This window comes from Cnephaeus nilssonii (genome assembly GCF_951640355.1).
Source record: "Cnephaeus nilssonii genome assembly, chromosome: 21".
Taxonomy (NCBI): Eukaryota; Metazoa; Chordata; class Mammalia; order Chiroptera; family Vespertilionidae; genus Cnephaeus; species Cnephaeus nilssonii.
In genome coordinates, this window is record NC_137092.1 from 35432729 (window position 1) to 35504297 (window position 71569).

The window sequence follows — 71569 nt, forward strand, 5'->3', positions numbered from 1 at the left end:
GCAGAAACATCAGTGGTCTTTATTTTTCCCCTTGTGCTTTCTTGAATATTCAAAAATGCTACAGTGAACATTCACTCATTCAACAAATATCTAATGAGCACCCACTAAGGGACAGGCGTTGTTCAGGTGCTGGAGACACAGCAGTGAACAAGCCAGACAAACACCTCTTGTTCTGCTGTCAAGATCTTTGGGCTTTTCCTCTTGGGCTGGCCAGATACCTTGAAGAAGACACTTCAGGCTTCCTCTCTGAAGGGGAAACATCTGGTAGCCACAGACCTAGGAACTCAGTGGAGGAAGAGGGCTGAGAATTTTAGCATCTAATATCCATAAATTCAACTTAATCTCCCTGTTTATAAAGAAACCTCCTGTTTAACCATCTCTGGAGAATAAAGAAAACAGTCTTCTTTGGGGAGGAGTAGGACAGTTAAAGAAGGGAGAGGTGACCTGGAGACCTAACTGATCTTAAACAGCTTGTAAAATCCTCAGACCTCCTGCAACTAATTACTGAGACTTGCGGGATTCTGCAGTATTAACCAGGTTGGGCCTCAGCCTTTTTTATATTTAATATATATATATATATATATATATATATATATATATATATATATATATATATTTTTTTTTTTTTTTAATTTTCACAAGCAGAAGGAAGACACATGGACTCCCAGGTTTTTCCCACTTTGGGTTTGGAATTCAGGTTTCTCCAGATTGGTTACCTTAGTAATAGTTAATACTTGTCCACTTGCTTTTCAGCTTCTATTTCTTTGTTATTTTTGTTTTAGTACTGGTTCTTCTCGTTGTTGTGGGTTTATGCTTTTAAAAATCCAGTTACTGGGGATAAGGGAGAAAGATCAACCAAAGGACTTGTGTGCTTGCATATGAGCCTAACCAGTGATCACGGACAACAGGGGGGTGAGGGGTTTGGGATGGGAATGGGGGGGCGGGGTTTGAGGACAAATATATGATACCTTAATCAATAAAGTAATTAAAAAAACATTCAGTTACTGGCCCTAGCCAGTTTGCTCAGTGGTTAGCATGTCAGCCTGAGACGGAAGTGTGAAGGGTTGTGGGTTCTATTCCGATTCTGGTCACGGGTACGTACCTCGGTTGCAGGCTCCATCCCCTACCCTGGTCAGGGTGGGTGTAGGAGGCAACCAATCTATGTCTCTCTCTCTCTCTCTCTCTCTCTCTCTCTCTCTCTCTCTCTCTCTCCCCCTGTCCCTCCCCCTCCCTTCCACCCTCTCTAAAAGTCAATGGAAAAAAATATTCTCAGGTGAGGATTAACAAAATAAAAATCCAGTTACTGTCATTTCAGTGGTCTAGAAGGGAAAAAAGGAGACATTCTTCATTAACTGCTGAACTCTCATCACTTTCTGGAAACACTTTCCTATACTAACGTAAATCCTCTCATTATCATTCAAACCCTTCTGCTCATCTATTTGTCCTTAGAATTGGATATCTGAATAAAATATGTATTTTCACTTTAGGTGATTGTGAGTTAGAAAGCGTTCATTGTCTTTCAAGAGCATTAAGATTTTAAACAAAACAAGTGATCACTTTCCTCAGCAGATCAAAAATGGGGATGAGCCCTGGCCAGTGTGGCTCAGTTGGTTGGAGCGTCATCCTGTACACCAAAAGGTGGTGGGCTCAATTGCCTGTGAGGGCGCATACCCAGGTTTCAGGTTTGATCCCCAGTTGGGGCGTGTGCAGGAGGACCAATTGATGTTTCTCTCTCACATCGATGTTTTTTTCTCTTTCTTCCTTCCTCTCTTTAAAATAAATGTTAAAAATGGGATGAGACATACTCATACGTATTAAACGTTATGTATGTAGGTTAGTTATTGCAGCATTGTTTGTTAACACTAAAAGGCTGCAAAATATCTAATGATCCGTCGATAGGGGATTTGTTAAATAAACATTCCAATCCATATGGTAGTATATTATACAGTGAAAAATAATAAGGCAGATCTTTATGTCCTGGTGTGGAAAAGTCTAGAAGGGCAGTATAGAGTTAGTATCGTAAGCTATCATTTGGGTTTAAAAATACATATTTATATAGTATCTATATCTGTAACAGTGGTTATCTCCTGGGAGGGAACTAGGTGACTGGAAGACAGCAAGTAAAAGGAAATTTTGCTTTTTCCTTGTGTACTATTTGAATTTCATACCACAGCCTTATTCATTTAAAAAATAAATATAAAGTACTAATGAATAGTTTTTAAAAGAATGAGCTCCATGACCTTTACCTGACACAATGCCCTCCCTGACTAACCCTTTGTATGCCGTGTCTATAGATGCTTGAAGAAATCCTTTTTCGTGAAAATTTTCAACTGAAAATATTTAAGAACACCCGAATAGTGAGTAATATAATTTATTTTTAAATATATATTTTATTGATTTTTTTACAGAGAGGAAGGGAGAGGGATAGAGTTAGAAACATCGAGAGAGAAACATCAATCAGCTGCCTCCTGCACACCCCATACTGGGGATGTGCCCGCAACCAAGGTACACGCCCTTAACCAGAATTGAACCTGGGACCCTTAAGTCTGCAGGCCGACGCTCTATCCACTGAGCCAAACCGGTTAGGGCTAATATATTTATTTTTATAATATTCATTGCAAATTTGATTTTTTAAAAATTAAATTCAAAATATCGTGGCGTGTAGGGATGGTTTCCGTTTTGGACACATGGCAGTTAACTGGTTAATTCTGCCTATCCAAATTTTCCTCCATCTTCAGTAGATATTAATTTCCTATTCCTTTTCTGGACAATTTCAGCCCAAGTATGCCTCATCTGATCTTCTGGACTAGAAATTATTTTGTGTCGCAAGTCATCATACATTGCTTTGTTACAGTGCTTCGTCTTCATTTTTAAGAATATCAACCCTCTTGTATTAAACTTTCCATTTTGTATTTTCCTTTTGGTTTCACTGAGCCTTTTTATGGGTTGTCTGTGGGGTCTTGCAAAGATGAGGAGTGGCCAGTGAAGAATATGTGAGCAAATAGAAGGGAGTACATGAGAAGGAGCTTGAGGCTCCCTCTTTGCCAGGACCCTTCAAAGGCATTTACCAAATAGAGATTATGTGAACCAGAGACCCCTTTTTATAACATGCTAAAAAGATAAATAAAGCCTTCACATTTTACATGGAACTAATCCAATGATCATGACAGGACTTAGCTAGGAGTACCTGCACCCAAGGGATGAGATGTTGGGAGACAGAAGCAAAGATTTTAAAGCAAGAGTTAAAATTTTAGAGCCCAAAGGGCTTGAAGATCAACTAGTCAAAACCCTTACTTCATAGGTCCCTAGGCAAGGCATTGGGGGAATTCAGACTCAAACAACAGTCACTTTTAAGTTCAGTTGAGGAACTACATTATTCAGGCTGTCAGAGAAGTCTGGCTTGGGTGAAATATGGGGTCTTTTCACATCAAGAAAGACAGGAGGGTTCTGTGCTTAGAGAAGAGGGGAGAGAAAGCAGGAGGCGAAAAAGAGGTGGTTGTCAAGTTTTGTCTCCTCTGTATTTGTGTTCTGGGCTCCTGGACAGTCCGTGTGAATAAAAGTGTTCTATATTAGCAGAAGCCAAATTAAGATAATTAGAACCTGTTTGGAAGGCTACAAACCTCAACTTCCCTTTAACCAGCTCTCTACTTCAAGAAACCAAATGAGCTCCAGTTTAAAGCTCTTTAATGAGCCTTTCACACACCCCTTACTCACACTTGGAGAGGAAAGTCAGAAAAAGAGCAGGAGCCCTAGCCGATTTGCTCAGTGGATAGAGCGTAGGCCTGCGGACTGAAGGATCTGGGTTAGATTTGGGGAGCACATGCCTGGGTTGCGGGCTTGATCCCCAGTGGAAGGCATGCAGGAGGCAGCTGATTAGTGCTTCTCTCTCATAATTGTTTCTCTCTTTCTCCCTCTCCCTTCTTCTCTGAAATAAATAAAAATATATTTAAAAAAAGAAAAAGAAAAGAAAAGGAGGAAACACAAACATGAGGGATTTCCCTACTTCCAGGGTATTTTTACCTAGTTCCCCAGTATCTACTGTATTCGGAAATTCAGAGCCATTAGGGTAACCATGGAGATATTACTGGCTTCCGTCCTGTTTCCTTCCTTTTCTTTGCTGTTAGAATCTTTCTGTAAGGCACCCCACTTCTGCCGGCGTCCGGGTCCTGCAGCTCCTCTCTCTGCTCAGGGACACATATGCAGGGAGCAGGAACACGTTTTTAAGCGAGGAGAGCGTGTAAGCAGGAGAACGAGTGAGGTCCAGACCAAAAGGGGATGAATACCATTCACCATCAGCGGGTTTGGACTACAAGTCCCAGGAGACACCGCAGCCCACGGCGCGTTCCAACGATCCTTCCCTCGCTCTTCTGGATCGTGGAGATAAAGGTTCCGTCCGCGGCGCACTGCAGTATGGTCTGTTTCTAACCGCGTTGACGGAGTGCGGAGCCCGGCCGATTGCAGGCGGGGGCGTTAGGAGGCGGATTCCTCCTCCCTCCAGCGCTGGGGGGCGGGGAGGAGGGAAGCCGGGCCAGCGGGCTGGGGACGGAGCCCCGAAGACAGCGGGCCGAGGAGATGGAGGGCGACGGGGTGCGGTGGGGGAGCGAGCCGCTGTCGGGTCCTGGCCCGGGCGGCGGCGGCGGCGGCGGCATGATCCGGGACCTGTGCCGCAGCTTCGGCCGCTACCGCCGCTACCTGGGACGGCTGCGGCAGAACCTGCGAGAAACCCAGAAGTTCTTCCGCGACCTCCAGGGCTCCCACAGTCACAGTTGCCCCTCCTCCCCCACCGAGACCGGGTTGCAGGCCGGTAAGGAGGGCAGCCGCTAGCAGAGAGGGCCGAGAGGCCAGTGGGACGTGGACCGCACCCCTGCCTGCCCTGCAAAACAACTCCGGGGAGAGGTGGAAGGGGAGAAGGGCCGTGCGGCCGGGCCCGCGTGCCTGCACCGGCCGAACCCCAGATGCCCTGGGAGGGCATCCCTCCGCGGGGTGGGGAGAAGCGAAGGGGCGGCGTGGGCTCGGCCTGGGGTCCCGGGGGGCCGGAGACGCACGAAGGCTGGAGTCCCCGGAGCTGGATCCCGGGGACCGGGCTGTGCGCGGGCGGGCGCGGAGGCCGGGTGTCGGGGAGGGCGGGGGTGAACCCCAGGAGTGCGGAAAGTTGCTCTGTGTTGGCGGCTGAGCCCCTGTGGCTCCGAGTCCCTGCTTAGGGATGGAGGGATGGAGGAGGGGCTGGAGGCTGGGTGCCCCGGGAGGCTGAGGAGGCCGGGGAACTCTAGTGGATTGAGCGTGTGTTAGGCGTGCTTGATTGTGTGTGTGATAGGCGTGCTTGATTATGTATGTGATAGGCGTGTTGATTATGTATGTGATAGACGTGTTTGATTATGCATGTGATAGGCGTGTTTGATTATGCATGTGAAATGCTTTTGCACCCAGTCGGGAGGCAACTCTGAAGTAAGGAATGGACTCACAATGGCCCTGGGGTCGCTAAAGGAGATGATAGTTGATGGGTGGCGACGACTTGTCAGAGATGTTGCTTGTGCTTATGGTGAAGTTAGGGAAGGGATGGTTTTTAGCCCTGAGACTTCTTTTTTTTTTTTTTTTTTTTTAAATATATTTTATTGATTTTTTACAGAGAGGAAGGGAGAGAGATAGAGAGTTAGAAACATCGATGAGAGAGAAACATCGACCAGCTGCCTCCTGCACACTCCCTACTGGGGATGTGCCCACAACCAAGGTACATGCCCTTGACCGGACTCGAACCTGGGACCTTTCAGTCTGCAGGCTGACGCTCTATCCACTGAGCCAAACCGGTTTCGGCTAGCCCTGAGACTTCTTGACACGGATTCTCTCTGGGATGCGTTAGAGGCCCTAATAGCACTTAAGATTGTGCAGGGTCTTCCATCTTTCTTAGGTTCTTGTTTCCTCTTCAGCGGCTTGTTATTGGCGGGGAACTGGAGGGTTTGGTTTGTTAATGACTGTATCTAACTAGGAAATAACCTAGGTTGGAAGGGATCCCATACAGGCGGATACCTTGGGGACCACATAGCAAAGAAGTCAGTGGGGTTAATTTAGTGATTCAAACTTAAGTATGTATTAACATCACATTAAAATACAATATGTCTCCGGCTCTATTCCACAGATTGAATGAGTAGGTCTAGTGGGTGGGTCCTAAGAATCTAAAAATAAAAACATCTCTGGGGATCTGATACAAGTGGTCTGCAAATACACTTTAAGAAACACAAACTAGAGGCTGATAGCGATTTGAACATGAGGCTCAGAATGGAATGACTTGTTAAACTCATCAGGGTTTGTGTATTGGGCCCTCTATTTCCGAAGTTGCATGTGTAGTATCCTGAATTTGTCGGAGACTCCAGAAATGGTGATAAAAATAAGACAGTAAGATTCTGATAAGGTCCTTAGTGATACTATACTATTACATTTAATTAGCCTAGATGTAAATAAAAAGACCATTTTACTTCATGGGATAAATGGGAGGAGGAGGATGACTTGTGTCAGGGAGGGGGAGATTCCCCCCCCTCCCCTTCTTTAGTTCCAGGGCTGGACTCATAATAAAATAATAAAATTGACACAAGAATAAATTAACAGGAGAAAAAAACAATTTAATAGGTACACATAGGAGAATGATAATATGATCAGATCATAAAATGAGGCTCGAAATTATCCAGTTGGGCACCTTAAAAAAAAAAATTCTCACCAGACAATGTGTTTTATTGATTTTTAGACAGCAAAACATCCATCGGTTGCTTCCCATACGCTCTTGATTGGGGACTGAACCCGAAACCTAGGTATGTGCCCTGACCAGGAATCTAACCCGAAACCTTTTCCAACTGAGCCACCCAGCCAGGACCAACCAGGCACCTTTTATACCGTGTAGCCAAAGAAACAAATGTGACAAATTGACAGAACAAAGCAAGTTAGTGCTTATTAGAAAGGAATCTAAGCAAAGTTTGGAACTGAGTAGTAAGTTAGTGAAGGCATTACAGGGCTTGTTAATACAAGCTTTTGATTGGATTTTTTAAACCCTTGTGATAAAATTGTCTCAGGCCTGTGGAGCTAGGAGGGTGCCTAGCACGTGGGGGCAGAGGTTAGGGTTTTCTTCTTATACAGGCTGTTCCTTAAGGAACTTGAATTCAAAATACTTAATCTGCCGTCGTGGGCTCTCTGGGATTGGCCTGCCCAGGGCCCCGACACTAGCTATGCTGAAATTGTGGTATTGACATCCTATGCCCAGAGATGTTCTGAAAATGGAGCGATAGAAGGGGCTGATTTCTGTGAGGCCTTCAGAAAACAGCTGGTGGGAAGGGCTCCGGATTTTAGCGATGATCCCCAGGGTGTGTACTTTGACCCTCTCCCTTAGCAGTGCTTTCCCTGCTCACAGGGTTTTCTTGGAGCTTATCTAATAAAACAGCACAAAACAAAAGACCCTCTATTGCTGTCGTTTTATAACAACTCTTTATTCTTGAATTACTACTGAAAAGAAACCGAGAGAGTAGATACACCTGGGAGGGATGGAGGTTTTCAAGGTATCTGGGTTGGCTCTTGTTTTTATCCTTTAAAAGTCAACTTATGAATACTAAGGCACCTTTTGCATGTTGCCTCATTGGCTTTTCTAGTTGACTGCATGGTGAACCAGTCCGAGCGTTTTTAACTCTCTTCACCCTCTGTCCACCCGAAAGAAAAGCAAAGAGAGGCTACCGATGACGGCACTGGGAGCAATTTGATTCAGTTCCTGTCAGTGTGAGGAGTTTTATCTTTGGAGGGGAGATTAGTGAGGTAGCACTAATACTCGTATGTATGTTTTGGGGTGCCGTTTCCCCAGCTGTGTAGGTAATTGTGAAAGGAGGGACCACTCCTTAAGAGACAAGTAGCTCTTGTCCTCTCCTTTTTATAGGCTGTCTTTGCAGGGTCATGTTCATTCAGAGACCGTCTCGACTTTCTTTTGTGAATGTTGGTTTCTAATTAGAAGGAACTTGAAATGTTAAGAGAAGGGGACACTCGATTTTAAAAAAAAGTTTTTATAGAAAAAGAGAAGGGGGGGGGGGGCGAGGAGAGAAACATCGATAAGAAAGAGAAACATTGATTGGCTGCCTCCAGCACTCACCCTGACCAGGATTGAGCCCGCAACTTGGACACGTGCCCTGACCAGGAATCCAACCAGCGACTTTTCAGTGCACGGATGACGCTCAACCACCTGAGCCACACTGGTCTCGGTGGGACACTCAGTTTTTCACCCAACGAACCTCTAGAAGGTTTTAAGATAATATCAGGATGGGGTGTGCTTCTGGGTTGGATGTATGTGGTATTTGAGCAATTGAAGATCATGGATTTACTCTGTTTCTGTTATATCACTTTTAACCACAAATTAGATGGGAAGGACCCCAAAATTATGCTTCCTTCTTACTTTTGACAGCTTTGCATTCACTGGAGGCAGTATACATAAGGGTGTTGCAAACATAGGTTTACAGTTGCTCATATGGAAAATAATACAATAATTAATAAATAACAATACAAGGATAAACTGTTTCACGGACTCACAACTGTAAGCTTACTTTTGCTCCACCCTGTATATAATGCACATGATGTTTTAGAAGTTAAATAAAATAGATGACATAGAACTCTAAAATGAGAGTAGCTTGGACTGTAACAAAGAAAACTGAATTATAAGTGAAATTTCCTTAATTGAGTTTCTCTGTGGCCTTCTTTTTACCTAACTATGGGGTTGGAGAGCTCCTCTCTCCGTCAATTTTCCGCTGTCAGAGGTTGAGAAGTAATGAGAGAAAGGCTTTGAGCACTTCTGAAAAAGGCAGATGGACTGTTACAAGTAGCAAAGGGAAAACTGCTTTTCTTTTTAGATCCTCTGGAGTGCCTAGCTATTGCAATGGATCACAAATCTCTCAATTTTAAGAAACCAGAATGACTCAAATGTGTCTAATTGGAATGTTCTAGTATCCTGCATTCCCTCAATCCTGACTCCCACTCCTATTGACTGAATGACCTTGGGCAAATCACAGCTATGCTGGGCCAGTTTCCTCATCAGGAAATGGGGATTATGGTAATAGCACTTCAGGGTTGTGGGGAGTTATATGTGTTTAGAGCAGTGTCTGGTACTGCTGTCTAACTATTTGCTATTATTCAATAAACTTTTGAGTGCCTGGTTTAGAGGATAAACAGTCAAAGACATTGGCCTTGGCCTTGGATTAGTGGAAGTCAGTCTTTCCCTTTTATACTTTTCTCCTAAGAAAGAAAAAAAAAAATATATAATAGTCAACATTATCATGTACCTATTTGTTTATGTTGGATGAGAGATGAAAAGGAAGACCTGAACTTGGTCCTCTAGAAAAGTATAATCTGATCTCAACCAATGCACACTTAATGCGTAAAGCAGAAAAATGGCAGAAAGCTGAGGTATTGTAGGCGTTTTATGTGAGTTATGATTCTTTTTAGAGCTCTTTGCCTTTGGTTAGCCAACAGCTTGGCTTCTCCCACATTCTTCACTCAAACTAGTATAAACTGGTTGCCAGAATTAAAAAGAAGAGGAAAAACACTAGTGCACTTATTTAAGTAGACATTTTTCTTGAACTCCTTAGATAGAAATTGGTATGGATAATAAAGTTTAAGTGGCAGAGTGACATCTAGGCAAGGGACAGAAAGTTGGGAGAGAGGAGATTCTTTCCAGCCTGGATTTATAGAACTGCCATCTGCATGGGGTTGGGGGTGGGGAGAAGTTGGGGTTTGGGGATGGAACAGAAAGAGATGGGTTGGTGTGCTTTCTAGTAGTTTGCCACGGTCTTTGTAGAGGAGCTGCATCAGCATCCTATATAATAAAAGGCTAATATGCAAATCGACGGAATGGCCAAAAGACTGGTCGCTATGATGCACACTGACCACCAGGGGCAGACACTCAATGCAGGAGCTGCCCCCTGGTGGTCAGTGCACTCCCCCTGTGGCCAGGCTTACATACAGGCTGGCAAGTGCAGCAGTGGTTGCGGGGAGCCTCTCCCATCTCTGCGGCAGTGCTAACGATGTCCAACTGATGACTTACGGGCCTAAGCTGTCAGTTAGACATCCCCTGAGGGCTCCCGGACTGTGAGAGGGCACAGGCCGGGCTGAGGGACCCCTCCAAGTGCACGAGTTTTGTGCATCGGGTCTCTAGTTTCAATATAAGCTCAGCAGAGATGGTGTAATTGTGGTTCTCGCTACTTATATTATCTTAGATGAATAAAACCCTCTTTCTCCAAGTACATCTAAAACGTTCATTTTCTCTCTCAGTTTTCTTCCTGGATGGAAGCAGCATGTAGTGGTCAGAAGCAGGCCCAAGCATTTGCATCAGACTTGGGTTCCTGTTCCAGTTCAGCCTCTTATTAATGGTGTGGCCTGGGGCAAGTTACTTAAACCTATTTGAGTCTTGGTTTCTTCATATGTAAAATGGGAGTGGTACAGAATGCCACTTATTTTATGGTTCCATCTATATGAAATGCCCAGAACAGGCCAATGCATAAAAGAGAGAAAGTAGATCAGTGATTGCCAGGGGATGGGGAGAGAAAAGTGAGAAGAGTCTGCTAATGAGTATAGATTTCTTTGGGGGGAATGAAAGTGTTGTGGAATTAGATAGTAGTGTTGGTTGCACAATTCAGTGATATGTGAATTATCTAAATAAATAAGTGGGAGTGATAATGTCTGCCTCACAAAGTCACTATGACCTTTAAAGACACTATACATCAAAGCACTCAGTGCAGGCAAATAGTTAGTGCTAAGTATATTTGTGTGTGTGTGTGTGTGTGTGTGTGTGTGTGTGTGTGTGTAGTTGGTGAACAGTAGCTTAGGAAGTTGGAATATGATGGGTTAGGGGGAAGAATAAGAGAAGCAGAAAGATAGAATGTGGGACAGAGCAGTTTTGAACAGGAACCAGACTTAGGTGCGGGTCTCTAAGCTCCAGTTCTGTTTCTGTGACTCCTCCCCTGTTCTTTCTGACCTGGCCACGGGAATATAAAAAGCACCCTGGCAGGGGAGAGATCTTACTGCAAATGAGTCATAACCCAGGCTCCATAGCTTGTCATGGAACCATAATTTACTTCAGTGGAGACGTTATCTGATTGAGTGAGTATAATGTGACACTACCTATATCCAAGCCTCTTAGTCCCATGTCCATTCCCTAACATTTAGGGTGCCAGACTCCTCTTTGCTGATCTTGCTACCTCCTTGTCTCTGGGAGGATATGGCCTCCTCAAACACAATGGCTGTTTGCACCCTTTGCCTTTACCACCTTTCCCCTTTCTAATCTGCCTTTCCTAGGATTATCTGTTTCCCATGGCACAGGGAAGCCCACAATTAAAAAGGCTGGGATAATTCTGCCTGCTCCTAAAAGATATTATTACCTTAAGTTATTATTATTTTCAGTGTTTATTGATTTCAATATGATTAATTCTTCAGCCTTGCAAGTAGTTTTAAAGAAAGCATAGATTTAAATAAAAATTCGTTCTGGCCTTTACATTTTGTTTTGCTCTGTCCACGTTGCCAGCATGCTCTTTATTTCTTCATACTTCTGTTATCTGACTCACTAGGTTAAGGGAAAAAACGATCTTCCTGCAGTAAATGTACTTCTCAAAAACAACCTTTTTAAAATAAAACCTTAAAAACATGTTATTGAAGTAAAGGGAAATATGAATTTCCCCTTATATCTGCTGCTCAATTCCTATAGGCTCAGCACATACTGATTATGCTTTTAATTATTTACTTCTTTGCATGATAGCTGTGGATGTATTTGTCTTATCCTTCTGACTAGATCGTGAACCCCTCAGGGTAAAGACTGTTTTTACTCATCTTTGTACCCTACAATTTCCACCATAGCGCTTTGTGCATAACAGACAAATACCTTTTCAATTATTTCCATGGCTACTAGACTTTGGAATGATGTTGTTTCTACTGCAGAAGGCTTTTTCCCCCTAAAAGAAAATGCTTTTTGTAGATTTGCCCTATTTTGCTCTCTGGGCCCCTAAAAAAATAATGATGCGCATTTGATAGATGATTGACTAAGCTGGAGTTGCGTTTTTTGCTAGTATCCCAGAGAACAATTTTCACGTCCCACAGAATGAGTTGCATGCAGATATCCGGTATCAGAGCTTCCCCATGATATAGGAAGTAAATTCCTAATACTCATTCACTCAACAAACCTTTATTAATGCCTGATTGTATTGGATGCAGGACACATAATGAATGGTGAACCACTGTCCAAATAATTATATTACTCATTCCAAGTTGATGTTATGAAAGAAGGATTAGTGTTTCATCATGCTTCTTCTACTGGGTTTTCTACACATTGGTTACCTACTTAATTAACCATTAGCTGCCTTGGAGGGTGTAGGGACAAGGCATAGGGGAAGTTGTAAGATTGAATGGCATTGATAAAACAGGAGTTGACATGCTTTATTAACTTTCAGAAAGAATACAGGAAAATTAGCTCCAAACTGTCTTTTTTTGTTGTTTTTAATCCTTACCCGAGGATATTTTTCTATTGATTTTTAGAGAGAGTGGGAGGGGGAGAGACAGAGAGAGAAACATCGATGTGAGAGAGACACATTGGTTGCCTCCTGCACATGCCCTGACCAGCGCCTGGGCTGGGGAATAGCCTGCAACCGAGGAACATGCCCTTGACTGGAATTGAACCCGGGACCCTTCAGTCCGCAGGCCAACGCTCCATCCACTGAGCCAAATCGGCCAGGACCCAAACTCTTTTATGGAGTAATTATAATTATCTTGTTTGTATGATTCAAAAGCAGTCTCACCCCGGGGACTGCACCTGCAACCCAGGCATGTTGACCAGGAATCAAACCCATGAACTTTCAGTATACGGGACCTGCTTCAACCAGCTGAGCCACACTGGCCAGGGCTTGTGATTATTGTTAGAGTGTTTGTCATCTTCATATCTTTCTCAGAGGTTACTCACAAGGAAGCCAGTATGAAGAGTATGAGGTGTGTGGGTGCGTGTTTTTTTTCTTAACAGTTTGTTTATTTTTTATTAAAATTTAAAAATTGATTTGAGAGAGAGAGAGGAGAGAGAGAGAGAAACATCGATTTGTTGTTCCACTTGTTTATGCATTCATTGGTTGATTCTTGTATGTGCCATGACTAGGATTGAACCCACATATGTAGTTTTATTTTTTTAAAAAATATATATTTTATTGATTTTTTACAGAGAGGAAGGGAGAGGGATAGAGAGTTAGAAACATCGATGAGAGAGAAACATCGATCAGCTGCCTCCTGCACACCCCCCACTGGGGATGTGCCCGCAACCAAAGTACATACCCTTGACCGGAATCAAACCTGGGACCTTTCAGTCTGCAGGCTGACGCTCTATCCACAGAGCCAAACCAGTTTCGGCAAATGTAGTTTTAAAGAAAGCATGGATTTGGCATATTGGGATGACACTCTAACCAACTGAGCTACCCAGCCAGGACTTCCCTAACAGTTTTAAGACCTAAGGTAAAATTTGTTCCTTACTTCTTGTAGGAAAATAGTTCACCTCTAGGAATGATACGTTTTGCTTCCTATATGGGAATCTGAATGCTGTCATTCATAACAAGAGCACAGAGGGTGAATCCTTGTGGAAGATGCAGTTTTTCGTTATTTCTTTAAAATACTTTTAAAAATTGATTTCAGAGAGGGAGAGAGAGATAGAAACACCACTGATGAGAAAGAATCATCGATTGGCTGCCTCCTGCATGCCCAACACTGGGGATCGAGCCCACAACCTGGACATATGGCCTGACCGAGAATTGAACCCTTGACCCCCTGGTTCAAAGGTCAATGGTCTACCACTGAGCCACTCTGGTTGGGCCAGTTTTTCGTTTTTGACCTTCCAAGGTCTGACTGGAGTCCCTGTGGGATTTCCAGTCTAAGTTTAGTCCACCTCATGCTTGAAAATTTATTCTTTGCCAAATGGGGAGTCTGGTAATCTTGGGTATCCTGGAACTTGCCACCTTCACAGAGAGAACCAGATGTAGCAGTGGCTGAGATATGTGCCCTCTTGCTTAGAGCTGTAAACCAGCCATATATAATATTCCTCCAAAGTCCAAACCAAAACTGAAGAAAAGTTGGCCAGTGCATGGGGGGTGGGGGGACCCATTAGTGTCCCCGATGGCCCACAGCTATAGGGCCTGCCGTGGGGTGTAGTAGTGCCTGTTTCTGTCTCTTTAGCAGGCAGTGTGAGTGGTTTGGACGCATGCCCCAGCCTTGTGCCCTGTGGCTGTGGGAACCTTTGACTACAATTCTCTTTGGAGTTGGGCCTCTATAATGTGTTTCCGTTCCTTGGGGTGGTGGTTTCTGGGCAGGAACATGGGAAGTAGGACTTGAAGGTTGTTTTTCTTTTCACTTGTTTAATAATGCATCACAAACTATCCCAAAGAATTAAGATAAGCCATGTAGTCATAAAAGCCTTTTATTTTGAAACGAAAACCTCACATTTCTTTTAAAAAATACTTTTATTCCTTTTCTTTAACTCAGATGTAAAGTAGGTCTAACTGTAGCTTCATCAGATTAAGAGTTTTAATGCCTTATTTATGCTGGACAAAATTTTATCTTAGCGTATTTAACCTTTTCAGTCTATATTATGTGGAGAGGATTCTTTTAAATTTATTTATTTTTTTTATAAAGAGAGAGAGGAAGGGGGGAGGGAAGAGGTGGAGAAGGAGGAGGAGAGGAAGAGAGAGAAACATCGATCGGCTGCCTTCTGTGTGTGTGCCCAGACTGAGGATCGAACCCACAACCTAGGTATGTGCTCTGACGAATTAGAACCTGCCACCTTTTGGTGTAGAGGACAACACTCCAATTAACTGAGCCACACAAGCCAGGGCTCCCAGGATTTTTTTTTAATTTTATTTATTTTTATCAAGACAAACTTTTCAGAGCAAAGACCAAGGCCCTGTCATAAATATAGCTAGATGATAAGATTTATTTGAATAAAAACTTTATTTAAATTAGAGAGACAGTGACTGAACCAAAATGGAGTTTACTTTTTAGTAATATGCTGCACCACATACTCTAGCCTTAACTTTTAACATTATGGAGATATCTAGGTACAAGGAAAGAATGTAGGGGAAACAGTATTCTTCCGGCATACAAGAGCCCCACTGTCGAAACCCATTTCAGTTTCTCCGGATTGAACCATTTCCTGTTCTGTTGGCTCTCATTCCATGTGGTAAATGGAGGCGTTCCATTGCTCCACCTTGGGAAAGTGGTTTGTTGGTATAGAAATGATTTGCTAGTATCTGGTAAGAAGGAGGGCCGAGTCCAGAAGAAGTGGAGGTGTATTCCCCACCCTGAGTAATCAGAGGCACCACTGTAGGCAGTCCAAGGTCAAGTTCTTCTGGTGGGTTCTTGTTCTGTGAACTGGATAGTTATAGGAACTTTTATCAAAGTGTCCTGACCTGGAGCATGATGTTTCTCTCTACTGCTTAGCCTTGAGGATTTGGATTCTAAATCTGATCCTGAACTACTAAGATTAGTGCCTTGAACTCCCCTGACTCTGATCTGGCCGCAGTAAACCTTCACAGGAGGATTGAGGAGGCAGAAAGTAACGTGCAGGGCCAAAGTGCAGACAGCGAAGAAACTTATTTAAATTCTGTTATTACCGTACTTAATGCATTTTTTAACCTGCTGGGTTTGGTTTGTTTTGTCAAGTAAAATTCTATCTCTTGATGTCTTTCTCCTCTGAGATCCAGAACTGCGTCACTTTGCTAGGCATCCTTTTGGCTCATTTTAAAATAATTATTTTGAAACAATTTCAAACAAACATAAATCTTGCCAGATCAGTACAAAGAGCTCTCATACTACTTCATGCAGATTCCCCAGTTGTTAACATTTTATTGCATTGGCTCCATCACCCAATATCTATCTCTCCATGATGTCTACTCATTTTCTGGAAGGTTTGAAAGCAAGCTCTAAGTAGGTTGTCTTATCTCTTGTAAACACTCCAGTGTACATACCAGCATACAACCCCCCAAATCAGGATGTTAACATTGACTCACTGCTACGATCCAGTCCAGAGATCCCATTCAGATGTTGCCAACTGTCCCAGTAACGTCTGTTTTTCTTTTTGATCCAGGGTCCTGTTCAGGAGGACATGTTGCATTTAGTTGTCATGTCTCTTCTCCTCCTTCCCCTGGCCTTTATTACATCTTTGACAGGTATAAAGAGTTGGTTTTACTTTGTGTAGGATGACCTTCCGCACGGATCTATCTGTTGTTTCCTCATGACCAGACTTGGGTCATGAGCTCTTAGCAGGATTAGGCACAGAAATGATGTGGTGTGCATGGTGTCAGCCCACCCCACTCCTGGAGACATTAAGCTTGGTCATTGGTCATGTTACTGTCCTCTAGGTTTTCACCTTAAAGTCACCATTTTCCTCTTTGCAGTCAATTTTTTGTGGGGAGGTGTTCTAAGATTTCACTGATAATCCTGTTCCTGATACACCACCAGATGTAGCATCTACTTGGTCTACTTGACAACTGCCATCAGCCTCAGTGGCGGTTTTTATAGGTATCACGTATCTCTTAGTTGGTATTCAGTGTCAAGGAAGAGCTCTCCTTTTCCTTTGTTATCTGTTTATATCAGTCTGCACTTGAGAGTTTTTTCAATGGATTTTAATCTGTTATCATTAAAATTTTTTTTCAAGCTTATATTGTTCTTGATTTGGTCTGTGAGCCCCCGTTTGAGCTGGCTCCTGCGATCCTGCTTACTGGTTACTAGTTATAAGATGCTGCCTTCCAAATGACAGAAACTAAGCCCTTGGTGAAGCCTGGGGTCCTTCTTCAAGGAGCCGCTTCCCTCTCTGCATCTTGTAAATCCCAGCCTCAGCTGCCCGCGGCCTTTGTGCTCCCTCCCTCTGCAGCATGCCCAGCCTCGGGAGCAGCTTCACCCAGAAAGGAGCTTGTCAGCAGGCTGCCGAGTGCGTCTCCTCTTTGCTCATGGCCTCCAGAGGCTATAACGCTGGGGGCAGAGGCGCTCTCTTCCCTGGTGCCGGGACAGCATATTTCTTTAAAACTATCAGAGATGCCCATCAGGTAGGAGAACTTCAGTGACATTTCTGCCAGCTTGACTTTTCAGCTTTCAATACAAGCTTGGCTTCTTGAGTACATTTCAATCTCTAATCTCTAAAAACCATCCCTTTCAACCAAAATATCTTGTACTGCTTGGTCCTGAAGTTTCTGAAACCCAGACTACCTACGCATATGTTTTCCTTAAAGGGGTGCTTACTCCAACTCAGAATCCTTTAAATTTAGCTCAAGGTCAGAGAGCTTGTTGAGGAATGATAAATGTTTCTTAGCAGAATTATTTCTCTCTCAGCTCCTGGGATTTTTGTAGCTCAATACTTTGAAGCGTGTAGGAGAATTGATTGTAGTAGAAAGACTATAAGCTTCATTTCTCAATTTAGGATTTATCCTTTACTCTTGGCACAGGTAATTAATAAGAAATAAAACATCACTATTTGTGGAAATGTATATTTGTGTTACTGATTACTTCAGTGAATTATAAAATCCTTTGTATTTTCATTCACTTTCAGAGAGGACTGCATGTTTAATGTTAAAAGTGAGGTAAAAAACTTGACTGAAGGAGGAAATCCTTGCGTACCAGGAACAGAGATCGCAGTAGGAACTGTTGAGATCTGAATAGTTCAATAGTATGAGGCAAAGGCAGAGTCCCATTTCATTCGCTCCGTTAAATGCCTTCCTAGCTTGGCCATAGCCTGCACCTTACCCTGGCCTTCACTCACCTCTTGAATGTAATACTGTTTAGGATGGAAAACTGGCAAGGAGGAGAGTGTGGTAAACTCCATTGCCCTTACTCCAAAACAGTTTAAAGTACCTATTCTAATGGGCAGTAGAGACATAAAAAGGCCATTAATATTCCTTCTCTCCAGTTCTTCCTTTTGAGAATAGTCTTAACCTCAAACCCAAAGGATAATACACACTGACTGGTAAGAGGAGCATTAAATTTTTTCTGAAAAGCACCTACAGACTCTTATAGGAAAAAGACTCTAGAGACCGTAGAATAACAATAATTTTAAAAAATGTTCACCAGCTAGTAGTAATACTGTGTTTTCCCCCCAAGCTTTATTTCTGGTTTTGGGCAATTTTCTTAGTGACTGTCAGTCTGCTTTAAATTGGGTTCGGCGCAGTTTTCACAGTGGCTCTGTCAGTCTGCTTTACATTGGGGTTCTACCATTACTAAGTTGTATTTCGTGCAGATTGGGAAAACGTGGTAGAGGGTGTAGGGGAGGAAAAATATCTCTATTCAGTTAGGGTCTCGAAGCTGGGCCTAAGACCTAAATTGATGTAGGTCAGATTAACAGGAGAAAAGCACATGCATCTTATTAAATTTTCCTCGTATTTGGGAGTCCTCATAGGAGAATGAAGACCCAAAGAAGCGGAGTTGAACATTTACTGAATTGGGTAAAGAGAAGTAAATTTGAAAACATGACAAGACACAGGGGCTTGGGCTAGGGCAGTTAATGGTGGAAAAGTAGGAAGACAAAGGGTGGTTTAACAAGGCTTATTTGTACAGATTTTTCATGGCCTTGACTCCTGGTCTCTGGTGATAAGGATGTTGCTTTCCTTCTGGTCTAAGGAGGACATTTGCCAGATGGGGGTTTTATCTCCTGCTTTCAGGAAGAAAAAGGGGAGGTCAGAGCGCTCTTCTTAAACCTGCTGTGTGCCAAGTACCTTTAGTTCAAAATAATCCTTATGCCAAAGTGGCGTATTTTGGGATGGCATATTCTGCCACCCTTCAGGGGTATGGTCTACGACTAAGTAATAACCTGGTGAAGTGGTTCAGAACCAGTCTCCCAGAATGTGGCACTTTGGCATGTGAATTATTTTGAGCTGAAGACCATGAAGGTCCAATGACATAGAGCTTTTTTTAACCTACCCCTTCACTGTCCAAAAGAATTTAAATAGAGGGCCTGGTCTAGGAAGAGAACTATCACACTGTTAGCCACAACGAGTATGGGTAGGTGTAGTGGTCTGGGGAAGCTTGGCAAGGCCTGGAGATTGAAGTCCTCTCTGAGTTCCATTGTCTCTCAATGGCCTGGCAAACATTTGTTTACCAAACTTTTGCTCTTCCCATCCTCCTAAAAATTGTCTTCCTGACCTTTGAAGTCCCAGACCTTATCTCAGTAAGGCAAATAAATCTCAATTGCTGACTGCCTGTGAGTCTCATATTCTTCTGGGGGTCCTGTACTCATAGGCAATTACTCCTGTTAATGTGTCTTACACTAATTTGATTGTTAGACCAGCCAAAGAATCTCGAAGGGTAGAAGGAAACGTTTTCCTCCCCTCCACTGGTCCCCTGAGACCTAGGTATAACTCCTGCACTGCCCTGTGTTCCACCTTTTATTTGCCTAGATACATGGAGAAACATCGGCTCTTTTTTTAAAAAGCTGTTTCCTATAAATTTTGACTTATCTATAAATAGGGATAATAATATTCATTCTCTGGTAGAATCAGGAACATTAAATGACATGAGGCAATTCAAGTTATGTACTTAGAAAGGGTAGAGTTAAATGTTACTGTGGGAGGAAAAATAATTCCTCTACCCTTCTAGGTTCTTGGTGGAGACTCTCCCCTTCCCCCCATAATAAAGAGACATTAACAGGAGAAAAACAAACAGAAATTTGATAATATGCGTACCTCCTGTATACGTGGGAGAAACTCAGGAAAACTGAGTAATTCTGAAATGGTCTAAGTTACCACTTTAAATATCATCTTCAGCTAAAGACAGATGTTGTTGGGGGGGGGGGAGGGTAGTTATGGGAGGTTACCAGGAAAAGCATAGTACACAGGGTAAGGTTGTTAATGCAGATCTAAGCTTTCCCTTCTTCATTGATAAGAGTGTCTAGAGATTTAGAGTCATCTTTTCCTGCTACCAAGAGGAAGATATCCTTACAAATGGAGATTCCCCTTATAAATGTTTCTTACAAAAGGGTAACTTCTGCTCAGTTTTCAGAGCTTCACCCGAGTCTGCTGTTTCTTAAAAATAACCAGTTTAAAATCAATCAACATGCCAGAGGCATTATGGGGTGGTATATTTTGCTCCCCTTCATTATCTAAAACAAATGAACAAAATAGGTTGCTACTTTAGTTGCTCTTCTCCTTCGAGTTTGAAAGCTTTGTTCAGAAGTACAGGTGACCCTTGAACAACATCTGTTTGACCTGCTTGGGTCCACTTATACGTGCCTTTTTTCAATTGAACTGAGTGGGTCAGTTCAAACCCACTTTCAAGGGTCAACTAGCAGGTTGTCGGAGCCCCTAATCCTGACATTGTTCAAGGGCCAGCTCTAATGGCAATCAAGAAAATCTGTATTTAGGAACTACTGAGAGAAAAATAAGCCTTAGCTTGCACTTGAATTTGAATAGACTTTTCCTGTAGCCAGAGTTGGCAGGGTTAATGTGCTCCAGCAGAGAAGCCCTACCGGTACCTTCTGGCAGCCCATATGCAGATGCTGTTATATTAATTACAAAGAAAACCCGATTAACTCCGAAGTCCTTTAACTGTCAGTGGGGCAGCTGCTCCACCTCTGAAGCAGGTTTTCTTCCTTCCTCCTCCTGTCAGTCTGCAGTTTCTCATCTGCTGTAGCGAACTGCTAACACTGCACTGTAGGTCCTCAGGGCCCCTGGCTAGTTCAGTCGAGCTTTTGATCTGCAGTTCCAGTAGTAGCCCAGGGAGAGCGTGCATAATTAAATTCACAGATAACTTAAGGTAAAAACAACCAGACCAACCACCCATCCCCTCAATTATTTTTCCTTCAACAGTTAAAGCCTGATGGAATCCTGGAATTATAGAACTGGAAAGGATGTTAACGATGATCTAATCGCTTAGTTCAGAGATGAGAAATCCAAGGCTGAGAAAAATCAAGTGAGTTGCCAAGGTCACAGAGCTAATCAGCAGTGAAGCGGGCACCAGGATCTCTCCCTTCTCTACTGCTGTTTCCAATTCGATGCTGCACTCCTCCTCACTGAACCATGAACCCTTTGCTGAGAGAATCAAGGAGTGAAAGTCTAGTTTCACCTTCATTTCTCTCCACAACCTTGTTCAAATCTTGTAGACACATTGGAGATCAATAAAAAAGTTAAAGATTGCCCTAGCTCAGTGGATAGAGCATCAGCCTGTGGACTGAAGGGTCTCGGGTTCAGTTCTGGTCAAAGGCACATGTCCAGGTTGTGGTTTTGATCCCCGGTGGGTGCGTGCAGGAGGCAGCCTATCAATGATTCATCATTGATGTTTCTCTCTCTCCTCCCTTCCTCTCTGAAAGCAATAAAAAAACATTTTAAAGAAAGGTAAAGGTTTGTAGGAGAAGCAAAGGGCTTAGATAATGAGGTATTGAAAAACCAGTGGTGATATCCATATAAGAGCTTTCTTCAGTGTCCATGGAAACAAAAATTAAAACTGGTTTCGGTGTCGGCCCCTGGCCCATTGCACTGGTCTATGGCTGTTTGACACTAGTGGGTCTATTTGTAGTGACCGTTTTTGTCACTACAGAGGTGTGTGTGTGTGTGTGTATGTGTGTGTGTGTTGATTTGGGTCAGATGAACAATGGAGTGTGTCTGCTGTGGTTTTGGCTCATGCAGAGCATGTTTTACTGGCTTTCCTATAGTTGACAGTGTCTCAGAGATGTTGAGATCACTCCCTCTGGTGCTGAAAATGCTTGGTTGATTTTCATTATCTACTAGAGGTCCAGTGCACGACATTTGTGCACTTGGGCTGGGGGCTGGGGGAAGTCCCTCAGCCCAGCCTGTGCCCTCTCACAGTCCGGGACCCCTCAGGGGATGTCTGACTGCTGGCTTAGGCCCGCTCCCCCAGGGGTCCTTAGCACTGCCAGAGGCAGGAGAGGCTCCCTCCCGCCACCACCGCTGTGCTCGCCAGCCGAGAGCCCCCCTTCTGGCTGAGCTGTGCTCCCCCTGTGGGAGTGCACTGACCACTAGGGGGCAGCTCCTGCATTGAGTACCTGCCCCCTGGTGGTCAGTGTGTGTCATAGCGACCGGTCATTCCGCCGTTTGGTCAATTTGCATATTATCCTTTTATTATACAGCATTACCTGCTCTCCTAGCTGCAGCAATAATAAATCTCATTCAGATTGTTTTTATTATGTACCAGCTTTTGTTTTAGGAGTTATGAAGTTTGTCAGAATGAATTTATACCTATCTGAGGATATGAGGAGGACTGAGAAGAGAGGAGAGGTAGGAAGCATAGATGAGAGTGAATCTAGTTGGACTTTTCACTGCTCAGGTGGAGAGTTCGGTAGTTAAATGAATTCTGCAAGGTGATTGGGGAGATCCTGTTCTGTTGCCCATGTTGAGATGAAGGAGGTTTTTAGTAATGTTAGTCGCTCCTAAGTGGTTCATCATGGTACTGGACTTTCCTGAGTCTTTAGCAGAATACTTACAGCTTTCTATAAACCATTCTGCACAATAAATGGGTTCTTGCACAGAGTGAACAAAGGTGTAACATAAAGTACTTACTATGTTTTCATTGTCGTGTTGGGTGTTTCGCTAATTATAAACAAGATAACTAGAGTAGACTGTGACAAGTGTTTAGCTGTGAACAAGATATGCAGGCACTCAGGACAAGGCCATTGCTGTGTGCTAAGTGGTCATACAAGAAATTGGCTGTGTCCCATTGCTTTTGATGGTAGGTCAAAGTTAGACCAGTGGTCTGGTGTTTTACTCTTGCGCTTAGTAAGCACCTTACACAGAATTAGGCACTCATTTACGCTCTTTGCTTTTTCAAAGGACCCGTCTCTTCCCTAGGAGCATAGACTTCCTTGCTTCAGTGTCTGGCGTTGCTGACGTGCATGTGCAGGCCAGGTGGTGTGCTTGCAGATACCCTGAAAGGAAGGGCTCCCTGAAATGCACACGGGGGTCTGGGTGGAAGTGGACCCCTGTAAACCTTTTGGTGGTGCCATTTGTAGAAGAGAAGGAGGTTTAAGGATTTGAAATGGTAAGTTTGTAGGTACAGTCTAAAGTAGACCAACCTCTTCAGTGAGTCTGGGCTCTCTTGCTTCATGTATAGGAACAAAATAAACAGCGTATGGAAGGTTTGCAGCTCGTGGTTCAGTGACTGAAGGGAATACTGTTTGTTGGTGCCACCCCAAATTTCAGTTAAGATGTTTGTAAGATCAGCCTTCTTACAGCCTAAGAGCCATGTGTCTGTGCCCTTCCGAACGAACTCAAGGGTTGCCTGAATCATAGAGATAGGCAGGCACTGGCACTGGACAAGTGGGGGGACGAAGGAGTTCAGAATCTGAGCTTCAGTCAGCTGAAGACCAGAAATCAGGGGTCTTCATGCTTTAGGAAGTCTCTTGTTCTGCTTGATACTATTGGACTTGTTTGTGAGCGTGGTTGTCTTGAAAGAACGGTTTTGACATAAATCACATCTTCTAGATTTGCCTGGATCCTAACAGGCAGTTCTTTCCTTTTCCATAAACGGGAATGTGATTTGATTAGGAAATATTGATCTTAATTGAGTACCTGATGCTTTAAGAAAACAGATGACTTGGCAACTGGGGTGGTATCTCCAGCTCTTGGAGAGATGAGCCAGAAAAGATCCTAGAGCTTATGTAAGCTTGAGTAACTTTTTATTTCAATATGTGTGTATTTATAGTCTATGCTCCTAGGGAAGAGACGGGTCCTTTGATGAAAAAGCAAAGAGCGTAAATGAGTGCCTAATTCCCATACATTTAGTTATAAAATATGTCATCAAAGAGGAAAATAACAAGCTAAAATTTCACATGGTAGCAACACTGAACAAGGTTGAATATGTTCAAGTATTAGATCTTCTATCCTAAGGAAGGTTTCATTTTAACATTCAGGTGTGGTTTCTCCTTGGACTCACATCCCAGTTAGTGGCTTTGTCAACGTAATGATCTTGTGATTGTGACTGAGTCCTTGTAAACTCCTTAGGCAGTCCCTCCCCTGGATGGAAAAGGAGGGGGAGGGTAGATCAGGTCACTGCTACCTTTCTGGACAGAAACAGCTGCTTTGGGGATGAGCCAGGGAGGGGAATTCTGTTTGATATTTGAGGAGCCTTTTCTGACTGGGATGTTTTCCTGGTATCTCCTTCAACCAAGAGCTTCCTAGAAATTTTTTCTCTAGGACCCTGGCATCCTCATGGGGTCTCTGTATGAATCTCTCTCTACCCCTCCTCACTCTTCTCTCTGTCCTCCTTTCTCCTTCTCACCCTCCCCTTCCCCAACCAGGCCAGCTGAGCTGCATTTCCTTCCCACCTAAGGAAGAGAAGTACCTCCAGCAGATTGTGGACTGCCTCCCCTGCATCTTGATCCTCGGCCAGGATTGTACTGTCAAGTGCCAGCTATTGAATCTGCTATTGGGAGTGCAGGTGCTTCCTACCACCAAGCTGGGCGGTGAGGAGAGCTGTAAGCTTCGGCGCCTCCGCTTCACCTATGGGACTCAGACTCGGGTCAGCCACACTCCCGTTGCTCACCAGGGCGCCTGGGAGACCATCCCTGAGGAGGACCTGGAGGTCCAAGAGGACAGTGAGGATGCTGCCCATGTGTTAGCCGAACTGGAGGTGACGATGCAACATGCTCTCTTACAGGTACCAATCTCATACTTATACAATTGTATACACATATACCAGCTTTCCTTGTATTTGAACTTTCTCAAAGGCAGTATATCCTCTCGGCTCTGAGCATCACATCAGCTGATGGAGTTAAAGGAACATAGTCTAGGAAGTTGAAAACAGACAAGGTTGTAGCAGTGCCCATCCCTGCCTCTGCTGCCGTGCTGCAAGGCCCTGAGCAATTGACTTGTCTCCTTGCCTCCTCTTTCCCTTTTTAAAATAGAAGGAATGTGCCCTAGCTGGTTTGGCTCAGTGGATAGAGCGTCGGCCTGCAGACTGGAGGGTCGAGGTTTGATTCTCGTCAAGGGCACATGCTTGGGTTGTGGGCTCAATCCCCAGTGTGGGGTGTGCAGAAGGCAGCCCATCAGTGATTCTCTCTCATTATTGATGTTTCCATCGCTCTCTCCCTCTTCTTTCCTCTCTGAACTCAATAAAAATATATTTAAATAAAATAAAATAGAAGGAATGTGATACTTGCAGCTCGCTACGCTTTTACAGAATGATTATGTCCAAGGGCAGAAATCCTTTTTTTCTTTCTTAGCAGGAAGGTGTTCTAGGATTATCTCTAGCCATCCCTTTCTAAAAGGAACAATAAGATGATGGATAATTAGTGTTATTTTTAAAAATACATGTATCTTTTAATTGATTTTTTTTTTTTTTTTTAGAGAGCGAGAGAGCGGGAGAAAGGGAGGAGAGAGAAACATTGATATGAGAGCAAACCATTGATTGGCTGTCTCCTGCATACCCTCCACCAGGGAATGAGCCAGCAACCCGAGCATGTGCCCTGATTGGCAACCTTTTGGTGCCTGGGACGACGTCCATCCATCTGAGCCACACTGGCTAGGGCATGCGCTTATTAGAGTTGAGACAGGTGAAGAATTTTGTATTTCCTTAGGCTTAGCCATTACTTGCTAAGTGGGACAGATCATATTTCCTACTTTTTAAAAAAGTATGTTTTTATTGATTTTTAGAGAGACAGGAAGGGAGAGGGGGAGAGAGATAGAAACATCAGTGATGAGAGAAAAACATCATCGATCAGCTGCTTCCTGCACACTCCCCACTGGGGATCGAGCCCGAAACCCACGTTTGTCCCTGACTGGGAATCAAACCAGTGACTTCTTGGTTCATGGGTAGATGCTCAACCACTGAGGAACACTGTCCAGGCATGTTTCCTACTTTCTAAGGAATTTTGGGAATGTGAAGACAGATCTGGCTCAATGTTATGAGATCTGGAGAATGTCATTGGCATATCCTAGGAGATCATATTGCTTGTCTGGTGTTGCTGTGTTCACTTAGGGAGGACTTGTCTCTTGTGCTAGGCTTCCTTTCCTGCTGTATAGCTGGCATTGGGCTATTGGAGTAGAATGAATGGGGATTGGCAACGCATGTGACTATGCCAGGGGTCAGGAGTGGGTAGGAATACAAGAATGCAGACACTCTCAGCATAGAGAGTCCATCACTTTGGTTAGTTGTGCTAGGAAGGACGGGCTAGTTTGGCAGGACTAGGGGAGTGGTTTCTTTTTTCTAATATATTTTTATTTATTTCAGAGATGAAGGGAGAGAGCGATAGAAACATCAATGATGAGAATCATTGATTGGCTGCCTCCTGCACACCCAACACAGGGGGTGGAGCCTGCAACCTGGGCATATGCCCTTGACTGGAATCGAACCTGGGACCCTTCAGTCTGTAGGCCAAAGCTCTAAACACTGAGCCAAACCAGCTAGGGCGGTTTCTTTTTTCTTATAACCTCTTCACCTACTCTTGTTCTAAAAGGCTTGATCTCCCAGTCAATGAATGAGTCCTTTGGTTGTAGCCATGGTCTGTGACATTCTAGAAATAGAAACTCATTTCCTTCCAGAGTCCAGATTTATTTTATCTTGATAAAAGCTAGAGGGGACTACGTATATAGGGCAGCATTTTCTCTCAGGTCAGTTTCAGTGTGACTTTCCTGTTTCATACCTTGAGCTTGCATTTCTCAGCTCAGGGACGCTGTGAGAGTTCTTAGATAACTCTGAGAGTAATTTTTGTGTATTGACTGAGGCTCCTCAGTTGACCCATGAGCTTCTTCACAGGCATAAATATTTGATCCATACACAGTCTGTCTATAGTATACTGCCCTGGTCTGGTTCCTTCCAGTTTTCAGCAGCTCAGTGGTTTTTATACTTTTTTAGATTTTAATTCACTGTAAGAAATAACATTTTATAATAGGACCCAGTACATACATACACATATACTTTGAAATAAAGTTTCAGGAACCAAAACTTACTTCCTGCAAAGCACACTGATATTTTTCTTTCTATTCTATTTGACTTCATTTTGAAAAATGATGGTAGCAACCACTAAATTGATGCGATGACCACATACTTTGTGACCTGCAGCTTAAAAAACACCGGTAAATGGGTGAAATGACTGACTGCTGTAGATTGGGTAGTGATTTTTCCTGTTATTGCCTTTTAAAAACAGTCTTGGAATGTGTGCAAAGCCATAGCAGGAGAGGCAAATTGTTTTGTTTCTTTGTACCCCCATCATTTTATTGGTTTCAATTGTTAAATATTTATTCCTTTCATTGGTTTTCATTTTTAACGCTCATTTACTTTTGTTCCATGAATTGAGGTGATGCAAGGAGGGAAAGTGAGAGCCTTCCCCCAGGAGCCTGTCTGAGCGCATCGCTCACTGGTGGGAGTGGTGCTTGCTAAGCACTCAGACTGAGGTGGCAACTGGGGAGGCTACCTGGTTGGGGAGTTGAGATACCAAACTAGCTTTCTCTCCACCCAGTTGAAATATATATTCTTTCTTGAGGAATATTCTTTTTGAGGAATTCACAAGCCTGTGTTTCTGTTTCATGTGGTTTCTGAGGCTTCCTTAGCCAATGTTTCTCCGGATCTGCTTTATTCACTAATGGTTTTGATGTAGAAATAGCAACGGACCCCAACGGTTCCAAGTTTGAACCCTTTGATGCTGAGCCTCACAGGGGCAGCCTTTGTGGAGCACAGGCCCTGCCCTGTCTCTACAGTCAGGCTCCGGTCCCCATGAAGCACATCAGCCATGCTCAGCTCACTGCTGGGAGCATTTCACAGCCACCTTGAAGATTTTTCATGCCAGTGAGAAAGATCTTTTTGTTCAGCTCCCTTTATATTTAGGACCAGTGAGTTAGCTCTAAACAGCCCTTCCATTTGGTGTGTAAAAGGGGTGGCGAAGAAAGGAAACATTTAGCTAAAGGAAACCAAGATTGAATTAGGGGAAATGGATGTTCATTTGCAACTGTCAGATTGTCAAAGCAGAATTTTCCCCTGCCCTCTTATACAATGGTCATTCTTCTAATCTGTTACTTTAAAGTCTTCATAAATTAGGCATTTTCAGTTTTTCTAGAAATAGGCCAACTCACATGAACCCGTAGTTCTGTGTGTTCCCAGCTTTTTAGTTCTGGTCCCCGGAGATTCTTGGTTCATAATTCAGTAGGAGAGGCACTGTCAAGCCATTAGTTTCCAAAAACCGTGTTTAGTGTTAAATTTAAAGCAGTCACATTCCAATTGGCAACCCATTTCACCATTCACCATAGAGTTCTGTCTTTGTGGACACACTTCCCCTTCTGCACCCTCACCCCTTTCTTTGCATGCATCCACCTACCCACCTCCTTTTCTCCTCTCTTCCTCTTTAAGTCCAGTGGAGCAGTGTCTGCCTCAGAGTGTCTCAGTCTGATGTGGGGGTGTCTGTGTATTTCTTTCCTATGAACAACTGTAAGAAAGGAATGAAAAGAAGCAGAGAAGATAAATTTACTGAGCTTAAACAGATCCTGCGTTCCAGCAGCAGTGTTTCCTTTACCGTGGCAGGTCCGGAGCTCTCAGTTGTTCTGTGCTTATCAGTAGCCTGTTTGTCCCCACCAGGTGTTTTCTGGCCTTTTGGACAAATGTATGTGTCACCTGGCAGCCAGGCTGCCACACACTGCCATGGTTTTTGGCTCATCGTGATGTCTGATAGGATATATTTCAGGGAACTGAAGTAGGTTGATGTTTCCACAAAAGGTATAATAACTTGCAAATAAACTTATTTTTTTTTATTATTTTTAACTCGAACCAGTTGGCATAGTAAAGTTTTCTATAACCCTCAATCAATAGATTTCAATGGAAATGCTCTTTTCAAAATTTTATACAGACATTGGTATTTTTAATTTCTCAGCAGTTACCACTTTCACAAACAAAATTCATTATAAAGGATCTTACTTAAAATAATAAACGTTGATGCACAATTTTAATTCCAAAATTTACAGAAAATTATTTGTTGCTAGAAAGTTAGCTTCTCTCAATTTTTTGTCTAGTTATTGCATTTGATATGGCACCTTATAGAACTTAATTTGTTGTGTGTTGCTTACTTTTAGTTAGATAATGAAGTTGGGATAACAGCTATAAGAGAGAAATCATGATATTCAAGAGATATTAAAATAAAGAAACCATGATTTTTGTGGGGCAATAAGAAAGGGGAACTGAAGTATATGTTAATAAAGGATATGGGAGGTTCCGGCAAATCATTAATTATAAATTCCTTCTGACAATAATCCTGTATTCTTTGAATTTAACATCTCTCTTGCCTTTCCCCTAACACACACTAATATACATGTTTTTTTTTGCCAAGAAACCTGGGAATACTTACAGGTTAACTTACCTATTAACGGTATATGTGGTTTAAAGGCAAGTTTTTTTAAAAATCCCTATGCTCACGAGAGAAGCCTTGATACCTCTTAGGAACAGCCTGAAGTTGAGGATGTATATTCTCAAATCACCACCAGTGATTAATTTTTAGCCTTCCAAGATTAGCTCTTGGGGTAAAAATCTGGCTGAGATCATAGTCGTAACCTTCCTCTTTTGTCTTCTCCCTTTTCTAGGATCCTGCCTCTTTCCTGCATCAAATGACTTCCCTCTCTGTTTTCACTGTCTCAGATCTGCTGCTGTTTCCCTTTGAGTAGAGGATGATGGGGTAGGGGGTCTTCCCCAATTCAGAGACTCAGAGGTTGAAAGTACTGTCAACATGCAAAACTGTTGTTGGGACTATGAAACTTACTTTCTTTGGTGATTTCTCACCCAATCCTTGCAGGATTGTTTCATAGCTGGGCCTGTATTTGCAGCAAACATATACTTCTTAACATAGACACAAGGGTTGTTAGGAACCCTGAAATCATCTTGTCCAATCTTTGTTCTTTCAGAACTTCCCTGGCAGATAGTTCCTGACATACAGTGGACCTTCAGTTACTGTTTAACCTTGGTCTTTATAGTTGAATGGACCTGGGTTTACATCCTGGCTTCGTTACTTAACTGACTGTCCCCTCATTTGTAAGATGGAGTAGTTATCCATATTCTTTAGGACTAGTGTGAGGCTTAAATGAGAGAGTGTTTGTAAAGCACCCAGCACAGGGTCTGGCACATAGTAAGCCAGTTCCCTCCTCCCTTTGTATGAATGAATATGTGTCCTTGAGAAGATTCCTGCCTCTCTGTCACCCATCCCTTCCCTGAGAGCCATCCACAGTGGAACTCCTTCCTTTTGTCAAACCTAAGTCCTCCTGGTCCCATGTACTTACAGTTATTATCCTGCTCTAATTAGAGACAAAGTTCTTCATAATTCACTATGAAGTTCTTTTGTAATAAAATAAGAGAAATGTTATAAAAAGGTAAATAATACAACAGTTAAAGTCATAAAGTTAAAAGGTAAAGTCTTCCTTTCTTCTCCATGGTACTGTTTACTCCCCCCTCCTCTGTCTTTCTCCCTCCCCCCCCCCCCCCCCCCGAGTCTAGTAAGTGGTAAGATAGTAAAGCTTCAGATTCCTGCTTTCTATGTATCTGTGGTAGAATGCATAGTGTCTGTTCAGCACATTCTTGTCAACTTGTCTGTTTACCTGATTCATACAAGTATGCAATACAGAGAAGTTCCGATCCTTAGGGCTTCGTGCTTATCAGTTGAGATGAAGAGCCCCTGTTTTGGGGTGTTTGGGATTGTAAATATATTTCCACTGTTAGCATGATGCTTTCTGTGGCTAGTTTAGGGCTTTGGTTGGGATTGTGTTTTTGGCATCTGAGTTAACCACACTGATACTTTTCCTAGGTAGGAGATGAACTGGTATCCATTCCATGCTGCCTGCTGGATAAGGCTCTGGGTTGGCTTCAGACTAGTCCCAGTTGCTTACTGGGCAGGCATGTTACAGCCCAGAAACTGCAGTTGCAGCTCCCTTGTACCAATAAGAGTCAAGGTATTTTCTACAATGTAACAAGAATAGGTATTTTCCTTAATATATAAATGACATTTAAGAGTGATAGTGAGTTCAGGGAGCTATATGAAAATGAAGAATCAACCCTGTGTAAAAACAAACAGGAAAAACCTTTCAACCGCCCTGTGAGACTGGCATGGGAGAAGAATTGACAGTAAAAATAGGGAGAATATGGAGGCAGGGAGGAGGTCGAGGCTGTGTCCATTGTTGAGCGAGGGCAGGACAGTTATATCTTTGTGTACTTCTCTTCTGTGTGATGTAAACCTGAGCCTTCAGGACTGTAGAAAAAGCAAAGACAGCTTTAACCTGCCTGTCTTCTGTCTGAACCACCAGTTAGCATAGTCCTCCTTAGCTGTAACTGAGTGCGGGTATGTGCCCTGAACAGATAAGGAGCTCTCATCGGTGAGAGCCAGCATTCTCAGGAAGCGGCCAGGCTTCTTTGGTGGCTGATTTCTTCTTGGCATTTAAGATTGTGTCATTTATGTCAAAAACAGAACTCAGGAGGTGAATTCTGGTGTCTGCAGGGTAGCAGTCTCCTCTCTATTACAGTCTCTTAACCTTGCCAAGAAAATTGATGGTAACATCTACTTCTGTAGATTCCATAGATTTGTATCAAATGCATTCCACAAAAGAAACTTCTTTAGGAATTTACTGTGACTTAAAATGGAATTACGGGATATTCTCATGCTTCCCTGAGATTCTTATTCTTGATTGAGTTAGGAGCAAAATGCTTACTGCTTCATCCTTGGAGGAGAGGCAAACAGCAATTGCAGATAAAGCTATAGGATGTGGATTGAAAGATAGAAAATTTTACTCCTGGTTATTGAAAGTGATTTTGAACAAGTAGGAAAGGCATCATTTATTTATCCATCCATTTCACATTTATTTATTGGATACTTATGAAGGCCAGGCACTGTTCTAGATGCTGGGAAGGAGAAGATAGTCGGAGGTCAGGTGGTCATGACAGGGCCCAGAACCGTTCTGGTTCATCCTTTTTTTTTTTTTTTTAACTCCCTGTCTCCAGGAGACAGTGCTAGCTTCCTTTTTGTTTATAACTGTCAGGCATGAGTCATTCCTTCACCGGCAGTATTGCAGAATCACGCCGCATTCCAGTCTAGTTTGTACTGCTGGCAGGAGCTCAGCCAGCAGCTCTCGCCCGTCCTCTGGAAGTTAGGATAGTCAGAGCAGTGAGATCGCCGCAGGAGTTTATTAACTGAGGGATGGGGAAGAGGGAGCATGGTACTTGTTTTCTATCCATTTTTCTTTAGTACAAGAAATATTTAGGAGTGGAAAATTTCTTTCTAGGTGCCATTGTATCAGGGAGTACCTACCATTAGAAAAACTTGAGTCCATTTTAAAAAATGAATTTGCACCTCTGAGCAAATAAAGTCAGCTGTCTTAGAAAGGGTATTGTTTCTACAAATGGACTTGAGCTTTGGCCAATGGTTCTGTTGCACACGAAGTGGCCCTAGGAGGAAAACCTAGAAATTTATTTTAGAGTTTTAAGAAAATCCGTCAAATAAACAAGCAAACAAAAATCTTCCTGAAATTTTTCTAAAGAACACTTATTTTGGTTTTGACTATTTAGGCTTTCTTCAGTAATACTCCTATAATAAGTTTGATTGACTTATATCTTTAAAATATGTATATTTAAGACAGCTTTGGAATTTGAAAATAAACATTTTTAGAGCATTTTCACTTATAATTCTCTATCATATTATAACTTTTCATTTCTTGGGATTTTCCTCTAGTCTTTGTCTAATTATTATATGCAATTATAATGTTGGCATTTAGGTAGCTGTATGTTCAACTCTAAACCTTAGAAGCTCTTACTCTCCTTTTGAATATGCCTTATGAAGTGAGGCAGTGACTCAGGGAACTGAAGGAGGGTTTGATTGTTTTTGTTTGTTTGTTTTAATATATTTTTATTGATTTCAGAGGGGAAGGGAGAGGGAGAGAGAGATAGAAACATCAATGATGAATCATTGATTGTCTGTTTCATGCACACCCCATACTGGGGATCGAGCCCAAAACCTAGGCATGTGCCCTTGACCGGTATTGAACCTGGGACCCTTCAGTCCGCAGGCTGATGCTCTATTCACTGAGCCCAACCGGCTAGGGCAAGGAGGGTTTGTTTTGAACCTGAGTGTGAGTGTCAGACTAACCTTCTAATCAGAAAACATTCCGTGCAATTCGAGGCACAGATGAATCAGCAGATTTTTTTCTTGGCCTAGGCTTGGGTGGCAAACAGATGGATTTATGATGTGTTTGCTCAAATACAAATGGTGAGATGCTAAAAGCACTTTTCACTTTAGGGGGCTCAAAGTGGCCAGCCAGATGACACTTATGTGACCCACCTTAGAGTAAAACTTACTAGCACTTTGTTGGGGAAGGTGAGATCTTTGTGCTTTGCTGGGAATGGGACACCTCTCTGTCTCTCTGTCTCTCTCTCTGACACACACACACACACACACACACACACACACACACACACACACAGCATGAGAAACAATAAGCTGGCATTTCTTAGTCCTTTCTTACTTATCTAGAGAAGGAGATAAAAAAGGAGGAGGGCCTAGGTTTTGATTTTTAAAAAAATATTTAATCAGAAATACATGTTGTTCAAATAAGGTAAGGAATAAATACAGAGCATTAATCTGAAAGAAACAAATTGTGTATCTTTTAGATTTCAAATAAAGTACAATTTCAGCATCTGATAGTTGTTAAGGAGACAAATTTGGGTAGATTGTGTAGAGTTCTTTTATAACTGTAAACTGTGCTAGCATTCAGTGGAGGATTGATTTTTGAGCTTGTAGACCCCCCTGAAGACATCGGGAGTTGGTGTGCCTAAATGGTGACACAGGCGTGAGTCTCCTGGTCAACCCTAAGGTCTGGAATGCCAGGCACAGTAGACAATTTCAGAGCTGTAGAGGAGCAGCAATGCAGTGGATGGAAATATATGCTCCGAAGTGCCTCAGGATCCTCAGGAAAGAGGTAAAACACAAAGCAGAAACTGTTGGCTAGGAAAAGAACCCGTAGAAGGTTTGTTCCTAAATCAAACTCAATTTAGGAACTTGGGTGTATCAGTTATGTTTGGGTTGAGTCGCATGTAAAAGACAATCAAAAAAGCAGGAGCTTATTTAAATAAGTCACAGGCTACTTTTTTTTTTCTTTACATAAAGGAAGTCTGGAGCTAGGCAGTTCAGGGCTTGTGTGGCAGCTCCGTGGTCATCAGGTTTCCAGGCGACCTATTTCTCTTTGTTTCGTCATCCTTAACTCTGCTTCCACAGAGGTTTGCCTTACAGCTGCCGTATGACCACCGCTGTGCTGCATGTCACTCACATCTGTGTGCCAGGCAAGAGGGCAGGGCCAGAGGGCATACTTCTTGGTAGAATCATAGAATCATAGCCCCTCTGAAGAGCTTTCCTGGAGGCCCCGTGTGCTTAATTGGCCACCCCTGTCTGTAGAGGACAGTGCCTTTCCAAATCATGAGGATAAAGGTATTTTCAAGACTTAGGTGGCTAAGATTTTGGGATACCTGTAGACTCTCAGAATAGGACAGTAATAATGTTGGGCAAACCTGGCTTTTAGTTTGCTATTGCTTGATTGTTTCAATAATATTGAGGACTTACTGTGTGCTAGACACTGGAGTTATAATCATGAACAAGATGGACATGGTCGCTGCCCTTAAAGAGTTTATTGGCTAATGGGAAAAATGTGTTTTAAATAAATAAATTCTAAATGTGTCGAACATTAAGAAAAGGAGAGGTAGAGAGTGCTTGGGATTATGTAATAGGAAAGAGTGTAAGGGTACAACATGACATACACATCAAGATTTAAAGGATGCTCAGGAGTTATCCAGGTTAGAGATGTGGGGGTGGGGGTGTGAGAGGAGAGCAAGAGGGGGAGGCATGTTCCATCCAGGCAGACTCACTCTCAGTGTGATAATTTCCATAGGAGTTCTTTCTTCCATTATTTGTCTCATTTTTTCATCAGAGAGAATCAGTGAGAGTTTCTAAGCAACAGGGGAAGGCAGGGACTAAGTAGCATTCTTTTAATCTGAAATGGCTAAAGGTCTGCCATCCTTTCTACTTATTTGTTTTTTCACTCTCTCCAGATGATTGCCTGCCTGCACGGGCTACACCAGGGAGGGAGGTAGGAGGTAGACAGATGATTAGGGCATGCCAAAGTCCGATTGCCCCATTATAGAGCTGGACTTTGGTCTCAGTGTGGGACTTTGGGGAGGCAAGGATTGGTTGATTCTGAAGTGCTGATATGACCCCGTTACCCTTCCAGGATGTGGACATCGTGGTAGCACCGTGCCAAGGCCTCCGGCCCACAGTGGATGTCCTGGGCGACTTGGTGAATGACTGTTTGCCTGTGATAACCTATGCACTCCACAAAGATGAACTCTCCGAGAGGGATGAGCAAGAGCTTCAGGAAATCCGAAAGTATTTCTCTCTTCCCATATTCTTTTTCAAAGTGCCGAAGCTGGGCTCAGAAATAATTGACTCCCCCACTAAAAGAATGGAGAATGAACGATCACCGCTTCATCGCCAGCTAATTGACCTGGGCTATCTGAGCATCAGTCACTGCAACTGGGGGGCCGCTGGCCAGGACACTAAAGCTCAGAGCATGTTGGTGGAACAAAGTGAGAAGCTGAGGCACTTGAGCACATTTTCTCACCAGATGCTACAGGCTCGCCTGATCGACGCAGCCAAGACCCTGAACCTGGTGCACTGCTGCTGCCTTGACATCTTCATTAACCAGGCCTTTGACATGCAGCGCGACCTGCAGATCACTCCCAAGCGTCTGGAATATACACGGAAAATGGAAAATGAGTTGTATGAATCATTGATGAATATTGCCAACCGAAAGCAGGAGGAAATGAAGGACATGATTGTTGAGACGCTTAATACCATGAAGGAGGAACTCCTGGATGATGCTGCCAACATGGAGTTTAAAGGTAGGTCCCCGACAGCTTGGTGGGGTGCCAGGACTACAGGAGCCTCTGCCCTTTCCAGCTGGAAATGGAGACACTCGGGCTTGTCTCGTCTACACCGCTGTCATCGGCAGGAGCCCACTGTAACCATTCAGCCAAAGTGGCCTCTTGTTCGCAGAGACCTTCCTGGAAGATGCCACTGCCATTCCTTCCCAGGACTCTCAGCCCACCTTTCGGTAAATCCATCCTGAGATGCTCTGTAATTTCCAGTTTCTGTCTGGGTCCCTGACCTTAATGGAGCTGGAGGAGAGTTGCTTGAAGAGTGGTGCTAAGTCATGCTTTCACCTGGGCTCCTTGGGCATAGCCCATACTTCATTGGTTCTTTTGTGTGTGAGTCATCGTGTCCATTTTCTTTTCATTACTTAAAACCCAACTTAAAAGGATTTCACAAAGTAGTGTTTTTAGCTTTTCTGGTGGTCCCTTTCTTACAAAAGGCTATTAATAAAGTTGGACCAAAGTGGTTAGTCAGATCTTTTGGTTTTAGATGCTGTTGACTTTGTATACTGACAGCTGCATAAACATTAGCTCTACTACCCATTAACGGGACATGGTTTGCAAGTTACACTTTAGGTTCTCAACATGGCTCTACATCCAAATCACCTGGGAGGCTTTTTGAAAATATAGATGCTCGAGACTACTAATTCATCAGAATTTCTGACATGGGACCTGGCATCTGTTTTGTCTGTGTGTACATGTGTGTGTGTGGTTTCTTTCCAAACCTACCTCCCTAGGTGAATTCTGTTTATTGCCATTTTCTAGATGAGGGAACTGAAGCTTAGACAGGTTAAGTAATTTGCTCAAGGTCACACAACTCCGAAGTAGTAGAGGCAGAATTTAAATCGATATAGTCTGATTCCTGAGCCTAAACTCTGTTTCCTATGCTTTACTTCTTGATCTGATTCTAGGTGCTGGATGCCACTGTCTTCCTGGTAACCAGCTTCAAAACCTCGGCACAGTCTTTAACTGTTTTCTTTCTCTCATCTACCCATCCAGTTGGTTGCCAAGACTTGATGTGTCTTCTTCCATATTGTACGTCTGCCTTTGCTTTCCTATTCCTCCTCTTTAGTCTAATGGAACTATTGTTACCTTGTTGATCTCAGTGACATCTTTCTCTGTTTCTCCAGTTCATCTTTATTGGCTCCCTGTTCCTACAGGCTATGTTTAGACTCCTTCGCCTAGTATTAGAGGTTTGCCAAAGCCTGGCCCTTATCAACTTTCCCAGTCTTACTTCCCACTATGCACCTTCCTGTAATTTCTGTTTGGGTTGCTCTCAACTGCTTGCTGTCCTCTGTATGCTCCTTTTTCTTTTCCTTTGCTCATGCCCTGCTCTAAACCGGAAATGTCTTGTATTGTCTGTGAATGCTACCTACCCTTCAAGCTTCTTCCAAGTAACATTTTTCATGAAGTTGTCTTTACTTTTCTTAGCTATTTTATTATAGTTATTAATAATTATCTTCTTCTATGTTCTAAAATCCTAAAGGTGAAGTAGAATAGGATCTGGATCTTATTATATCCCTGCAGCAAATAGCACAGTCTGTTATAGTACATCTTTGGAGAATGAATGGGTATTTGAATGACAGTATATGGCTGTTAAACTTATAGGTACAGAGGATGCCTCATTTCTTACCTGTACTTCTAAAGATAAACAAAAATACCTCTTTGTTGACTTCCTACAGTGGGGAGGAGTTGCAGGGAAATGCTCACTTGTAGTGGAAATCCTAGGAAGTCTCCTGAATAATTAAAGAGACTGGAGCGGCAGTGCTAGTACCATAGAGCACATAGGGCAGCTAGGTTGGGCATCGAAATATTTGATTGCCTGTTTTGTGCCAGGCATATTATGTTTGGTGTCTAGGATACAATGGTTAGTTCAACAGACGTGGGAGTAACTGGGAACAGGTAAATCTTGTCTGGCTTTGTTAACTACATTGTGTTTCTGTGGATCTACTTACCTGGTTGGCTTATGTGCCTACTTCTTACGTTGTTCTAAGTCCTTTCTGGATATTCTTGAGGCAACAATAAATAGATTTAGACAATATCTACCACATGTTCTAGGGAGCCAGATTTTTATTACTTTAAAAAAAAATAAAGATAATGCATACATGCTTAGTATCATGACATACATACTTGATAAAATATTTACTGCTTGAAAAGATAATACCTGTATACATGGTACTTAATTCAAAGGTGTCAAAGATACTGTCCCCCAGTCATCCAGTTTTCTTCCATATCTTCTGCCCCTTGTTTTTTCACTTACTTCATGTCTTAGAGATCTTTCCATAAATGTGCATACAAGTTTGTGTTCTTCTAATGCATCTATACCTAAATTTATTTAACTACTCCCCTACTGATGGACATTTAGTCTATTTCTTTTTCTTTTTTCTTTTCTTTCTTTCTTTTTTTTCTTTTTCTATTACAAACTGCTCTGCATTGATCATCGTCAATATATATCTTTGGGACTTGTAAGGGTATATTTCTAGAAAAATAATTTCTAGAAGCACAGTAGTTAGGTCAAAGGGTATATGGGTTTTTGTTGTTGTTAGTTGATGAGCTTAGAATTTTTGTAGATGTTGCCAGATTTTCTCCAAAGAGGTGTCATTAAATTTCCACCAGTAGACACAAGAATGCCTTTTTAGGAGTGCAGTTTTTGCGGGTAATTTATCTCCTCTTTACTTCTTTAGTTCTCTGGCTTGCAAAACAGCCATTGGTGGGGATAATCAATGCTCCAATTTTTATATTTATATAATTTTTATATTTATCTAGTAATTGATTAGACTTGAATTCCTAACTCTGGGATTTTTCTCAATATGCTAGGTAGTGTGAAATATGACTTTGGAATTCATGAGCTTTGGGTTCAAATGCTGGCTGTAGTACTTCCTGCCTGGACATTCCCAATGCCCAGTTTGTCCTCTCATTGAGGCTGTTTCCTGATCTATAAAATATAACCAATAGTACCCACCTGACAAAGTTATTGTGAGGATTAAATTAGACTACATATGTAAAATACTTACTATAGTGCTTTCAAAGAGTCTGTACTCAATAAATGTTCTTCCCATCTTATAAATGTGACCAAAAAGCTAACAAAATCAATAGGCTTATTCTAGACACAATTGCTCCTTCTCAGGGATCTTACTTAGCTCCCTTAAGTACTTGAGGGTTACATGGCCCCTGATCATCTTGAGGGTCAAAGTTTATCAATTGACCATGTGTTTTATAGCCACTGTCATGGTAGCTCCTTGGCTTGGGAGATGCCTTCAGTCAGTGTGCCTGCCCTTCCCTCACAGCCAACTAGCTCATTTCTCTGCCTCTGTAGATGTCATTGTTCCTGAGAATGGGGAACCAGTGGGCACCAGAGAGATCAAATGCTGCATGCGACAGATCCAGGAACTCATCATCTCCCGGCTGAATCAGGCGGTGGCTAATAAGCTGATCAGCTCGGTGGATTACCTACGTGAGAGCTTCGTTGGAACCCTAGAACGGTGTCTGCAGAGCCTAGAGAAGTCTCAGGATATCTCAGTTCACATCACCAGTAATAATCTCAAACAGGTACTCAAAGAGTGTTTAAGACACCATGTTACAGATAACGCATGAAACAGAATCCATACACAAGCCCAACTTCAAGTTAGCCATCAATTTCCCTTTCAACATTTTGCTGATCCAGTTAGAATTTTACTTTGTTTTCCGGTCATATGACCACTGCCTGCCGGGGTGGGGGGCTGGGGGTGCTTGTGAACTGTACAATTGCAGTTAAGGCAATGAGCAAGAAGAAGGTGAAGAAAAGGGGCCCAAATAGTCACAACATAGATGATCAACTTGCATGGACTCTGCACTTACATTGAGGGATAAATTTGAGAGCCTTGAGACCAGGCTATATCTTGAAGTAAATGTCATTTATTGCATTTTGTAAAAAAAAACACTCAGGGATACTGATTTTCTACTGTGTGTTCTCTTCCAGATCTTAAATGCCGCCTATCATGTGGAAGTCACATTTCATTCAGGTTCCTCCGTTACAAGGATGCTGTGGGAGCAAATCAAACAGGTAGAGGTTGCTTAGAGAAAAAATGGTCAGCCCTTATTTGACTCAAATGAATCTTAGTCACTCTGAGAGAATGACTATCTAGAATCTGTTAGTGTGAGGTGGCCATTTTCCCTAGTTTGCCTTCCTGGGAGCATTCTGGTTCGTGCTTATTCTGATGTAATTATTAACATTGCTACCTTGAACTCCTAAAAGTGGTGTATTTAAGTTCTATTTTATGGAGCCATAAGACTCTGCTTCACTAGCTTTTTCATATTTCTTTGTCCTAACCTAAATGTTTTCTCAGAACCAGGCTTTATTGCCTGAGACCACATGTGGTTCCTTTTAAGTGGAGTTAGTTACTAACTTCACAGAGGGATGTACAGGTACTTCCTGGTACTAGATATAATGTATTGAGAGTTTGTGGGCACCTAGACTAGGCTTGGTGTTCTTTAATGCTTTCCTTTGGGCTGAGCCCTGATTTGGAGGTAGATAGAATTAGAGAGGAGTCTTAGACTTCATAGGGCTTCGGTCTTAAGAATGGATAAACCAGCCCTGGCGGGGTAGGTCAGTTGGGTTAGAACATCATCCTGACCCTCCAAGATTGTGGGTTCATTTAATCTCTAGTCAGTGCACATACAAGAATCAACCAAGGAATGCACAAGTAAGTGGAACAGCAAATCAGTGTTTTTCTCTCTTTCCCTCTCTCTCCTCTCTCCACCTCAAGAAAGAAAGAAAGAAAGAGAAAGGGAGAAAGGGAGAAAGAGCCCTGGATGGTGAGGTTCAGTTGATTGGGCATTGTCCCATATGCCTAAAGGTTGCTGGTTTGATTCCCAGTCAGGGCACATGCCCAGGTTGCAGGTTTGATTCCCAGTAGGGGAGTGCAGGAGGCAGCTGATCTATGCTTTACTCTTCATTGATGTTTCTCTCTCTCCCTCTCCCTTCCTCTAAAAAAATCAATTAAAATATTTTTAAAAGAATGGAGAGGATCTGGTGTTTTTTAGTGCTTTCTGTCTCCCATCCCTCAATGTTCTTATTGTCCTTGTCCTGGCAGATCATCCAGCGTATCACATGGGTGAGCCCACCTGCCATCACAATAGAATGGAAGAGGAAGGTGGCCCAGGAAGCCATTGAGAGCCTCAGTGCCTCCAAGTTGGCCAAAAGCATTTGCAGCCAATTCCGGACCCGGCTCAATAGTTCTCATGAGGCGTTTGCAGCCTCCTTGAGGCAGGTGGGTATGTAGGGAAGGAGATACAGCTGGGTCAAGCAGAGAGGAACCTCATCCATTGGGGAATATTTTGCTCTCTGTTCACATAATTTTTAAGAAGTCATCAGTATATATTTTTATTCTGTTAAAGGAGGTCTGGCCCACAGCCATATAAGGCCCATGAAATCATTTGGTCTGGCCCTGCCAAGGCATTAGGAGTGAATTAATTAAATGTTTGACCAAATGTAGAAAATATAGGCTGATTTTCAAGTTGATAATTTTGTATGGCCTGTGAATGATGTTATAAATATCCAAATGGCCCTTGGCAGGAAAAAGGTTTCCCACCCTCTACGTTCAAGGATAGTATCACATCACAGGAAGTTTTGTTAATAAGTTTTTCATGTGGATATTTTTCTATTCTAACTCTAGGGAGAATGCAGGGAATCAGTTAATTTCTCCCTGTTTCATTGAGTAAGGAATGAAAATCGAGGGGCAGGAATTTTGTGTAAGTTTATGTAGAATTTTAGGATTGATGACAGAAAGGGATGACTATCCAACTTCAGTACTAATTTGTAATTATATGACATCTGCTTGTCCCTTTGGGGTGTGTGTGTGTGTGTGTGTGTGTGTGTGTGTGTGTGTGAATATGTGTTACATGTGTGTGCTGGGTGAGGGTGGGTAGATGTGATCTGCATCCAGAAGGAAAAATTATTACTTGTTGAGAGCCCATTATGACTAATCTCTGAGCAAAATATGTTACATACATCTTATTTAATTCTCACAGTTATTCTTATGAGGCAGATATTATTCTTATACAACAGGAGAGGAAGCCAGAGCGAGGGACTTAACTAGGTCATGTCTTTTTGTGTGTGTCCTCCCAGCTGGAAGCTGGCCACTCAGGCCGGTTGGAGAAAACTGAGGATCTGTGGCTGAAGGTTCGGAAAGATCATGCCCCTCGCCTGGCGCGCCTTTCTCTGGAGAGCCGTTCTTTACAGGATGTCTTGCTGCATCGTGAGTCCTTTTTTCCACAAGTAAATTGGAGGAGGGTTCTCATGTTCGGCCTTGGAGAATCCGAGCGTCCAAAGCTGCGTCCTTGCGAAGCTGCCTAGTACTCCCGGATGTGTTTTTGCATTCCTGAAGTGTGTTTGGTTCTGCTATTTATGTACTCCAAATAACATGACCGGAGTTTATTTAAATCAAACCTGTTAGGTTACTTTCTGCTAGTTTAGAATGACATCAGAATTTCTCTCCCAAGCATAATTATGACTTCCTGCCTCTAGGCAGGTCCATGGCTAAGAATTTTGGGGAGGTTGCCCAGCAAGTTCCCATCCCTCCTGCCTTATCTCTGTCTCTGTACCTTGTAGATAAACCTAAACTGGGACAGGAACTGGGCCGAGGCCAGTATGGTGTGGTGTACCTCTGTGACAACTGGGGGGGACACTTCCCGTGTGCCCTCAAGTCGGTTGTTCCTCCAGATGAGAAGCACTGGAATGACCTGGCCCTGGAGTTTCACTACATGAGGTAGGTAGGGTCTCATTCACCTCTGTGGGAAAAGATCCAGAGAAGAAGCCAGAAGCCTGGCATAAATTTTGTACCAAGAGCTACAGCATGCCTGATCTCTCCACACCCAGGTCTAAGAATGTGGTGGACCAGTATTTTTATGTCTGGTCTGGAACTGCTCTCTCCAAGGTCTTTACTGTCTTTGGCTGCTCTTTCCCAACATCATAATTTCTCAGACTCATCCTTTCATTTGACTTTCTTCCTTAGTTCTTAACACCTATCAATTTTTAGATTCCATAATTCTTTGTCCTTGTTTGAGAAGCCATTCTCTGTGCCCTCTCTCTGCACTGAGGGCCATTATCTATGGACCTAGACTAAGCATGGTCTTAAGGGTATTCCTTCCCACATGGTGGCATGCTGTGCATTATAGCCCAGACCTCTCTCCTTCCTGCCAGGTCTCTGCCGAAGCATGAGCGGTTGGTGGACCTCCATGGTTCTGTCATCGACTACAACTACGGTGGTGGCTCCAGCATTGCCGTGCTGCTCATTATGGAGCGGCTCCACCGGGACCTCTACACTGGGCTGAAGGTGAGGCGAGGCAGGGAGAGAGGTCCAGCTGACAGCCAGATCCTGCCTGGCCTTTCATCCTTTCTTGTTTGTTCAGAGCTTCAAGCTTTTATAAGACATTGTTGGAATAATCAAGCTTTATTACCCTTATTTCCTAAAAAATGTTTAAAAATTTTCAGAATCTATTTTTTGGCCCAGTTTATATCCAGAATACTGTAATTTAACCACTTTTCCTTCCTGTGGTGGGGAAAATCTAGACTACTCAGAAGCACAGAAAAGCTTCCTGTAGCTCTGCTGTTCTTGCCCTTTTTGCTGTCAATGTAGAAGACCAGTTTTTGTTGTTTAGTCAACCCATATTTTTAGTAGTGACTACTTTGTACAAGGCCCTGTATTAAGCACCATAGAGTCAAAAGTATAATTACCAGGACTTTTAAGAGAATTGTAGTCAGTGAATATTCTATGAAGATTGGGCATTTGAGTTTAACAAGTACACATTGATGGCTAAAATTTGGACCTATAGAAAGAAGAGGCCATACCAGGGGGAGGAAATAGTGCAATGCCAAGAGCATTGGAAGGCCAGTAAGGAGACTCATTGACATTGGAATAGCTGGTTCATTTTGGAATTGTTGAGGGGTGAGGAGGGTAATGTGTCAAGAAATGTTTGGAGCAAGTTATAGAGGACTGAAAATGTTCAGAGTTTCCATAGAATTCAAATTCTGTTAATAGATAGCAAGAAGCTTTCAAAATATTTTATTCAAATGAAAGACCCTCAGTTGGATGCTTCATTTCCCTCATCTAAAATAACCACCAAAAGGACTAGAGGTTTATTCCTTTTGTCTACATACCGGAGCTTAGTAGAATGGAGGAAAAGCTAACCCCAGAATATCTGGGTAGGCCCCTTCCCATAGATTTCTCTTGTACCAGTTTGTTTGGAAGCTTCCAGAAGTAGGACAAAAGAATCCTTAGAAATGCTTGCAGGAACCATGAGAAGTCAATATGATGTTTAGGGGTTAGAATGAGCTCATGCCTCTAGTCATTTGGTTGCACCTCTCCTAGTCACATTTGGGGATTATCCAGCTGGCTCAAGTGCAGCCTCCAAGGGATTCTATCTGGCCTGTATAGCTTGCGCTTTTTTGCTTTTTCTTTGCTTCCCTCTCCTAACTGATTTCCTCTTCCCCCTTTTTTTTTCCCACCCACTTTTCTGTCCTTGTATACCCTAGTGCAGCCAGTCTTTCAGACCTCACACAAGGAACTCTTCGTTGGTGTAAGCAGATTGGATAGACAAGTTGTCTTGCTAGTGACAAATAAGCTCTTTTGTTTCCCCAAGGCTGGGCTGACCTTGAAGACACGTTTGCAGATAGCACTAGATGTGGTGGAAGGAATCCGCTTCCTGCACAGCCAGGGACTTGTCCACCGTGATATCAAACTGAAAAATGTGCTGGTAAGGAAGAGCTGCTTCTCCAGCATAACGTGCTGCCTCTGGGTTAAGTGATCTTTCTAGGGTACACTTAAATGTAAGTTTGGTCACAGGAGAAGACTGGAGGGAAAGTAGTAGAGTTAACAGCAGAATAATTGGGTGGTATTTTGGACTTAAAGTTTAGGGGAGACTTGCATCAGAGACCCAGTTCATATTGCTTTAGGTTTTTTTCTCCCAACACTTGAAAGCATTTAAACTTATAGAAAAATGAAAAGAGCAGTACAATGAAAGCCTATATACTATTCACCCACATTCATATTCTTTATTTTTCCTAGTGGTCTCTACACACACACACACACACACACACACACACACACACACACTTCTCTTATGAAAATAAATTGCAGGTAACCTGTCATTCCTAAATATAGGCGTATCTTGTTTTATTGTGCTTTGCTCAACACATTTCACAAATACTGTGTTTTTTTACAAATCGAAGGTTTGTGACAACCTTGCCTTAAACAAGTGTACTGATGCCTTTTTTCCAATAGCATTTGCTCACTTCATGTCTCTGTGTCACATTTTGGTAATTTTTGTTGTTATATTTGTTATGGTGATCTGTGATTAATGACCTTGGATGTTACTATTGAAATTGTCTTGGGGGTACCACAAACCACACCCATATACGGTGGCAAACAATTGATAAATGTGTGTGTTTTGACTGCTCCACTGATTCCCTGAGACACAACAATGTTGAAATTAGGCAAATTAATAACCTCACAATGACCTCAAAGTGTTCAGGTGAAAGGAAAAGTCACCCATCTCTCACTTTAAATTAAAAGCAAGAAATGATTAAGTTCAGTGAGGAAAGCACATTGAAAGTCAAGAGGCAAAAAACTGGGCCTCTTGTGCTGGTTAGTCAAGTTGTGAATGCAAAGGAAAAGTTCTCGAAGGAAAGGAAAAGTGTGACCCAGTGAACACACATATGATAAGAAAGCAAAACAGCCTATTGCTGATGTGGAGAATGGTCTAGTGGTCTGGATGGAAGATTAAACCAGCCACATTTCCTTAAGTCAAAGCCTAATCCAGAGCAAGGCCCTAATTCTTTCCAATTCTTTTCAAGGCTGAGAGAGCTACAGACAAAAAGTTTGAAGCTAGCACGGGTAGGTTCATAGGTTTAAGGAAAAACTCTGAAGCAGCAAGTGCTGATGTAGCAGCCGAAGCACATTGTCCAGAAGATCCAGCTAAGATAATTAATGAAGGTGGCTACACTAGACAACAGATTTTCAATGTAGATTAAACAGCCTTCTGTTGGAAGATGAGGCCATCTATGAGGTTCTCAGCTAGAGAAGACCATGGCTGGCTTCAAAGGTTCAAAGGACAGGCCGCCTCTCTTGTTAGGGGCTAATGCAGCTGGTGACTTCAAGTTGAAGCCACTGATCATTTACCATTCTGAAAATCCTAGAGCCCTTAAGAATCGCACTAAATCTATTCTGCCTGTGCTCTGTAAGTGGAACAACAAAGCCTGGATGACAGCACATCTGTTTACAACATGTTGGCTGAATATTTTAAGCCCTCTGTTGAGACCTACTGCTCAGAAAAAAAGATTCCTTTTAAAATATCACTTCTCGGTGACATGTTCCTGGTTACCTAAGAGCTCTGATGGAGATGTACGAGAAGATTAATGTTGTTTTCGTGCCTGCTAACAAAACATCCATTCTGTAGCCCGTGGAACAAGGAATAATTTTGACTTTCAAGTCTTATTATTTAAGGGATACATTTTGTGAGGCTACAGCTGCCATAGATAGTGATTCCTTTGGTGGATCTGGGCAAAGTAAATTGAAAACCTTCTAGAAAGGAGTCACTATTATAGACTAGAAACCCGTTGCACGAAGTTTCGTGCAATAGACTTTCACCTGGCTGCTGGCACCAGTTTTCCGCCAGCAGCAGTTTTCCTCTGACCACCTGCCGATCAGAGCGCCTCCCACCAGTGCGATCGGCCACCCCGAGAGGAACTCCGATCCGAGAGGAACTCCGATCCGGGAGGCGCTCCGATCGGGCGGGTGGCCAGCGGAAAACTGCTGCTGGCGGAAAACTGCTGCCAGCAGCCACGCAATCGGCCACCACCAGCGTCTTCCACAGCGTGGGCCGTTTAGTCTGGCGGTAGGAGCAGGGCGCGGGGACTCGCGAGTCCCCGCTCCCCGCTCCTACCGCCAGCCAATCGGCCACCCTGAGTCCCGCTCCCCGCGCCTCCAGCCGGCCCAATCGTGGGCGTAGCGGAGTGATGCAATTTGCATATTGCCTTTTTATTATGTAGGATGCCATTGAGAACATTTATGATTCATGGGAAGAAGTCAAAATATCAACATTAACAGGGCGTTTGAAAGAAGCTGATTCCAGCTCTGATGGATGTCTTCAAAGGGGTTCAAAGTCTCAGTGGAGGCATTTGAAATGGAGCCCAAAGATGTGACAGAATTGCTACAATCTCATGATAAAACGTTAATGAATGAGGAATTGCTTCTTATGGATGAGCAAAGAAAGTAGATTGTTGAAATGACAACAAAGGATTTAGAATGTTACATAAACGTAGTTGTTAAAGCAGCAGCAGGGTTTGAGAGGACTGACTTGAATTTTGAAAACAGTTCCACGGTGGGTAAATGCTATCCAACAGTATCCATGCTACAGAGAAATTGTTAGTAAAAAGCAGAATCAATTGATGCAGCAAACGTCATTGTTGTTTTAAGAAATTGCTGCAGAAAAAACCACCCTGATCAGTCAGCAGCTATCAACATTGAGGCACCAGCAAAAAGATTACAGCTCACCGAAGGCTCAGATGATGGTTAGCATTTTTTGTGGTTGTTCATCTCTCTTCAGTGAGATCATAGGCTCCTGTGCATGTCATTGGAGGTAGAGCTAACACATCCCTCAAGCACAGCCCCTCTCCTCAGGACTCCAGCCCTTTCAGACAGATTCTGGGAAGGCAGGGAGAGCCCGAGGAGAACTCAAAGAGTTGGGACCAGCCCACAGAAGAAACTTGTGGTATGGGATCTAGGGGCAGTGTACAAGGACATGGTCCCCAGATCTAGCCCTAGCCTCCTTGACTGACTCACCCTTGCTGGAGTCAGTTTAAGGGCAGAGTTCCATACCCCAGTCACCAGTCAGCTGGTTATGGGGGCAGGATATGGGGGCAGGGCTCAACCCATGCCCCAGGCTCCCTCTGCTGATGCGGGGGGCACTCTGGTGGGAAGAAACACCTTTCATGTTTGCTCCTTTGCAGTGGGCAGGGCAGCTAGAAGTAGAGGAGCCGCATTCATTCCCTGGGAACAGTCAAGGGGCACCCTGGATGGCAGTGTAAGGAGGTGGTGTGACTGGGAGGTGAACCCCATCCTCATAGGCTGGGGGGGTGGGGTGGCGATTTGAAAGCACTGAGGAGGCGAAGGTCAAGCAGTGAACTCGTAGGAACAGGGCCAGCTCCGTGTTATGCTCTGTGGCGTGCTCCGTGGTGGGCCAACAAGCTGATCTCATGCTGCCGCTGCTGTTGCTGCAGCCAGAGTTTAGCTTGTGATGACGGAATGTGCAACAGTAGTTAAAGAGGATGAGGACAGTCCAGAGCAGCCAGAACCACCAGAGCTCATAGTAGTAGGTGCAGCAGCCAGGCTCCCTGCAGCGGTGACCACTCTCACAGAAGGAGGGCTGGCTGTTCACTCCTATGCAAAGCTCTCAAAGCTGTCAGGCGACACCCAAAGTGCCCCGCAGGCCTCGCTGCTGTTCCCACTGCTGGCCCGAACCATGCCTCCACCTACAGTCCCCTAAAGACTGCAGCCTGCCACCCCGCCACCAGCCACCCCGCCCCTGCCACCTCTGCCGCTGCTGCCATGGTCCTGCCCAGCCCATCTGCACTACTGCCACCATTAGTCTGAGGCCAAAGCTCCCATCCTGATGGTTAGCATTTTTTATCAATAAAGTATTTTTTAATTAATGTATGTACCTTGTTTTTTAAAAGATATATTGCTATTGCACTCTTAATAGACTTACAGTATAATATAAAAATAACTTTCATGTGCACTGGGAAACCAAAAAATTCACGTGACTTGCTTTATTGCAATATTATATTGGCTTTAAAGAAGTATTCTGGAACCGTACCCGCAATATCTCTGAGGTATGCCTGTACTTCAGCTTGTATCGCCTAAAAAAAAAGGGACATCTTCTATGTAATGAAAATGCCATTATTATGCCCACTGGCATGGCTCAGTGGTTGAGCATCGGCCTATGAACCAGGAGGTCACTGTTCGATTCCTGGTCAGGGCACATGCCTGGTTGCAGGCTCGATCCTCAGTGTGGGGCGTGCAGGAGGCAGCCGATCAATGATTCTCTCTCATCATTGATGTTCTATCTCTCTCTCCCTCTCTGAAATCAATAAAAATATATTTTTTAAAATGCCATTATCACGTCCAAGAACATTGATACAATACTATTAGTTAATATACTGTCTGTATTAACATTTTCCAGTTGTCCCAAGTATGTCCCATTATCTCAAATACAGTCTATTTATTTGATCCAAGATCCAAGCCAACGATCATACAGTGCATTTTGTCGTCATATTTCTTCAGCCTCCTTTAATCTAGAATAGTTCTTCCGCCATTTTTGCTTTGTGACATTGATATTTTTAAGGATTCCAGGTCTTGTTATTGCTTAGGGTTTGATCAGAAATGCTGGACTGAGATGGGTAAATGCTCCTTAACATGTCATGAGACTCTTATCTAAATTACAAAGAATCTTTTGATGTACTCCTCTCAAGAACAGATTAGATTATTCTTGGGTTGTCTCTGGCATCACTTAAAAGCAATTTGGTGGAAAGGAAAGATCTTCCTAAAATTATAGGCTGAAACCTAAGAGGCTTCTCAATTACCAAATCAGACAGATTTATTCTCTTGGACCTTTAGGAAAGGAAACTACAGGGAATTCCAGAAACTTCCTTTAGCTGCCCAGAGGACCTCAGTGTTCTTACTTAGCAGCTTTCTTCCCTGGTGCCTGGAGGTCAGAGGATAATAATTAGGAACTGAAATACTTTCCTCAGTGTTTGTCACTTATTCATTCTTCCAAGATTTGTCAAGCTCCTGGAAGTGCCGGGCACTGTGCTAAGTGCTGGGAACCCAAAGATGAAAAAGGCAGTCCCCCCATCAGGGAATGAAAAAGGCAGTCCCCCCATTGGGAATGAATCTGGAAACAGGGAGGCTGGAGGCGGAATTGGTTAAGTACTGCTATGAGATAGACACCTACTTGCGAGTTTGGGGATGCAGCTGAGCTGAATGCTCTATGCAGGATCAGACACAGGGTGACTCTTACCCTGCTTTGTTGGCAGCTGGACAAGCAGAACCGAGCCAAGATCACTGACTTGGGATTCTGCAAGCCAGAGGCCATGATGTCAGGCAGCATTGTGGGGACGCCAATCCATATGGCCCCTGAACTTTTCACAGGTAAGCTGGAGGGCAGGGAGTGGCTTTGGATGGGGCTCTGTACTGTAACCTGAGTGCTACCCTTTGAGCTAAGGGTAGTGTCCACAAGTAGTCCTGGCAGATCCAGCACAGGCAAGGGAGAAAACAGAACAGGAAAAACTAAGACAAGTAGGGGGAGAGTAAAGAGGAAAAGGGGCCAGAAAGAAAAGTGCCCACTATTCTTTTGGATGTCTCTCTGGGCCATAATTGCCATAATCAACCAATTATTTAATCATAAAGAATCGATTGAATAATTCCTATACTATATGTCACCTACCATTAAAGAACTTACAGATAGCAGAGATATACTAATAGAGGTAAAATAATTAAAAGGGCAGTATAAGACAACATGTGATAAAGTGCAAAGTTAAATGCTACATAATGTAATGCTGGTATTCAGAAAATGGATAAATGAAGGTTGAAATGTCTGATAGTTTTGTGGTAGAGGTAATATTTTAGTTAGAGCTTGAGTCAGATCTGGAAAAATTGGTAAGTGGGAAAGGAATTCATATTTATTAAGTATATTCTTTGAGCTAGGAAGCATATATTTTTTCATATATTTTATTCAATTTAATCCTCACTAGAATTCTGTAGTCATATTGATGCATTTTTGTGTCTATATTATGGATAAAGTTAAGTCAAGGCCAGATTGCTGAAGAATCCACTCAGGACACTGAGCTAGAAGTCTTGGAGCAAGGAATGGAATCGAGGTCTTTCTGTCTCTAGTGTCTAACCATGTATCATGAAAGAAAGAAAATTCTGGAAGCTGAGGAATGGAAAATAGAAAAAAATGCAGAATAGAAATAAGCATGACAGGAAAGAAATCCATTTGGGAAATACTAGCAAACCAGGTTGGAGAGAAAATTCAATGAGCTTGAAATTCACACAGGAGTGAAGAATTAATGTTGAAGAAGTAAGGTGCTGTTGCACTCTTGAGCAGGTAAGGAATGACATATGTTTATGGAAGATTAGCTTAGTAGCAGTAGGTAGAGGGAACTTGAGTGGCAAGAACCAACATAGGGAAATGGAGGCTGTCTTCATGATTAGATTGTGCTAAAACAAAAAAACAGTAACAGATTTGAGGTAATTCCGAGGAGGAATGGGCACGTTTTTAAAAAGTTGATATAAGTGATGAACAGAAAAGAATGACTAAACAATCACTCCAAGGTTTGATCCTGACTGAGTGGATGAGGAGGGGTTGTATGATTGTTGGGAAAGATGGAAGGTAGCATTGGTGTAGGAGTTAAATTAGCAATATATCTGAATTCCTCTCATCAGCCTCATGCACAAGTCCTCCCCCAGCCCTTCACTGAGTGATCCACATAAGAATTAGGACTTACCTGGAGGGCTGTAGTCCTGCCCACATCTTACAAAGTGCACAGTCATCCTTTTTCTTTCTCTAGACTTACTTTTTAAAATTAAATTTCTGCAGAACCAAGTAAGAGACGCTCTAAGCCAAACTAGAAACAAACTATTCAGATTCCTATTAATATAAAACAGATACCTAAATTGTGAGAGAATCATTGGAATACTGAATCTCAATGGAAGTGAAATGCATCTAGTAAGACATGGATTAATTTCACAAATAAAACAATAACTCAAAGAAGCCAAATACAACATCGCACGTATGATATGGTTCCATATAAATAAAGTTCAAAACTAAAGAAAAACTAAATTTCTGTTTCCCCTGCTATCATGTTTTTTTGGTTACTTCGTATTTAAATTCTTTTGATTGTTTCTACTGCAGTCTATTCTATTGCTGTTAGAATAATCTTTCTAAAATACTTTTCTTCATGTCATCTACTGCTCTAAAGCATAAATGACTTCTGTCCACTGAATCTTGACTCTTCTGTCTGCCTATAAAAATCTTTATATTCCGGTTCCCACTTGCCCACCCACCTGTATTTCTAACTTTATTTCCCTAATATGACCTTTCAGGATTAATCTTTTTGACTGTCCCATTAAAATAAAAGGCATGTTTTCCTTCTCCTTTGTCAAGTTCTAGTCTTGGGTCTCTTAATATCTAGCTTTAGCCTTCACTGCCGTAGTTCTTTTTATTATAAAATGGGCATTATGAATGTTTCCTGCCTAACAGGGTTGTTCTGAGAGATAATGGATGATAAAAGCTTTAGAAAAAAGTGTGTAAAGACCTCTGCAGGTGCAAGTTAGTGGTGATGATACTGATTTCTCTCCCTGGCTCACTGCTTGTCACCCCTTCTTGCTGTAGGGAAGTATGATAATTCCGTGGATGTCTACGCTTTTGGCATTCTTTTCTGGTATATCTGCTCAGGCTCTGTCAAGCTCCCTGAGGCATTTGAGAGGTGTGCCAGCAAAGACCATCTCTGGAACAATGTGCGGAGAGGTAAGAGCCACAGCCCTACTTTGTCCAAACTCCCCTGTTCAGAGCAGACTGAGACCAGGCGCTGCAGCAGGGCCTCCCATCAGGCAACACTTTACGGAACTATCTCAAAAATGCTTTTCTTTAAAATTTCCAATTCTTCAACTTGCTATGCCAGTGTGTTCTAGTTTATCATCACTATTACTATTAGATTCTAACCTGGATATTTTCAGTTGAAGTCAAAGCTTATTGCATTCTTTAGCATCCTGAGCCCCAACTGGGTCATCAGCCTGAGAGCTGAGCATGCCTGTTCGTTGTATTGGTCGCCCTCTCACTAACTCTGGTCTTATTTCCATACTCCTTTCTCTAGGGGCCCGCCCTGAACGCCTTCCTGTGTTTGATGAGGAGTGCTGGCAGCTGATGGAAGCCTGTTGGGATGGCGACCCCTCTCAGAGACCTCTCTTGGGCATTGTCCAGCCCATGCTCCAGGGCATCATGGACCGGCTATGCAAGTCAAATTCTGAGGAGCCAAACAGAGGGCTAGATGATTCTACTTGAAAGCAAAGACCTTTCTCTTTTACTCTCTGTTTCTTTCCTTCCCCCACCTTTTGGCCATGGGAAGAAGCTGACAGTTGTTTTTTAAGAGAGCTCCAGGGGAACTGATGCTTGCTGGGCAGCTGGAGACCTCCCCAGGCAGAGGTGACTGCTGGATAGAATGGCTGAGCATATTCAGCAGTTCACTGATGCCTCAAGCTATTTCTTTAGCAAAAGATTGTCTAGGACATGGGTAAAAGGCTGAAGAAAGCAATGTTCTGGCCTCCGAACTGAAAAGGAGGTAAATGTTACCATTGTCTGTTCACTGTGTTTCTAAGACAAGTGGGACACTGCATTGGCAATAGTATTAAAAACTATAATTTCCATAGTTTTGGCATTAGCTAGGGATAGTTTGGTTCTATCCAGTTGTCAGAACCCTTAAAAAATGGAAGCTTAGTTCTGGAATTGTGAAAACATAGGTGCAAAAAACACAACGTGTGGCTGCTGAGACGCAGAGATCTCAGGTGGCAATAGCCAGAGGCCCCAGTGATAAAACTAGAAACAAAGCTCTCTGTCCCCTCCAATGCTTGTGTGTTTACATTTATAGGACCACATAGCCCTGACTTCTGGGAGAGTATTTCACAGTTACATCACCAAGAGGCCACAAAAAGACAAAAGTGTGTGTGTGTGCTATTGGATTTTTGAGTTACTGCTACTCCTAAAACAGAATCTCTTCTCGCCTTGGGTCTTCATTTTTTCCCTCTTTTCGTTCTCAAGATGAGGAAGCGCCAGTTAACATGATACTTAGGGGTGAGTGTCTGAGTAAAATTGACTCAGTGGGAAGTATTTGGTGAGACTAAGAAGTGGACAGTGATCTGGAGGCCGTGGGTCTCCATACAAACCCACCAGAAGGATACCAGCTTGTTTTTTAAAACTTAAAAAACCCAGAAACTCTTCTTTTTGTGTTTGAATCTAACACACTGATGTTTGTAAACTTGATCGTTGAGCTTTTTAACCAAGGTTTCTTCTGCAACTTGTCCCTTCTCTTTTCCTTATTTTAAATGTTAGAAGAAAAGAACCAGATGAAAGAGAAGAACACTTTTTGTAGTTCTGTGTGTGCCCCTTACCCCCTGTGTGTTAGTGTCTGGGGAGGGCGCCCTCCCTTGCATTCAGAAGGTGGGGTGGTCGTCTTTGGGAGAGTTTGCCACGAAGTGTACATCAGAAGAGAAAATCTTATGCCAGTAAAAGGAAGGGGAACAATTTAAACATTGGTGTATCTCAGATCTTCATTTCAAGCCTCCCTCAATCAAGTAGTCCATTTGATTTAGAAAACAGGTAGGTGAAGGAATGACAGTGGAGGTGAGTAACCTCCTCCATCTGCCTAAGCCCCAAGCACTGTGGTCTGACCCTGTGCCTAGTCCCAAACTGTGAAACAGGTCCCTGAGTAGGTGTATAACATAGTGGGCAGGTAAGCTGCTGGAATTTTCTAGGGTTGCTTGTCATAGAATGCCCATCTCTTAAACATTAACAGGGTATAAATGGAGTCTACAAATTTTTTTTCATATAACTTTAAAAAATATTCTTTTTCATATAACTTTAAAAAATATTTTTTTAATGATTTCAGAGGAAAGGAGATAGAAACATCAATAATGAGAGAGAATCATTGAGCAGCTGCCTCTACCACTAGGGATTAAGCCCACAGCCTGAGCATGTGCCCTGACCGGGAAATCAAACTGTGACCTCCTGGTTCATAGGTTGACGCTCAACCACTGAGCCACACCAGCTGGGCTCGTAGAACTGTTAAAGTTCAGTTTTTAACTCTGGCTCTTCTGGGCTCTGATTATGACATGTATGATTATAGTAGCCCCTTGAGCACTTGTAGCCCTTTAGAAACCCATATAGAGTGCTAAAAACCTGTTTACTTGCAAATGACAGGTTGACTGACCCAGTGTCTTTGGGTTCTATAGGCTCCAGCCTTGTTTTGGTGGAATGTTCAGTGTATCTCTTAGAATTTTTAACACTTATTTACTTCAAATAACTATTCTTGTCAGCATTAACTCGTTGCCCTTCTGGGGACTATGATGGGCCTTCCAGGGAGCCATGTTTCAAGTTTAAAAAGTAGAGGCCAGTAGTCTCTACTTGACAGAAAATCTGTATAAGCCTTGTTCTGTATGACATTCCAAGAAAGCTTTTATATAGTAGTTCCTTTTTCTAGAAATTTCAAGAAAGTTTTTATACAGTTCCCTTTTCCAGTCATTTTAACTCTGACTATAATCAGGAGTCTGTGCTCCCATTATGGAGACCACATGCCTAACATTCTTAGGAAGCCTTAGTTCATACCCCCACTCAGACATGGGAAGATAGGTTTTCCTCCACCCGGAGTCCCTTTTCAGTTTCTCCCTGTGGCTTAGTCTGCTCTCCAAAATCAGTTTTCTAGCAGATTCCCCATCTTTTTTGCCTGAGTGGGGAGGAAAGGGCTAATGGACGTGTAATTGTGTTACAGTTCATTACATCTTTTTAAAAAAGGCATTCTGACAAAAGGTGCAGAATATTCCTGAAAGTCTCCAGGCTATCAAAGTCCACATGTGGACATTTGGAGGTGTTATTTAAACACTCAGCAGGCTGAGTGCAGGGGTACATATGTATAACACGTGTATACTGTGCTTTTGTTTTACAATATTGTTAGCAAATTTCAGATTCCTTTTTCCTTGGCACCCATTATTATTCAAGTAATGGAATGCCGTGAAATGTACTGTATTGTATATTACTTGGGAAGATACTAGGTGTTAAAGAAGTTTGATGGCAATTGGGCTGTTAAGGGCTCAGCAAGACCAAAGGCTGAAGATTTTACCTCCTAGCTTTGGGAGGGGGGGACAGAGAAGGATGAGATGAAATAATTGCCCTGTGTTCTATTCTTCTAGTCAGTTTAATTATGGCAATTTTCCCCAGCCTGAAAATGATCACCTGGCCATTTTTAATGCCCTTGCAGTCTGATCACTTATGTTGCTTCAGAACTGAGTGGGGGACCTTCCTGCAGAGCAGTTGGAAGAAATGGAGTCTGGAGCCAGGAGTGGCTGACCTGTGCATAAGGAGCCAGCAGCAAAGCAAGGTCAGTCATGGGTGGAGGAATGCTCGCCTGGGTGAGGTTTCCACAGGCATGCCCTGGTTCCCTTGATCCTCAGCAGAGAGTAGCTCACTGATGACAAGCCTTCCACATCTCTGGAAAGTGCTGGTTCTTCCCAGACCAAAGAGTCACTTGTGACTACATCAGTTGCAGGGGGACAGAGCATAGGCAGCAGCTTCTCCTAATTTTTAACACTAAAAGTCAAGGAAACAATGAAGAAAGGTTACATTACTACCACAGATATAGGGGAATGGTAGAACTCTCAACTAGTACCAGTCAGCTCTCCAATGCATTTTTTTTCCATCTTTGCTTGAGCTGTCAAAGGTGTTGGAAACATTTTTTGTCACCGGAGAAGTGGTTTGGGCTGCAATGTGATAAATGCACTGAATGACACTTTATTTTTTGGTTTTTATTCAGCACTGACAAGCCAAGGGGGATTGGTGGTCTCAGTAGCACTTGGGGGAATAGAAACTCCCTCCGGCCTTGCTTTGGCAAGAAGGCATGCCTGGTGTTCTATCTGCCCAATCAGGGAATCTTCAAACTCCGCAGTGCAGCACAGCAGGCTCAACGGCCCTCCCAGAATCCGTTGCCAATAGAGGAGTTTCTTTGAGATTTCAAAGCTTGATTTTTGGGATTTGCTGGCTCAAATAACCCACTTTCTCTTTAAAAGAAAAAAAAAAGAGGGTTTATCCTTCTAAATATGGAGGTGGGGTGGTTAGGGCTAGCGGATGTCAATAGATAAGGAGGGAATAACCTTGAGAAACTTATATTGCAAACTCCCTTGGGGGTTTCACGTAGCACTACTGTTCTTACAAGGGTTTTATTTTTAACTTCATCTGCTGTGTTAACATCCAGTCCAGTTGAGATGATGGCAGAGACTGTGAACACCTGGCACTGGGTAGGCCTTCTTCCCCAGAGGGTTGAAAAGAAAATTGGTCTGGACAGCTTGTTGTCTTTTGTCTTTATGTAATATTTTTGTTTGTTTTAAAGCACTAATGTTTATTACAGTGTTAAATAAAAGTGTAACATACTAAGTGTGTAGAATAAAAGTGCAATAACTAGAGAAATTACTTTGGCACAAACTTCAGTCCTTACACGCTCTCCTTTCTTGTGCTACCTGTCTCTTTCCACATTGTTACATTTCCACACTGTTACAGCAGGGCCCTGTTAATTGTGTGTATGTTTAAGAGACGCAATTAAGGGATAAGTCTTCACTTCGTGTAATTCTGAAGGGTTGGGTTTGGTTTTATAGAGTATTCTGTATACTTGTTTGGATGTACAAATACCGGATGTGCTGTATAATAAAGACCACATTAACGTTTTAAGTTTATGTGTGTTTGGCTTGATTCCCCTGTGTTAACAAGGCACTCCGTATTCTATTTCTTTTCCACCAAGACCACTGCAGTCAGATGTCTTTCAGTTTGCCTTAGAGAGGGATAGGACATGCTGCTCCCCCACAGATCACTCTTGATTTCCAGGTACTTGACCTTCGCACTACCAGAAAGTGGGGCAAGGAAATGGAAGGTGGGATGGTGGGGAAGAGGGGGGCAAGGCGTGGTGATAGCAATTTATTTTTCAGAGCCTTTCCTAGGTTCACACATGTTTCTCCAGCTTCTTTCCAGCACAAACTTGCAGCATTCTGAGCTAATGCACAAGCCTAGCTATTCTTTATTACACTGTGAGAGAATCTGGGGATGGAATCTATATACCAGACCATCTGCATTTGGAATATTTGAATTTCCTATTTAGGCTCACCCCACCTTCTGATGTGCTTGTTAGGCAGTGCTTGATAGGCACCATCATTGGCCACTGCCAGCAGAGTGGCACTATCTGTTGTCACCAGGAAGTGTCATCAGGTTGCATGCCACCTTTTCCTGTATGGCAGTGATGGCGAACCTATGACACGCGTGTCAGCACTGACACGCGTAGCCATTTCTGATGACACGCGGCCGCTGAGGCGGCCGCATGCCGAGGATGAAACATTTGCTGCTCCTGAGGATGAAACATTTGCGAAATAATGTTTTTTTCCTCAAAGTGACACACTACCCGAGTTATGCTCAGTTTTTTGGCGAAGTTTGACACACCAAGCTCAAAAAGTTGCCCATCACTGCTGTAGGGTGTGCTTGTTTGGGGTTACTATTTCATGCTTATATGGCTGCATCACTTTTTGCTATAACTGCTTGCCACACAAGTTTAGCCAGGAGATGGCAGCACAACTTAAACAGTTTATGTGTTTTTTTATTGTCTTAAAGGAAAAGCTGAAGTGAATCTCAGTGGTTCTCTGCCTTCCCCTACACAAAAGTCATTTAATGCACATGAGCTTCTTACACTTGTGAAACTCTCCACTAATTCCAGCCACCCTTCACAGCCAAATATATCCCATCTTGCATGCATATACCCTATATTGTAGGATAAAGTTCAGTATGAGTTCTCTTAACTTCCTCTCCAACTGTTATTACTTTGGAAAAAATAGCTTATAGTATATACATGTTTAGATTGTGTATGCTTTTCCAAGGACACATCGCTCAGCAGGCTTGTTACTTGAGTAAGGCAACTAGGGTGGCCTCCCTGGTCCTGTGATTGGGTGGGGTTCCAAGAGAAGAGTGCACCATGTTTCTGAACACTGTTCAATTTAACTTAGAAATTTCTGCCTTGAGTAGGATCCCAAGGTGTCCATGAAGTGCAGTTCTCATGAGGGGGCCACTGAACTGGTTGAGGTCTCTTAGGAGCTTCCTTAGGGGCTTGTTCCTTAGTATATTCTAAAGGTGGTATTTCAAATCTGGAAAAATAAACTATCTTATAAAACTAGCTATTCACCTGAGGAAAGAATAGACTCAAATCATGCACACAAAAAAGTAAACTAAAGATACAAATATTAAAAAGAACTATAAAAGAACTTGATAATGGTACACACATTGAATATCCTATATAATAAAAGGCTAATATGCAAATCGACTGAAAGGTTGATCGACTGGTCGCTATGATGCGGGGAGTGGGCCTAAGCCATCAGTTGGACATCCCCCGAGGATTCCCAGACTGCGAGAGGGCACAGGCCGGGCTGAGGGACACCCCCCACCACCACCCTGTGCACGAATTTCATGCACCGGGCCTCTAGTAATTATATAACTGATAAAAACATTCATATTCCTAATATATGAAGAAACCAATAAAAAAATAAAAACAAATAGGCTAATACATATTTGAAAAAGGTATTTATCCTCACCTAATAATCAGGGGGAATGCATATAAAAACCAAGAAGATAATTTCCATCTATCAAATTCCTGAAAATAAATATTAAAAACCTCTTTATAAGTGTGGGTTATGAGCACTACTTTCTATATTGTTGGGAAGTGAATATAGCCACAAAAGACCAATTTGTCAGTACCTAATATAAACATTTTAAATGTATTAAATTATTTTCAAAGTTAATGTATTTTTAATTGAGTTTATTGGGTGACATTGCTTAATTATATAGATTTCAGGTGTACAACTCTACAATACAACATCTGTATATTGTAGTGTATGGTTACAGCTAGTTGGAGGCAAGGACAAGACTAATTTCCACGTCCCCTGATTCCAAGGCCAGTTTTCCTTTCCTAATTACGGCTCCCCACTGACCCTCTTGAGTTGAAGAGGAGGCTGGCAAATGAGCGTCTTCATCTTTCTTCCAGCCACGGGGTCTGGCAGAGCCTCATGTGTAGTACCCCCCGCCCCCATCCAATTTAGGCATAAGGAGGAGTCTGGCAGCTGGTGTCATCTACCAAATTGCCCTGAGTTGCAAGAATAGCTTTGGAAGAGCTTACTGAATCAGAAGCTGGGGTGAGGGGTGCAGGCCAGGGCAGGTGAAGGGACAGGCAGCCTGAGGATGCCGCCAGGTGCTTACAAGATGTGGGGTTGAGGGAAGGGGGAGTGAAGACCAGCTGGGCCCAAGTTTTCCCTGAGGTGTAACTTTGATAATCTGCTGCATTTCAATGACTACACCCAAGGAGGGGTTGGCTCCAAGAAGCAGAAGCCACTGTGATAGTGGGATTGTTAAAGAAATAAAATTGAATGACAGTTGTTAAAAATGGACCATCGCGATAAATATTGGGGCCACTGCAGTGGAAGTTTACAGTGGGGAGCAAGATGGGGCTCAATTCTGAATACAGTTTGGGCAATTCATAGCCAAGAGATTTTAAAATGTGGAAAAGGGTGCGTATTAGAGTTGATAAAATACAGTAGCTTGGATCTCTTCTTTGAACTCCAAGTCTGTATGGCCACTTGAATTTCCGACAGGCTCCTTAAGCCTAATGTGTCCCAGTGTGGACTCTTCATCTACCTTGCCAGAGCTGTTCCTTTTCCTGCATTCCCTGTTGTGGCAAATGGAGCCACCCCAACTAGGAACATCTTAGTCATGCCAGTCTTCTGACCCCCTATCAGTTCTGTCTCTTACATCTCTCTCGAAGGCATTGCCTTCTCTCTTCCCTTTATCATGGCTTTGAGTCAGGTCTTCCCTGTCTCTCCACTGGATTACAGCAGTAATCTCTTAATTGCTCTCCATTCTTCTAATGAATCCCTAGTCTACTCTGTCCTTGTTTTCTTTCCTAAGCAGCAATCTGATCTTATTCCTTGCTTTTAAAATCCTACAACATGAAGACTCTACCCAAAAAAACAGGCAAAGGACATGAAGAGGCCACCTCACAGAAGAGAAAAATACACATTTACACATGTGAAACGTTGTTCATCTGCATTATGAAAATAAATGTTACAATGACATTATTAATCTATTCAATTGTCAGTTTGTGAGAACTGATGATAATGAATGATTACAAGAGTGTTGAGAAATATTCGTATATATCATTGCTGGAGTACAATATTTTTGGGTTACATTTTGGCAATGTTTTGGATATGTCAAAGAATGCAAATTGTCTATGATCTCTGAGCCTCAATTACTGCATTTGGTCAAATTGGGCTGATATCTACCCTAATGGCCTTAAAGAAGTGAGATAGCTTAGGGGAAAGTGATCTATCTATATAAAAGTCCATTATGCTAAGTGTCCTTTCGCCCGTCTGACCGGTTGCCAAGACGCACACTGACTACCAGGGGGCAGATGCTCAACGCAGGAGCTGCTGTGATGTGCACTGGCCATTTACAGAGAAACAGCAGCGCGGACTTGGCGCCGACAAAGCAACACTCAGCTTCCCCCAAGTAGGACATAGGCCCTGCCACCACCCCAGAGTGACACCCCACCAAATCGCAGCTGACACTGCCGAGACCCTGTGGCCAGCCCGGAAACGGTTGCTGTGAGCACCAGGCAATGCCTTCATGTAGCAACGCCTGGCTTCCTCTCCCTAGCAACTAGCCTCCTTGGAGTTTCTTCAGCCCAGAAACACGACTTGCTTTATAGCCAGATGGAAACATTAACACTTTAACCAAATGTCTGTGAAGCATTTTCCCGTGCCTCATCTCATTTGATCTTCACAGAAGTCCTGGAATAGATATATAGGAGGCTCTGTGGAATCCTATTTTCATTAGCTGGAAAATTGAGATTTATAGAGTTTAGAAACTTGACCCAACTGAAAAGAAGTAAGAAATGGTGGACCTTGAAAATGACTTCAGGTTTTCTCACTGCGCAGAATATAGTCAAACACTGCTGCAGTTAAATATTTTACCCTTTGTTCTCCCTGAGTGATCTACAATAATAATCTGCTTCGTGTTGATATCTACTGTGTTGCTGACAATAACCTGAAAGAGAAGTTGGGGTGCTTCACTGGGCTGGAAAAAGTTTAGCTAAAGCAGGTCTAATTAAACAAGTTTATTCTATATATATAAAAGGCTAAGTTGACTTGAGCATGTGCAATACATATAAAGCTCTCGCTGGCGCCAATTGCACGCGTGTGTTTCCATCTGTCATTGTCGATCATGAATTTGGTTGACACTTCTATTATAGAGAAAGGGCAAACAGCAATATTAAAATATTTCTTCTAATGAATTTCCTTTCATGTGCACGAATTCATTCATGGGGCCACTAGTTTGTAAATAATAGCTAATATTCATGGGGCACTTGTTCTATGTACTTCATATGCTACCTCATTTAATCTTCACAATAATTCTGTAAGTACTACTATCACCTCCATTTTACATATAAGAAAACTGAGGCACAGAGAATAAAATATTGCCCAAAGGGTGGAGCTGAGATTCCTGGCGTTAAATCTACACAAGTGATCTGGCTTTTTGCAGCAACCTACAACGCAGTTTTTTTTGTGTGTGTGTGTGATAGCCCACAGCATCCATAGTTGAAACTTGTTTATACAGAATTTGCCTCTTCGTTAGTTACCATCAACTGTCTCTAATTGCTTTGGTATCTCATCACAGTCCTGTCTGAGCTCCAGGGTACTCAGCCCCCCCGCCCCCCCCATTCCAATTCATTTTCAGTCAACACTGGGAAAGCCTGAGGTAAAGGCCTAACAAACACTGTCGTACATTTCTATGGGATCGATGGCATATCTTTACATTGTAAAGACGGATACACAATAACTAGCTACATACTAGTACAGGTGAGTACGCGCCTTGATCACGACAGCTCGGCTCCACACTTGATCGCTGGGGCTGACCTTTCCAGCTTTCCTGTCAGTCGTGTTTGCCCGGAACCTTTCCTGCGGATGCTGATGCTGCCGCCCGGGACAACACCGCTGAACACATAACAGAGCAGTACTAGTCGTCTAACTATATGCCTGAAAGTTCTAGCTCACGTACATAACCCGGGGAGAAACAGCCTCAAGTTCTCGCGTTTTTTAAAGTACTAAGTGTCGAAGACATTTTTGTTCCTTAATAAATATCATAATCAAACGATTTCGACAGAGTCTGTTTTTCTTTTTGGTTAGGCATATATTTGGACAGCCCACTTGAAACGAACAGGGAAGGCGGGGGAAGAAAGCGGAAGCCGAAGGGTCTTCTAAACCAGAAAGTCTCCGGAGCTAGCGCCGGGCTATTGGCAGCGCCCCCCCTTTTAGACGCAGTCTTAGAAGCCGGCGGGGGGAAGGCGTCGTCGCTGGAGCTGAGACCAGGCGTCCAGAGTTCTCAGGAATGAACCTCGAGTTGCTCGGTAAGAAAGGCTATGGCTGCGGCTTAGAGAAGAATCCTTTGGTCCTGGAAGGGAGGGAACCGGGGCGGGAGGGGATTCAGGCTGCAACCTGAGGTACCTAGTTCTGCTGCGGGTCACCGGGCGCTCCTGCTATGCAGCAGCAGCAGGAGGAGGATGCCCAGCTTCTGCCCACGCGGAATGCATTGCCTTTCCAGAGGCTACTTTCTCGGTAGTTTTGGAGCGATAGGGACAGTTTGTGACTTAGTTGCGATGACAAGGACCACAGGTGCTGAAGTACCTCCGAACAGGCAGGACCAGAGTTCCTGGAGAAGAAGGAGTCGGAGAAAGGGAGGCTTGAGGTGAAGCTCTGAAGACTTGTCAGGGATTGGGGTGTCTGGACAGGCTAAATCTTTTTGTAGAAATACGGGAGGCCCAAGGAGGGGAACTGGGAGATCTTCTAGTTGAAACCCCTCATTGAACAGATGAAAAAAAAAAACACACAAAAACGGCTCAGAGGGTAGCGACTGGAAGGCACTAAACGAGTAAATGGCACAGTTGGCACTGGAACCCAGTTATCCTGTCTTCCTATTGAAGCTCCGCAGCTGCCAGGGACGGTGTGTAAAACACTGAGGTGTGAACTACCGACGTCGTTGCCTTTTGTCCCCCTCTCTTTGAGTCATTTCCTCCCTACCCCTCACCCAAGTTGTTTAAAAACTGGAGGCTCTCATTATGTGTTTAGCATGGTAGCCTAGGGATGTCTGAGTTTCCAGAACTCCTAAACGAGTTGCTGTCTTTATGGATATGTTTCTCTTAAAAAAAAAAAATCAGAAGGTGGTTTTGGTTGTACAAAGGGGCTACAAAGATTCTTAAGAAATGGTCCTGCCGAAACCGGTTTGGCTCAGTGGATAGAGCGTCGGCCTGCGGACTCAAGGGTCCCAGGTTCGATTCCGGTCAAGGGCATGTACCTTGGTTGCGGGCACATCCCCAGTAGGGGGTGTGCAAGAGGCAGCTGATTGATGTTTCTAACTCTCTATCCCTCTCTCTTCCTCTCTGTAAAAAATCAATAAAATATATTAAAAAAAAAAGAAGTCATAGATTTAAAAAAAAGAAAAAGAAAAGAAATGGTCCTTACCTTTAAGGAGGTTTTTGTTAGGCAGAAAGGTTAAGAAGGTGATGTAAATAGCCATAAGGTATGCCAGAACATAGGAAGGCCTTTAAGAGTCATTACGGAGAGCTAAGAACATTCAGAAGAGGGGACGAATGCCTTTGGGGCAGGGGAAGAAAGGTTATCATGAACAAAAAGCCTGTGGAGGACTTGGGAGTTTTGAGTGGACATTTAAGATTGGTAAAATATTGGCAGCCTGTAGAATGACGGAATAGGGAGGAGTGCTTCCTAGGAATGTGGGATTGAAGACCTCAGTGAGAGAAGACCTGAAGAATTTGTGTGCTGGGCCAGGTTGTGGGTACTGTGAGTAAAGAGAAGGTCAGGAGATGGGGTTGGTTGGTGCCCCCAGTTCTGTGGAGGCTCTTGAATGCCCAGCTGGAAAGTTTGTGCTCTTTAAGGAAGGTATGGCAGGTCCATTGAAGGGTTTTGACCTGGTAAGTAACTCAAACAAAGCTCCGGATTTCTTTTTAAGATTTATCTGACAGCATTGTTTAGTTGAGTCTTGGAGGGTGTAAAACCGGTTTGCAGGGCTAACGTAGGTGAGTGATATAGAAGGCCTGAGCTAGAAACAGAAAAAAGAGATATCCAGGAAGCAGAGTGGACAGAATGTGAGAATCAATGGCCTATCGCGGTGTGGTGCTGATGGGGAGAAGAGACTGGGTGAAGAATGATGGGAGCCAATAGTGGTATTGCTGATAACTTAAGGATATTGGTAAAAGGCAGCATTTTGCATGTTGAGTGTGGATCTGTGGTTCAGGAGATAGGGTAGCATCTATGAGAGGGATTTGTAATCGTCCTACAGGTGGGCTCATTGAAACCTTGTGAGTAGATGAGACCAAGGGAGTAAGTGGGAGGGGCAGAAAACTGACAAGGACAGAATCTTGGACATTACCTATATTTAGGGGATAGGAAGAGAAATAAGTGATGATAATAAATTAACTAACAGTTATATAGTACTTACTGCGAGCTAGGCTTATTTTTAAGTGCTTTCCACATATTTATCCATACATAGAAGCCAATTGTAGAGCATTTGAGGCCGAGAGCTGGAAAAGGGTTGCTCTGTTTAGTCCTTAAGCAGCTTGGGGCCCCCTCAGCAACTTGAGCAGCCGAAACCAACTTACAATGATTTTAGGAAGGTGTGGGAGACAAAATGGAGGGAAAGAGTTGACCCTTAGTTTTAAAAACTAAAATATAGAGGAAAGATGATAGGCTATTACCTTCAAAGAGATAGCACATGGGAAAGGTGGTTGTTTTCGTTTGTTTGTTGTGTGTTTTAAATACAGAAAATTCATGAGGGTGAAACTTAGGAAGGAATAGTTAGTATTGGAAGGTTATGCAATTTAAAAGAAGGCTTTGTCCACCCTGGCTGGTGTGGTTCAGTGGTTGGAGTGTGTGGGAGGCAACTGGCCACTGTGTTCTCTCTCACATGGATATTTCTCTCTCTCTCTCTCTCTCTCTCTCTCTCTCTCTCTCTCTCTCTCTCTCCCACACACTCTCTAAAAATCAATGGAAAAAAGTATCCTTGGGTGAGGATTAACAAAACAAAAATAATTAAAATAAAATTAAAGAAGGCAGGGTCCAAAAGGTACAAATCTCTATGGGGGTGACTCTGAGTTTTAAAGCAGGAAAGTTAGTGTTACAGAGACAAAGAGAAAGGAGCAGAAATGATGTGATTGTGGGAGCATGCTAAAGGATATCTGGCCAGATTTAGGAAATGAATGATAATGTGTTCTTAATGTGGACACTCAAGATACTAAATCTGCAACCACTTTTTGAGCCTTTGAGTTGTGTCTGGCGGTATGTACAGGAGATACAAAGTTACATGAGTTTTTCAAACTTTTCCCACAACTCACAATAAACATGTATTTTCTAATCACAACCCATTATTTAGACTTACATATATAACTAAGTTTTTCAAAATTACACTTAATCCTTGTTAATGCTAAGTGTCCTCTGGTATCTGCTAACCTATTAAAGAATTTCTGGCTCACTAAATTGATTTATCCATTTATGGTGGATTGGTCCTACTGTTTGAAAAACATTGAAATAAGACACAGCCTTTGCCCTGGATAAATATATAGACTTAGGAGAAGATAACTGTGTATAATATGGAACCAGCTGAAAGAACAATTAATTCTGTATTGTTGGGGCTGGCAATAAAATTTGGGGATGATTTTTACAAGAGGAAGTGCCTTTTAACCGAGACAGTAAATATGAAGTAGGATTTTTCCAGAGGGACAGTTGGAGAGGTAATTACCAGCGCAGAGATCAGTGGTGGTAAAATGTGTGCCATATGTTCAGGAAATGGTGAGTAGTTTATAGCTGGTGCTTAGGATGGGTTATACAAGGTTCTAAACTAAGTGCTGATGGAGAGTTAGCTAAAGATAAATAGGAAAATACTGGCTGAGACCAGATTGAAATTGCTTTTTTAAATTATTCTTAGGCCCTGCCGGTGTTGCTCAGTGGTTGATCGTGTACCTATGAATCTGGAGGTCACGAACCCGGTCAGGGCATGTGCCCAGGTTTCGGGCTCGATCCCCAGTGTGGGGCGTGCCGGAGGATTCTCTCTCATCACTGATGTTTCTATCCCTCTCTCCCTTCCTCTCTGAATTAAATAAAAATATTTAAAAAAAATTATTCTTAGGAGTTTTGTATATTGTTCAGCAAGGGATATTTTTTAGCAGTAAGTGAAATGATGAGATTTGGGGCTTAGAAAGTTGATTGTGGCAACTTGATGAAGTGTTGAGGGAGGCAAGACTGGAGCCTAGGAAATGTGGTAATTATGGTAATGATGGCATTGGATTGGGGTGGGTGTAGTGGGTTCAATTATCTAGACACCTGCAAGTTGCATTTCTCTAAAAGAAATGCCACCAACTCCGTCATCACTTGTTAGATTGAGGAAGCAGAATGCAAACTGCTACTCTGGACCTAATTGCTACAATAGGGAGGAATTGGTTGGCAAGTAGGAAATGATAGGAACATTGAGAGGAAAAGGCCATGAAATTTTAGAGTCATGATAAGTCTTTAAGGAGGGGATGTTCAGCACTTTAGAGCAGGGGTGGGGAACCTTTTTCCTACCAAGGGTCATTTGGGTATTTATAACATCATTCATGGGTCATACAGAATGATCAACTTAAAAATTAGCCTGCTATATTTGGTCAAACATTTAATTAATTCACCCCTGATGCCTGGCAGGGCCAGGCCAAATGATTTCACAGGCCTTGCATGGCCCGCAGGCCCGATGTTCCTCACTCCTGATTGAGAGAATAGACATTATTCCCTATCACGGGACTGGGAGGAAGAAGGCTGGGAAGGCCTGTAGCTCCAAGGCAGTTTGGAAAAAGGATCCTGGTAGAAAAAAAAAGGGTTTGACCTGGGTTTATTTCTCTTTGGCATTCATATCTTTGGGCATTTTTTCCCCTTAATGGTCTTTAACCAGCCTAAGTAGTCTAATTGTGACAGAAAATGGTAGCTGGTGGGAGGATGGAGAATGTAAAAGTGGTCTTGAGCATTCTGAGGAGAGGCCTTGTGCCCTCCTAACCCTGCTTGATGGCATTCTTGCTCAGACTCTTCAACCAAAGTGTCCCAAACTAGCTTAGTCTTTTTGTGTTCACTTTCTCTTTGTGTTCCTTTAAACTCCTATTGTACCCGTTAACCAGGATGAACCTCAAAAAAAAGAAACCCACCCCAAAACATAAAAATACAAAATCAGAGGTAACGTGTTGAGGGGTAATCATGCATTAAAATGGTCCTGGGTTCTGGATCCTCTCTCTCAGATTCTTTTGTGTGGCTTTCCCTCCTCCCAACACAGCACAAGTCACACTCGGTTCCTTCCTGAGTGCTGTATATTTTTAGGTTGTGTTTTTAAATTTGTTTTAAATTATTATTATTATTATTATTATTATTGTTATTGTTATTATTATTATTATTATTGATTTCAGAGAGGAAGGGAGAGAGAGAGAGAGAGAGAGAGAAAGAAACATCAAATATGAGAGAGAGTCATTGATTGGTTGTCTCCTGCACACCCCACACTGGGGATCGAGCCCACAACCTGGGCATGTGCCCTGACTGGGAATCGAACTGTGACCTCCTGGGTTGACGCTCAACTTCTGAGCCACGCTGGCCAGGCTTAGTTTTAATTTTTAAATAAATTTTTGTTTGTTCTCAACCATGTGAACATAAAGCTATATTATTGATTTGGAAAAATGTATATATTGTTAAAGAAGCAAGTCACATAATAATGTGTGCACATTAGATAAATCAAGATAATTACCCTTTTTGACAATTAGGTACCTTGAGTTTCATCTTTCTTTTGGTTTTCTTAACTATGGGGCCTGTTTTTTTTGATGTTTTCTATTAAATTTTTTAAAGGACAAAATGTAATGAAAGTGGTTTTCAGACTTTTTTTTTTAAATTAGAGAGAGAGGGGGAGGAAGAGGGAGAGAAAAAAAGAAATTTCATTGTGAGAGAGAAACATCGGTCTGTTGTCCTTGACCAGGGACTGATCCAGCAATGGTGACCTTTTTGGTGCACAGGACTATGTTCAACCAACTGAGAACCATACCAGCCAGGGCCAGACTCTTTATTTTTTTAAATTAGAGCAGATGGCTTTTTTAAAAATAAAATCTTATTTGGATGCCTTATATGTAAAGCAGCTTTCTTGAACCTGTAGTTCTCAGTGTATAGTTTAAAAACCCTTGTAATAAAATCTAAGTAAATACTGGCAAAGATGGTGCTGCTGCTGAAATTAAACTTTTTAAAAAATATATTTTTATTGATTTCAGAGAGGAAGGGAGAGGGAGAGAGATAGAAACATCAATGATGAGAGAGAATCATTGATTGCCTCCTGTAAACCTTCTTCTGGGGATCCAGCCTGCAACCCAGGCATGTGCCCTTTATCGGAATTGAACCCAGGACCCTCCAGTCTTCAGGCTGACACTATCCACTGGGTCAGACCAGCTAGGGCTGAAATTAAACTTTTGACAAGCAGGCGGTATCATATCTATAGCTTGAAATGTTTATTACTACTAATGTTTAAATACCAAATTTAATATAGAAAAAGCAGTCAGGGATTTTTGTACCAAAATGTTGTTTGCTTAATGTGCTTAACCAACTGCCAGATTATGTTACAAACTAAATGATATCAATAAGGGGAATGATCACTGCTGGTTGGCTGTTGTTAACAAAGATTTTAGAGAATAGTTGGGACTTAAGATAATTTGATTTGATTTTTAAAAGTTTGTTATTTAAAAATAAGCATAATAACATCATTACATGTTTACATAAATAACACATTTTTATGGAAAATAGTTACTTTACAACAAAATAAAATTTAGTGAGAAGAGTGGCATTGTTTTACATTTTTACAAATCTCTGTAAAGTTTTCCTAAATAGAAGTTGGCAGTTCTCTTACATCTGCTTCTGCATTCACTCTGTTGCAACATCATAGGTCATATAGCCTCAGGAGAACTCATCTATAAACATGAAATAACGAGGATAAAAAAGCAAGTACCCTCTTGATATGATAATGAAAATAGGAAAGGGCTTCAGTTCCCCATCCACATTTTGCAGGTCACTGCAACACACCATTCATGAGCTGTAGGATCTGTGGTATGTCACATGTGTTCCATCAAATCTCTTTCTTTGCTTTGTTGCAGAGTCCTTTGGGCAGAATTATCCAGAGGTAAGAGTATAGTATTGTGATTCTTAGGAACATGATAACTCACTAGCTCTTGTGTTTGAGTGGGAAATGCACTTTGACCTTTTTTTTTTTTTTTGACAAGTATTAAATGTGATGATATATCTTTTGCTATAATAAGGAACTAAATGTTCAATTTTGAGTGGGGGAGGCAGATAGGCAGTTGGCTGGAAATCTCACCATAATGTAAATATTATAATTAATTTTCCTTTAAATTAAAAATGACTTTGATTAAAGGATCGCAAACAGCACCATCACCTGTATATAGATTTTTTCTAGTTTTGATCAATGCTTTTACATAGTAATAAATCAATATGTATGCTATAAGTGTGCTTTATTTTTTTAAATGTAAAAATGTTTTGTGTAATACTTGGAATATATTTCATTGTAGCCATGATTATTTTAAATGGCTAGATATTAATGTAAAATAATTTATTTGGCTTTTCTAATGTTACACGTATAGGCTGTTCTAGGGTTCTTGTTTTAAATTATTTTTCTTGGGATATTAAAAAAATATGATTACTGGGTCAGTGGGATGACTCTTTCAATGAATCTTGTTATATTTGGCCTAACTGTCCTCCAGAGTGTGTGTACAAAGTTACAGTGGTAGTGTAAAGGATTGATCACACCTATTTCCAAAAATTCTGTTAGCTTTTAGAAATATTTTTTCATTTTGACTAGTTTAATTGATACAAGAACATACGTAGAGATTATTGTGGTGTACAACATGATTTAAATTCAAGAGAAGTGTCTATAGATAGTAGAGAACCTTTACAAAATGATTTGCACACCTCGGTATTATTGTCTGTATTCTTGTGTTCGTTTTAATTTTTAGGAAGCTGATGGAACTTTGGATTGTATCAGCATGGCCCTGACTTGCACCTTTAACAGGTGGGGCACACTGCTTGCAGTTGGCTGTAATGATGGCCGAATTGTCATCTGGGATTTTTTGACAAGAGGCATTGCTAAAATAATTAGTGCACATATCCATCCAGTCTGTTCTTTATGGTAAGGAATTTTAATATTACTATGTTTAATATGAGTTAAAGCAGGGGGATGAATGGTGACTGTGTAATTGGCAATCTTATTGTAGATATTTTAATATTTAATATTACTAATCCAGCCACTAGTAATGTAATTACTCATAGCTGATGTAGACCTTGAACCCATGATGTCCTTCAAGTTCCTTTGTAATAAGAAATTTAGTGTACTATATGGATTTGTATAAAGCTTTGTCTGAGAATATTTCAGTACTGAAAAGAGATATTTACTGATTGTAGCTGTAATAATGTTTGTGATAAAGATGTTTCATTTAAAATAATAAATCTTGGTTAGGAGAGAAGCTTGGAAGTCATCTAGTCCAGCCTTGTCCAGGTTCTTGATTCCAGCAATTTTAGTTACCCAAAGCAAGTCCATTTCTTCATTGAACTGTATAGTTATTACGGCTTTCTGTCAGATAATTTGAGTTGAATTCTGATTTAATATAAATTCCTATTGATTACTTTCTTACTCTCTGAGATGACTATTTAGGAAATTTTATTTTGGC

General features: G+C 42.5%; 2 protein-coding genes and 1 pseudogene across 4 annotated transcripts in view; 2 read left to right on the top strand and 1 right to left on the bottom strand.

Annotated features, from left to right (window-relative positions):
• Window positions 1-4415: 4415 nt before the first annotated feature.
• Window positions 4416-57436, top strand: DSTYK (dual serine/threonine and tyrosine protein kinase). The gene is made up of 13 exons (XM_079760412.1): window positions 4416-4804; window positions 24263-24621; window positions 35196-35865; window positions 39212-39444; window positions 39854-39937; window positions 40968-41144; window positions 42002-42131; window positions 42485-42641; window positions 43076-43208; window positions 44515-44628; window positions 49967-50081; window positions 52327-52461; window positions 52808-57436. The coding sequence occupies exons 1-13, from the start codon at window positions 4573-4575 to the stop codon at window positions 52993-52995; spliced, it is 2727 nt and encodes a 908-aa protein (XP_079616538.1). The 5' UTR covers window positions 4416-4572; the 3' UTR covers window positions 52996-57436.
• Window positions 47771-49946, bottom strand: LOC307093716 (WW domain-binding protein 1-like; annotated as a pseudogene). The gene has a single exon. The product of its transcript is annotated as a WW domain-binding protein 1-like (transcript).
• A 5606-nt stretch (window positions 57437-63042) lies between the features above and the next one.
• Window positions 63043-71569, top strand: part of RBBP5 (RB binding protein 5, histone lysine methyltransferase complex subunit) — a 25865-nt gene continuing 17338 nt past the window's right edge. The window contains exons 1-3 of one of the 2 annotated variants that reach the window (XM_079760847.1): window positions 63043-63181; window positions 69983-70008; window positions 70859-71031. In XM_079760847.1, the coding sequence (XP_079616973.1) occupies window positions 63163-63181; window positions 69983-70008; window positions 70859-71031 (218 nt within the window). In that variant the 5' untranslated portion in view covers window positions 63043-63162. The remainder of the gene's footprint in view (window positions 63182-69982; window positions 70009-70858; window positions 71032-71569) is intronic. The other variant, XM_079760848.1, reaches the window with a different exon arrangement.

What these genes read in the sequence shown, in the direction of transcription:
- DSTYK (XM_079760412.1), top strand. Translation starts at nt 4,573, where the DNA reads ATGGAGGGCGACGGGGTGCGGTGGGGGAGCGAGCCGCTGTCGGGTCCT. An exon ending in TCAAACTGAAAAATGTGCTG is followed by an intron (nt 44,629 to 49,966) that starts GTAAGGAAGAGC and finishes CTTTGTTGGCAG; the next exon opens with CTGGACAAGCAGAACCGAGC. An exon ending in CTGGAACAATGTGCGGAGAG is followed by an intron (nt 52,462 to 52,807) that starts GTAAGAGCCACA and finishes TCCTTTCTCTAG; the next exon opens with GGGCCCGCCCTGAACGCCTT.